This window comes from Lampetra planeri, chromosome 12 (genome assembly GCF_965212315.1).
Source record: "Lampetra planeri chromosome 12, kcLamPlan1.2.h2, whole genome shotgun sequence".
NCBI lineage: Eukaryota > Metazoa > Chordata > Hyperoartia > Petromyzontiformes > Petromyzontidae > Lampetra > Lampetra planeri.
Window position 1 is genome coordinate 10,082,982 of NC_136118.1, and position 60,723 is coordinate 10,143,704.

At 43.6% G+C, this 60,723-nt stretch overlaps 6 protein-coding genes across 9 annotated transcripts; 4 read left to right on the top strand and 2 right to left on the bottom strand.

Annotated features, from left to right (window-relative positions):
- The first annotated feature begins 4,682 nt into the window (after positions 1-4,682).
- On the top strand, positions 4,683-7,224 carry LOC144721656 (progranulin-like). Its single transcript, XM_078599472.1, has 4 exons — positions 4,683-4,987; positions 5,317-5,457; positions 6,042-6,147; positions 6,895-7,224. The coding sequence occupies exons 1-4, from the start codon at positions 4,841-4,843 to the stop codon at positions 6,909-6,911; spliced, it is 411 nt and encodes a 136-aa protein (XP_078455598.1). The 5' UTR covers positions 4,683-4,840; the 3' UTR covers positions 6,912-7,224.
- Positions 7,225-10,490: 3,266 nt separating this feature from the next.
- On the top strand, positions 10,491-14,784 carry LOC144721664 (progranulin-like). The gene is made up of 5 exons (XM_078599483.1): positions 10,491-10,819; positions 11,176-11,316; positions 12,129-12,234; positions 12,910-13,187; positions 13,913-14,784. Exons 1-5 carry the CDS (start codon positions 10,673-10,675, stop codon positions 14,024-14,026), a joined length of 786 nt encoding a protein of 261 aa, XP_078455609.1. The 5' UTR covers positions 10,491-10,672; the 3' UTR covers positions 14,027-14,784.
- Positions 14,785-17,052: 2,268 nt separating this feature from the next.
- LOC144721661 (progranulin-like) lies at positions 17,053-24,246 on the bottom strand. Its single transcript, XM_078599479.1, has 9 exons — positions 24,052-24,246; positions 23,423-23,530; positions 22,807-22,912; positions 22,331-22,599; positions 21,495-21,600; positions 20,573-20,841; positions 19,737-19,842; positions 18,816-19,084; positions 17,053-18,471 (listed from the first exon to the last, which is right to left on the bottom strand). The coding sequence occupies exons 1-9, from the start codon at positions 24,196-24,198 to the stop codon at positions 18,358-18,360; spliced, it is 1,494 nt and encodes a 497-aa protein (XP_078455605.1). The 5' UTR covers positions 24,199-24,246; the 3' UTR covers positions 17,053-18,357.
- A 1,780-nt stretch (positions 24,247-26,026) lies between these two features.
- ZNF511 (zinc finger protein 511) lies at positions 26,027-35,329 on the bottom strand. 3 transcript variants are annotated; one of them, XM_078599481.1, is made up of 7 exons: positions 35,237-35,329; positions 33,697-33,903; positions 32,964-33,037; positions 32,368-32,569; positions 31,646-31,773; positions 31,078-31,233; positions 26,027-28,978 (listed from the first exon to the last, which is right to left on the bottom strand). In XM_078599481.1, exons 2-7 carry the CDS (start codon positions 33,853-33,855, stop codon positions 28,909-28,911), a joined length of 789 nt encoding a protein of 262 aa, XP_078455607.1. In that variant the 5' UTR covers positions 33,856-33,903; positions 35,237-35,329; the 3' UTR covers positions 26,027-28,908. The 3 variants fall into 3 exon arrangements, with proteins under 3 accessions (XP_078455607.1, XP_078455606.1, XP_078455608.1); XM_078599480.1 differs by having other exon boundaries at positions 35,165-35,298; XM_078599482.1 differs by having other exon boundaries at positions 35,089-35,291.
- A 466-nt stretch (positions 35,330-35,795) lies between these two features.
- LOC144721660 (gamma-tubulin complex component 2-like) lies at positions 35,796-46,440 on the top strand. The gene is made up of 18 exons (XM_078599478.1): positions 35,796-35,952; positions 37,627-37,805; positions 37,896-38,024; positions 38,137-38,319; positions 38,815-38,974; positions 39,814-40,024; positions 40,213-40,412; positions 40,533-40,722; positions 41,310-41,455; positions 41,840-42,020; positions 42,388-42,568; positions 43,113-43,285; positions 43,859-43,987; positions 44,127-44,247; positions 44,421-44,564; positions 44,899-45,027; positions 45,336-45,499; positions 45,888-46,440. The coding sequence occupies exons 2-18, from the start codon at positions 37,656-37,658 to the stop codon at positions 45,988-45,990; spliced, it is 2,694 nt and encodes an 897-aa protein (XP_078455604.1). The 5' UTR covers positions 35,796-35,952; positions 37,627-37,655; the 3' UTR covers positions 45,991-46,440.
- LOC144721657 (uncharacterized) lies at positions 37,600-58,064 on the top strand. Of its 2 annotated transcripts, XM_078599473.1 has the most exons (8): positions 48,267-48,833; positions 49,921-50,160; positions 52,011-53,188; positions 53,586-53,632; positions 53,764-53,837; positions 54,154-54,236; positions 54,572-54,733; positions 56,281-58,064. In XM_078599473.1, the coding sequence occupies exons 1-8, from the start codon at positions 48,829-48,831 to the stop codon at positions 57,531-57,533; spliced, it is 3,042 nt and encodes a 1,013-aa protein (XP_078455599.1). In that variant the 5' UTR covers positions 48,267-48,828; the 3' UTR covers positions 57,534-58,064. The 2 variants fall into 2 exon arrangements, with proteins under 2 accessions (XP_078455600.1, XP_078455599.1); XM_078599474.1 differs by lacking the exons at positions 48,267-48,833; positions 49,921-50,160 and adding an exon at positions 37,600-37,612 and having other exon boundaries at positions 50,926-53,188.
- The last annotated feature ends 2,659 nt before the right edge of the window (positions 58,065-60,723 follow it).

Here is a 60,723-nt window from a genome sequence, read left to right on the forward strand (position 1 = left end):
CGCCGTCACCCCTAAATATATACCAGTAGAGGATATGATTTCTCAGATTGATGTAGCCCTCAGAGGCATAGGACACATCCATGCGGATGTAGCAAGAGCTGAAATAGCTACTATTCTTAAGAATGCTAAGAAACCCACTAGTAACATCAGCAAAAACGAACGCTCTGAACTCGCAGACTTAAAAAAGAGAGATGATATAGTCATCCTCTCGGCAGACAAGGGCAATGCCACGGTCATCATGGATAAAGATTCATACAACAACAAAATCCTGGACCTTCTTAATGATGGGAGTTACTCCAAAATTAAAAACGATCCCACTAAAAGCCTAACGACAAAAACCAACAGTATCATCACGAGTTCGACTTCCCTAATCAAACCAAGCAAACGTCCCTATCTAAAACCATCGGCGGCAAGACCTCCCAGACTCTATGGTCTTCCCAAAATCCATAAAGAAGGCACCCCGCTACGACCCATTGTGTCGACGATAAACTCTCCTACGTACAAACTAGCCCGTTTTCTATCAGATACTCTGCTCCCCTTCACAGGCAAGACCTCTTCGGCAGTACTCAACTCAACCCAATTAGTCTCTATGGTTAAGGACATGGTACTATCTCCTGATGACATCCTCGTCAGCGTTGATGTAGTATCTTTGTTTACCAAAGTCCCAGTACCGGACACCCTAACAATAATTGAGGACTTAGTCCAACATGGATTGAATTCTGATGTACCTGCGCTGGTTAGGCATTGCCTCACCAACACCTATTTTACCTGGAATGGCACCTTCTACAAACAGAATGAGGGTACCCCTATGGGCTCCCCCTTGTCACCGGTTATAGCCAACATGTTCATGGAAAAGTTTGAATCAGACGCCATCCAGGCATCCACCCTGCGTCCTTCCCTGTGGAAGAGGTATGTGGATGACACTTTCGTCCTCTGGCCACATGGCCTCTCAGCATTGAACCACTTCTTGGACCACATCAATTCTAGACACCCATCCATCAGATTCACCATGGAAGTGGAGAAAGACGGTAAACTACCATTCTTGGATATTCTGTTTAAGAGGAGGCCTGACGGATCCTTGGGACATTCTGTCTACAGGAAAGCCACCCACACAGATTCCTACTTGAAACCGGATTCCCACCACCACCCATCTCAAATGAATTCTCTCATTAAAACGCTATACCTCAGAGCCCATGGCATTTCTGACCAACACCACCTGACCGGTGAATTAAGACATGTACATCGGGCCCTCAGGATGAACGGATACTCTGACCGCACTATCCGCCAAGCTGTTTTTCCCACCACACAGAAACAGCCACATGAAACTCCGACCAAAACTATCACGTTACCATACATAGCAGGCGTGACCAAAAAGATCTCCAAAATTCTAAAGAAACATAAGATCCAAGTCCGATTCAGTACGGTGCATAAAATCCGTGATCTGATTCCATCTGTGAAGGATGTCGTTCCTGACTTACAGTATCCTGGAGTCTACAAATTGAGTTGCATTTGTGGTGATTGCTACATTGGAGAAACGAAACGTCATGTTTCTGATCGTGTCCGCGAGCACAAGTCAGATCTGAAACACGGCAGAACTGATTCTTCGGCCGTTGCCGATCATTGCTACAACTCGGTGGGCTCTCATGAAATTGTCTTTTCCGAGACCAAGGTTCTCTGCAAACCTCCTGGCTACCATCAAAGGTTTGTACACGAAGCCATACAAATATACAAACACAGACATAATTTCAACCGTGATGATGGGTACAAACTTAGTAATCATTGGAAAGATGTTATCAACCACGCAAAAAAGACTTAATTACACATTTTTGGACCATCTTATCTGACAGGCACTATTTTACTTTACTTTACCGAGTGTTAACATCCCCAGTGTTTAACAGTACTCTCTTCATTGTTCAGCCAGCACTGGTATAAACATGGACATTTTCGTTCTTTTTTATCATGTGTATCAACAGGTGCTTGTACACACACATGTCCACGTACACTTGCACCCCACACTCTCTTTTGGCCTCCCCTCCCCCTCTCTGTCCAATGCGTTGGCGTGTGCAGCAGTAGTTGCTTGCGCACAACCACGTCCACGCCGCCGACTCTCGTGTACCACGTCGTGCATTCTTTTGGCCCCGCCTTCCCTCCCCTTCCTGATGCGTTCTACGTGGCACGTCGTGCCGTCTTTGAGCCCTGCCCCCCTCCCTCCCGATACGTTCCATTCATTGGCTACCACATTCTGATGAGCTCCCCCCCCCCCTCTCCTCCCCCCTCAACTTGCTTTTAAGGGATTACATCTTGAATCATTGCCTCACTTGATGCAGCAAATCTGGCTGTGACGGTCCCACCTGATGACGGAGACTTGTGTTGCCTCCGAAACGTCGTGATTTTTATTTTATTTTACTTTCATTAATTTTAATGTTTTACCTACGTGACTTTACCGAAAAAACCTAAGAATATAGTGTCCGAAGTATTATAAGCGTATTACTTAGTGGGGATAGAAGGAAATAGAATTGGCCTCAAGGTGTAGTTCTGTGGTGTATTTCATAGGTTGTTCCATAACATGGGGTGATGCTGCATTGCTGTGAGAGCTCTAAATGGAAAGTCATCCATCTCATGACCTGATATCAGTAGCACAACTACATTTATTTCTGGAAATATATTTGGCAATGACGAACAAGAACGAAGGGTACACGATCAGCCTGAACAGGGATCACGTTTTTAAATGTGGAGTAGTTTTTGATAATGTTTTTTTTACACTATGGGGACCTCATTTGCCAGTAAAAATATGATAATTGGTTCTTTACCCTTCTATCTGGCAACAAAACTGACACCTTTGACTCCTTGTAAAAAGGTGTCAGTTTTGTTGCCAGATAGAAGGGTAAAGAACCAATTATAATGTTTTTTTTGTCTGTTAAAAGCTCTTTACAGCTGCATCAATAACGTGGTCATCCTGTGACTTATTATGCACGTACACAACCACAGTTTAAGTAATTTTGCAACATTGTATGCAAGTGTGGCAGAATAATGCCTTGTTCGTAATCCAACTGCAAACAATTAAAATAAACAAATGTAACAACGCTGAAGACAAACCGACATTGCTTAACGTATATAACGAAACACACATTCGTAAAAACGTTACAATGTGTGCTTATGCAGCACTGCCAACACTCATGGTCACAAATAATATATTGAGGAGCTTCTCTCTTGAATACAATGGTGCTGCCATGGTATAAAGTTAGCACACCGGACTTGCTATCCAGGTTGCTGGGTCAATTCGGACTCCTGGAGCAAGAAAATGTTTTTCTTTAACGAGAACTACCTGTACTCTTTGGTTCTTTCGGTAAAGTCACGTAGGTATAAAATAAAATAATTATTTCATTAGTGATTGAATTTATTTTCTACCTACGTGACTTTACCGAAAGAACCAAAGAGTATGGATCCCTGCAGTCACGAAAACTTCAAATCTAGAGAGCACATTCCTGCGGAGGGAGCTGGTAGGAACGTTGGGTTGCTCAGTGAATGGCCAGGGTCAACGGCGGCGTGGTGTATTCCGCAAATATGCCCGACTGTGAGGGCGGGCACAAGCCGGCGTGAGTAGGTTAAACATTGAGTTTTATAAGGGCATCATGGGGTGACCAGCCCCTCCCCACCCAGCCCACCCCTCCCACCCCCCACCCAGCCCCACCCTCCCCACCCAGCCCCTCCCTACCCTCCCCACCCAGCCCCTCCCCACCCTCCCCTCTCCACCCAGCCCCACCCCTCCCATTTTTGCATGCACGACGGACGGACGGACACAATAATCCCCTGTGGGCTGGTGTAACTAGAAGGTTCCTACCAGTATAACTACTGTACATGTGCGCTGGTGAGTAAGGCTGGTAATTAAACACAAACCAGTTTTCAATGTGTAGAAACACACAACAGAAAGTTGCGGTATAGGAAAATAATTGGACCACCGCATATAAACATACCGTCCTAGGTTTTAATAGAGGTTAGTCATTTTTTTAAATTTTAATTGCTTTCAACATTTTTCACTGCGATGATGTTCTGCTTTAAAAATGGCGTAAGGACACCTTGTGGGTTGCGGTGGCTGATGCTTGAGCTTCCTCATATAATATCGCTGTTCCGCCGTCTTCATAATTACCCAACATATTGCTGCCTTGCACAAGCCACGGTTGTTTAATGACTTGCAATAAACTGCAATCAGTCTGCAGAATTATAAATGTATGTAATTTTACGATGGTTGCCATAATATGGTTAAACGATGATATTTCGTTTGATAAACTAATATAATTATATTGTCCATTTTGAAAAAACATTGAAAGGCCATAAAGAAGGCTGTCTCTGGTGTAGGCCAATCAGTTTCAAAGACAATGTATATTATTAGAGCATGTTTGTTTGCCTTTTTTGCCACAAACATGTGTGGTTAATGCAGACTTGATTCCTTGCAATAGGAATCTATTTGGTGGTCGAACATCATAACAACTGTTTTATTTTTATTTAAAGCTGTCGTGACTGCAGGGATTCATATTTTTGGTTCTTTCGGTAAAGTCACGTAGAAGGTAAACAAAATAATAAAAATATCAAACAATAATATTATCACGTGTCGACTGCAACACAAGCAATCATCATCAGGTGTTAAAGGGCCATGTCATCCCAAAGTCAAAAGTGCCTCCCTGAAGATAAAAAACCCCAATCCTTTTCAGGATGTACACACTATGTGGTGCTCATCATCGATAAGCTGGTGGCTCATGCCAACGTGCGCTTTATAAGGGCAGCAGCCTGTGGGTGCATCATCGCTGTGTTCTCTCTTGGGCTCAGCAAGGAGGCGATCGCGATGGCTCTTCCACGTCCGCTGATGTTCGTGCTGGTGGCGGCCGGGCTCTGTGCCCTCGTGTCTGCCGACCGTTGCCCCGATGGTCAATTCTGTGCATCGCGTTGCTGCTGGAGAATTTCCCGATACACTTGCTGCTGGGCAGGAGAGGCAAGTTAATTTTTAAATTGTAACAATACAACTACTGTGTGCTCAAGTCAACGTATTTCCTTAATTCAGCGTCGGTGGTTTGTTTGAGCTCATTTACAAACGGGATCCTAACTGCAGCAATGAGTATGCAATGTCGCAATTTGCAGAATGAAGAAAAAGGACAAAAATAACGGCGACGATTGAGCATTACGATACACTTACATTGGGATTTGTTTCACGAATATAGCTGCACGACGTTATCCGTGGTACTGAAGTTGCATGTTACGAGCAAATGCACAAATACATCATCCGCCTGTGTTTTCTGCGTGTGATTTCTGTCGGCTGAGCAGGGTGAAGGCCAGAGGGAGACACAGGGGGTATTGGCCACAGTTCCAGCTCAGGCCATCTCTGTCGTAGCCTTCAAAGTCAGCTCCTGCGTAGGTTCCATCTGTTCGGTCAACGGAGAATCTCGCTGCTGCCCCTTGTCTGAGGTGCGTTTCCCAGCTTGGGACGGAGCTGTGAGCCCTCCGGCCAGCCACTGGTCTCAACAATTGTGTGTGGAGGTTACGGACTGTGAATGGACGCAACAAAATGTTGTATTTTACAGCATGCTCAGTTGAGAATATTTATCGTGTTCTCATACCAGAAGCTGAAATTAAATACTTGAAATCACAAAGTACAATGTACGATTTTTTTTTGTTTAATAGGCAACAATTTTTAATTCAGTACTGTTTATGCATGTTCGTCGTGTGGCTTGTCCACATTTTTCTGGATTAATGACCTTTGTCGAGGCGTTGCCAGTTTGTCAGTGCTATTAATAATCTCGACGGGGTAATTTACATTTAATTTTCAAATTTCGAAAATTAAAACCATGATGCCGGCACAACAATGACATCACGGGATATTAACGTCCACTGCGAAGCGGACGGCGTGTACTTTGATGGTCAATAGGGCAGCCGTGGGATTCGAACCTTGCACCTCAGAATCGAGCGCAAACACACAACTGCGAGATCATGTAAGCGCGTCCACTGCTACCACTTAGGCCATGTGTCGAGGTGCTGTGGTGTTTGCTCAGGGCTCGTGCTGCGGTGACGGCCTGTCGTGCTGTGGAAAAGGATCCACGTGCACCACCTTCCAGGGGCTCAACCTCTGCCTGCCCAATGCAAAATTCCAGCACCCTGGTAATTGCATCAGAACTGTTTCACATCCCGTATCACTCTCTCACTCTACACTCACCATTTATGTCAGTGAAATTATATATATATATTTTTTATATATATATACAGTAATGTGTTGTTGTAAACATATCAATTAATCCTTTGGCATGTATTGCTCTTACATTGATCCTAAATCCTAATCAGTATAAATACATAATTGCCGAATAGATGCGTTCATTCACACCCGCTGCACACCATTGGATTACCTAACCATACTGTCATATAACTTTGATTGAGACACACTCAATCAATTGTAGTACAGTACAAAATCATTTTTATTATACCAACGTACTCCACCAAAGTTGAAAACAAGGTTAAAATGGCACGATAAGGAATGCTATTCATGCCGAGTGCAGAATGTCGAGTAATGTGTAAGCGCACCTCTCTGTGCATGACGATAGTGCAGTGAACTCTCCGCACTACAATCCCTGAAACAATGTATTTGATCTCCTAGCCATGCACATCAAAGGCAAATAGTGATTGAACCGAGCCCTGGTGGACTCAGCCTAAAATAGATGACCCACTGAATCGCGTGAACATCAGCGCTGGGTGGATCAAGGAATCTGCTGGGCACTGTGCTAGACAAACCACTCCCTTGCGTGCATCGATAGGTACGAAGGGCATCCCCCACGTGAGTTAAATGCGATTAACGATATTTGTCGTTGAACGCGTGTTCGCTATAACGAGACCTACTATCCTGTTTGCTTGCAGGCGATATGCTGCTCTGACGGGATCAACTGCTGTCCTGCTGGGCACTTCTGCATTGGATCTGTGCGCTTGGTCCACCCTGGCACTGCCCACTGTGGAGGGTGTCTGAGATGTGTGCCCAGTGGGCATTACAGTGCTCAGCGCACGAAGCACTGTGCATTGCACCCTTCGACTGCTCTTTGCGTGCTTTGTTATTTTCAGCAATTCACATTAAAAAAAAACACGAAAAACACCTTGCTCTTTGCAAAGACTAAATGGGATAATTTTGAGGCAATTAACTAATGTACTTTTGTTTACCAAAAATAAAGATTGTACCAACAAACGCTCAATAAATGTGGTGTCTGAGTCATTCTGGTGAGAGGCCACAGGGTGAAACAAAGGGGTTGGGGGTTGATGGGCTATGGAAACGGAAGAAATAAACAGAAGATAACTGCCACGGGTGTAAGAGGTCAAAAACAATGCAACGTATTGGAACCTACTGAATGTAGCTATGCGTGAATATTATTCCACAACATGGGGCTATAAATGATGTGCTTCCATTGGTAGAGATTCAAGGGGCAACTGTTGGAAAGGTGCCCCAGATTTAATCCAAACCTATGTCCCCCCGCACAGAAAAGTGTCCTCCCCCATAACGTCTATGCGTACCCAAATTCCTCTATACAGTACTTGCTCAATTCAATAAAGAGTGCTGTTTGTCACTGGCCACTTTTTGTTTTGAGTCTAAATGGGGTTTGGCCAGGAGACATCATGGGCGTCTAATTCCCCCCCCCCCCCCGCGGGGCATCCGGCACAAGCTTATTATATTGTCATCGCACCCATCTCATACTCTGCCAAGAACATCCCCTTCCATCAACCTGGAGAAGACAGTATATAAATGACCATATAATCATGCAAACCAACAATTAATTAATTGTCTTGTTTGGGCATGCAAAGAGACCTGATGATGTCAGGATTCTGTTTTGTCTGGGGCAGGAGTGTAAATCACCGACATCAATGCCCATCACCTACTTGGACAAAGATCCTCCATAAACACGAATACCGTGATATAATGGAGCACATATTTACATTGGTGGAGCCATTTGTATTTTGAATGTCTCAATGGCGATGCGTTGTGTTTAAAATAAAATTGATGTAATACAATGTCCAATTATGTCAGAATCATATCGTATTTCCTTTGCTTCATTAAGCAATTTAAATGCTGCCGAGCTCTGTTGCAGACCCACGTAAACATTTGTGGAAATATTTATTGCGGTCTTTCAAAGCCTACCGTGCGGCATCTATGTTTGAGACAGGGAAAATGTTGTTCTGCACGAATAATCGCACAAGGAAGAGACGCATGGCGATTGCCTCTTCACTGAGCCCAGGAGAGGGCGTGGGCCACCTGGACACACAGATTCCCTCCTGAGAAAGCCCACACAGCACGAGCCGGCAGTTTAGCCACACCCTTAATCAAATAATACATCCATCATTAGGTTAAGCAAAATAATAATAATTATATTTTGGGATGGCTGTATAAGCAAAATTGCACGCAGAAAGTTAAAGTGCATAAACGTATGCGTTAGTCTATATTGGTGATTGCACGACCCAATTTTTGTCAGGCTGGTTACGTATTTGATAAATTCTACAAATGTAGACAAGTGTGGACTGTCTGTGAAGTGGTATTTGCAGGTGTGTTTGTGTATGAGCGTCTTACGTAGCTCGCGGGGAGCGGTGGTGCAGCGGTTAGCGCTACGCCGCGCTATGAACCCGGTGACCCAAGTACGATTCCCGCTCACGGCCAACACCGGTGACGATTATCTGAACCGGTTCTGGACCTCCCCCAGGTCGACTCAGCCTCAAACGAGTACCTGGTGTGGTGGATAAACATCGCCACTGGGGAGACAAAGGCGGCCGGGCGTGGTGCTGGCCACACACCCCCTCGTGTGCCGTGTCGGCCTTCATAGGTGCTCGCTAACAACACTTGCACCAAACAGTCTGTTAAGGCTACACGGGGAGAGTGGTGCAGCAATGAGTAGCAATGGGTAGCAATAGCACAATTCTATGATCTCAGCTAACCGAATTCGATTCCCAGCACCAGCTAACGTCATGGCCGAGTGACGGTGGGGAGATATATGCACCCAGCACAGTGCAATAACAACGGACTGTACCTGTAGGTTATTGTTATTTAAAATGTTGAACATGACCTCAATTCGATTCAATCCCATTATAGTATTCAATTACTCTACCGTCCTTAAATTATCTGCCCAAGTGCAGGTGCGTCCATCGCTCCCATGCAATCCGACTCCCCCCTTTCTGCCTTCAATCGCCACACTGTGTGCTGGGATTCTTGAGGTTTAAATAGGGGAGGGTAGTTCAGGTGGTTTTTCACCTTGCATTCAATAAGTTTTCTTTTGGTGACACGTTCATAATCTCTCCCGTACTACTGTGCTACCATTGGCAGTGGACAAGATGCATAAGTCAAGGAAACCCACCGCAATGAGCATGAATGCTCCGTAGTGGTTGCCCTGTCGAGCATGCATTTACAGAAACTGGATAGTGTTGTTACTCATTGGTGGTTCCAGTTTGTGGAGGCCGTAGTCGGCCGTGGATTCTTGAGTGTTGCGCTGGTGATTGAATTGAATACTATAATTGTAATGCGATGGCGTTGACTTCATCGGCACATTCCCCCCACCAAGAGAACTGGTCTGGCGGAAAGAGATCATTGTTAGACATTATCACGCGTTCGTTGTCTTCGCATTGCCAGTTTAGGTCACCTGCACGTGTTGATACCTCAAAACTTAAGACACAAGCCACCGCTGCTGTTACTTTAATTTGAAAAAAACTGAAGCAGACCTCGCCCGTAAAAAAGATTATCCAGATGTCCAGTGAGGCTTTCCTCGATAAATAAGGGACGTTTATAACAAAAATAAAGTAACATTTGCCAGATATGCTACAATTTAACATCTATTAATTGAAATGTATATTATATTTGAAACAACAGCCAAAATATTGAAATAATTTTCATAAACAAATGGTACACGGACATCCTACACAGGGATCAGATTTTATATTTTTACGTTAGTTTTTCTTGTAATATTTTTTAAATGTTAGGAGTATTTACAGCTCCATCAATGACATGGCCAACCTTTGGTTTATTACATTATGCCCATACCTAACCATAGCTTAAATAATTCTGCCACCGTTGATGCAAAAATAAAAAAATTAGAACTATGTGGTTGTGTAGCTGATAATGACCAATATCGGTAGTTCGAAACAAAACAGCTTTAAAAGCGTTGAAATACAAACTATAAAGTTGCTAAATAGTAAAATTAGTTAGACCATCAAGTATAAAGTGTATTTTATATAGATGCTTGTAGCCGTTTTAAGGGTTAATTTGCTTTCAAATATTGTCATTAAAGGCAGTTTTGGTGCCCTCGTCTCAAAATGTCGTGACTCCATCTTGTGAGTTGCAGTACTTGTCTGCTTCCTCAATTAAAATCACTGTTCCGCAATTATTATCATAATTACACAACATAGTGTTGCCTTCTGAAGGAAGCTGTGGTTAGATGAACAATTTCCATAAAAAAACAAGTGGCTGCAGCATGATAAATATTTAATGTGACTCAAAAAGCAACTTTTATTGTACAATTCGTTAAACAAACAGCATTTGAGGATGTTCACATGACCTGGTGAAGGTCGCCGATAAGCTGGTGGCTCATGCCAGCGTGCCCTTTATAAGGACCCAGCCTGTCGGTGGATCAGCGCTGTGTTCTCACTTGGGCTCAGCGAGAAGGCGATCGCTATGGCTCTTCCACGTCCGCTGATGTTCGTGCTGGTGGCAGCCGGGCTCTGTGCCCTCGTGTCTGCCGACCGTTGCCCCGATGGTCGATTCTGCGTATCGCGTTGCTGCTGGAAATTTCCCCGATACACTTGCTGCTGGGCAGAAGAGGCAAGCTGGTTTAAAAAGAGGTCACAATATAGTGCGCTACAATTTTTTTTATAGAATGCACTAATTTGTTATCGTTAATGCTGTAATTCAATGCATGTCTTTCATTTATACTATTTAATCGGTTTGTTTTAGTTCATTGGCTCCTTTGCGAGAGAGACATGACAGGACATAAATTTTGTAAATATATATAAAATGAACACTTGCCACCAATGCTTATTATTATTAACTGTTACATTGGAAAGTTTGTACGCTTATATTGCTGAAAGATGTGATCTGTAGTAGTTCCCTGTTCGTAGCGAATTAATAAATGTATCATCTGCCTGGCTTGCTGCGTGCGGTTTCCGTCGGCTGAGCAGGGTGAAAGCCAGGGCGAGACACAGGGAGAATTGGCCACAGTTCCAGCTCAGGCCATCTCTGCCACAGTCTCCACGGTCAGCTCCTGCGCAGGCTCCGTCTGCTCGGCCAACGGAGAATCTCGCTGCTGCCCCTTGTCTGAGGTGCGTTGCCCAGCTTGGGAGGGAGCTGCGAGCCCTCCCGCCAGCCACAGGTCTGAACAATTGTGTCTGGAGGTCAACGGGTCGTTAATGAACGCAGCGAAATGTATTTTACAGCATGCTAGTTGAGAATCTTCTTGTGTTTTTTCACCAGCAGCTGCAATGCAATAAAAAGTGAAATATATTTATCAGTGGTAAACCAAATTAAACTTATCAGAGGGATAAAGTTTGTTCTAACCTACCAAAAATACTAACTCAGAAATAACATTTCCTAACCTATTGAATGTATCTAAATTGAAACATACGTCGATAACTACGAATGATCTATTTACAATATAAAATTCATGAACAATCTAAAAAATTCCCGGTTATATAGAATGGGTATCCAAAAGTTTTGGATTGTAAAAACAACTACTCTTAAACACGGTTCTCTTCATTCATGTTCGTTACGTGATATGTCCGCACCGTTCATATAAATCAACTTTTACGACGCCTTATCGGCTGTTAGTGTCTTTTTTATCATTCTATTTATTTACCCAGGAAAACCTCACTGGGTCTCGTAGATCAATGTCATGAAGGACCTGCCAGGATTTTGCACAGTAGCGGGTGATGATTATTGCGGGTAACGTTTCAAATTTGGATCACGTGAACGACATCACAGGATCTTTAAGGTTCACTGTTAAAGCAGAGGGCACATTTTTTAAAAATTTCAATACACCTGGCAGTATTAATGAGGGCGGCCGCTTGCATTTGAACCATGAACATCTGCAACAAGCAGCGTCTTTGTGTTGAGATGTGCTGTGATGTTTGCTCAGGGCTCGTGTTGTGGTGACGGCCTATCGTGCTGTGGAAAAGGATCCACCTGCACCACCTTCCGAGGACTCAACCTTTGCCTCCCCGATGCGGAATTTCAGGACCCTGGTAATTTGCTAATGAACTTAGCCTGCACTGCATACCTATTCCTGCACACATATCCAGCACATTGTTTCACATCCCTATAACTCGTTAATTTGTTTACGCTCGTTATTGCTGTTAAATATTTATGGAACTTCTGATAAACTTTTTTGATAATATTTCGTGTATACCGTAAAGTACTGGTAGGAATATATTAATGTATTGAAATGGGAGACTGGTGGCGCAGTGGTCGTCGCAATGTGTCCATGAATCCTGGAACCTGAGTTTGATTCTCAGCCAAGGCTAACACCGGTGAAAAATTGCGATCTGAACTGGTCCTGGCAAATCCACCCTTTACGAATCCGCACTTAGTAGTGCGGTGAAGTGTGGTAAAGCAACCCCCGTGATTGAAACGGTGGCGGGTGATCGATCATCATTCACCAATTTGTTTCACCATCATTCACCAGTTGTTTCTTGCTGTAGTTGTCCCACCTGATGACGGTTGCTTCTGTTGCGATCGAAACGTCGTGATTTGTTTTATTTTATTTCTACGTGACCTTACCGAAAGAACCAAAGAGTATGAATCGACAAAGGTCTGAAAGGGAAATTATGACAGTCCAGTAAATAATGCATTCACCACCACCAACCACCACCACCACCAGATACAACATTCACATTTCTGCTGGTCCCCCCCCCCCCAAGTGGCCACCTTCCTGAGCCGTGAGCAGCAGCAGCAGCAGGGCGGCTGCGTGGACAACAGCGGCTGCCCCGCGGGGAGCGAGTGTCACGTGTCGAGCGGTGACCACAGGGGGCAGTGCGTGAGTTCAGCCGCGCTCATCCCCTGGGTGGAGAAGGAGGCTGCGCTTTCGGGCGCTGTGGGAGCTCACGTGGTGTACTGCGGGAGCGGGCAGTACTGCAGAGACGGCCAGACCTGCTGTCGCCTCGCCACTGGCAGCTGGGGCTGCTGCAACATCCCTCACGTGAGAGCCTCTCACAGCAGCAGCAGCAGCTTCGGCCAGCGCTCGGTCCACAGACCCATTTCCACAGATTTGAAGATGAATGTTAAAGTGGCACCAAGGTCGGAATGGTCGTACCCACGCACATTTAACGTTGGGGGTAGAGGGGAGTAGAATGCAAATGTAAACGCGCAAATCCCTGTGCATTGTGATGGTGCAGTTCACAACCTCGGCAATGCAATCCCAGGAACCTGGGTTTGACTCCTAGCATGGGCAGAGTTTGCGGGATGGGGGTCACGGGGGGAAACGCCCCCCCCCCCTCCCCAAATTGGACACATTTATGATTTTTTTCAATAGTTTACAATTGAGATAATACATAAATGAATTACTTATATGCACTCGCGATTCCTAATGTGGGGGACTAAGCAGACCCCTGACCCCCCCCCCACACCAAATATACAAGTGAAACTCCGCCTATGATTTCCGAGCCACGCAACATCGCTGTCAATGTGTGGCTAAACCTTGACCTGTGCTGCCAGCGAGACGAGTTCAAACTATCCTAAAATAGATGAATCGCGTGAACATCAGCGCTGGGTGGATCAAGGCATCTGCTGGGCATTGTGCTAGACATCACCACTCGCCCATGCACGAAGGGCATTCCCCCACGTGAGCTGAATGCGATTCAAGGGATATTCGTCGTTGAACCGCGTGTTCGCTATAACGAGCCTTGCTATGCTGTGTGCCTGCAGGCGATATGCTGCTCTGACGGGATTCACTGCTGTCCCACTGGGCACTTCTGTCTCACGGCGTCGGGTTTGTGCGCTCGGTCAACGCTGGCGCTGCCCGCTGTGGAGGGTGTCTGAGACGCGTGCCCCAGTGGACCTTTGAGTGCTCGGTGCACGAAGCAAAGACACGCCGTGCATTGCACCCTTCGATATGCTTGACTTAGATGTTAGGCCTTCGGTATGCTTTTGAACTTGCTTCTTTATTGCAGCGATTCGCTATTTGAACACCTTAAAATATATTTGTTTGCTATCAGCACGATGGAATGAGACAAATAAACCATTCGGATATTTCTCAGAGCAGTAACAACAGTAACAACCCTTAAGTGTTTGAGAATTGCTCACGAAAGCAGACATCACAACGCTACCTCTGAGATATCTTAATGTGACATCTGGTCCACACATCATGGGGCGGCACAATATTCTTACATATTAACGGCACATTATTGAAATTAGGGGTATTGCATTAGCGTTTTGTATTATTTAGTCATTAAATTATAATGCCTGAAAGTGTCATTAGAAACAAGTGTCTCTACAATTTCACCCACGAAGTATAATCATGATACACTGACCAGCGCTAATTATTCAAGCTGCTGAAGCTAGCACGGTGTTTGAAATATCGGTTCCTTGATATGTGAACCTGTAAATGCACCCGTAATAAGCTTTAAATAACAGGCTGATGCCAACATCCACTGAATTTATACTGTTCTTCAAAAGGGACAGTGTTGTAATCGATGCCATTCTCTACACTGACTGTACACCTGCACTTTAATGGACATTGTCATTTCTTTGTGCTATTGTAAACAAAATGGCTGAAATAAACCTAGATTTGAAGCTTTCGTGACCGCAATGATTCATATTCTTACCGAAAAAACCTAAGAATATGCAATAAACCTGTTACCATTATGGCATTGTAGTCTGTTAAAACTGTTTTTATACACTGACCCATACTGACTTGGTTGGTGAAATACTGTATGGTGTAAACAACCCCAATGATTGAAGTATGGGGAGGCCTTCATCCAGCAGTAGATTGATAAAGGGCATTAAATTAAATCATGAGTGCATACATGTAAAAGAAAACTGGCCTTTTTATTTGTCCACAGGGTAAGGTCTTTATTTCACGGCAGACCGCGACGTGATATTCATTGCATCCATTCGTGTGCAATTTGTAAGGCCGCGGTGACACATTTCATTTAAAGGTTATAATCCCTTGTTCATCATGACGTCCTTATTACTTCTACAGCTCAATAGCGCTACGGATATCGCGTGACGTGAGGGTTCTGCCTTTGTAGTGAGGGTTCTAAGTAGACGCTGAGAAGGAGGGAGGAGGCGCCTCGCCCCCCCCTATGTGGAGTGACATCACCCGCTCGTGATTATTAATGAGGGGGGGGGGGGTCCATGTGGAGGACGTAACCTGTTCATGATTATTGAGGGAGGCTGGTCGACGTGGAGTGACGTCACGCGCGGGACACACAGACATTTTTGGCTCATAGTAGTAAATCTGTATTTACAGAGCGTGTTTTTGATCTGCCAGCCATCGGGGATATGGCAAGGGGATGGTGTTGCTTTCTCTGTCCACATCTATTAGCACGGACGGCTAAATAAGTTGCGAAAGAAGTTAAATATACAACAAAAGATGTAACTTAAGCTCAGCTATGATTATATCCTGAAAATCAGATGTAAGAACCAAGGACACAGGTATATATTCCGATTTAAAACGGTGAAGCATACCGTGCTCTTGAAAAATATAACGGCGGGCTTAGCCATTGTGAGAGATGACAGCAGACAGAATGGATCACATGAAATAAAGCACAGACAACACGGATAGAAAATACAAGGGCAGAGACCAACCAAAAAGATATGGAGACGAAACACTTTAAAGAGGACAGACAAACGTACGAAAAGTAACAACAACAAACAATTTAATTTGACCTTAATTTTCCTATTTGAAAGAGCTAAAGGAACCACGGGGATGTAGAGGATAGGAAGTATATGTATCACGTGACACTGAGGTGCTGGGGGTATCTTTAATTAAATTCTGCCACACTAGATGTGTCCTGCCCCACCGTTGATAAGACTCTCAGCAGCAGAACACACTGATGTAGTGAAACTAATGCCAGCTGTATGTATGCATGTTGGATTTCTTTCGTACCGTACGTAGGCAACTGTAATAATCGGAGGTGGGAACAGTCCTTGATTAGTTGGAGCCATGATAATTGGTTTTTTACCCTTCTATCTGGCAACAAAAACTGACACCTTTTTACAAGGAGTCATGTTTGCATAGACCGCAATACCCGCCGTCATAATACAAACAAAAGACATAACTCTGATAATGTGCACTGTCCTTGAAGTTGATTGGTCCACACCCGAGACAGCTTTCCTTAGAGCCTAGTCTCACATGGGTTGGACCAGATGACGCCAAAAGGCGCACAACTCAAAGACAATGCACCATCAGAGTATGAGAGCTCGGGGCAAGCATCTACACTATGGGAACCTCATTTGCCAGTAAAAATATGATAATTGGTTTTTTACCCTTCTATCTGGCAACAAAAACTGACACCTTTTTACAAGGAGTCATGTTTGCATAGACCACAATACCTGCAGTCATAATACAAACAAAAGACATAACTCTGATAATGTATGCATTGATAATTGGTTTTTTACCCTTCTATCTGGCAACAAAACTGAAACCAATTATCATATTTTTACTGGCAAATGAGGTTCCCATAGTGTAGTTGGAGCCATTTTAGCAGATCTCAGGTGGATTTGGTAAGTTTGCTCTAAATCCACGATGTAAATTGTATTATTTTTTCTATCTACGTGGCTTTACCGATAGACCCAAAGAATATAAATTGTATTTATGCCAATGTTTCTTGAAAGAGATCCACGAGATATCCACGTATAGTGTTGCGATTCGCAGCAAATATGTTAGTTACATAGTGCTCATGAATATACCACATCCTGTATACGTATCTTGATTTAATGAAAGGATGATTCCTTAGTCCTTACGTTTTTATTATAATCGTTCACCTTTGAAAAAGCAACATGATAATACTCTCATATTAAGATTGTTTCGCAAAACATATAAAAGTACCAGAGGACAAAGAAAGTTTTGAATGCAATTTTATTGAAGCAACAATTTATAAATCTGTTGAGAAGCACAGCTGTCTATCGTGACATTCACTGTTTGCAAAGAAATTTGACTCAAAATCAACTTAATTAAATCATGAATATCGCAAGCAAAATAATCACACGAACACAATTATATGCTGATTCGTCTTTCAAATAGAGATCACGTAAAAAGCTGCACCCATCTGTTAGAAGGTGGCATAAGCTAGTATTATGCGCTTGTATGACTGTGTTTGCATTGCTGTGAATGTCATGGGATGAGAGGATTGTGAGGTGTTTGGGGTTTATGTTGCTCTGCATTCACGAGATTACAATGTATCAGAAAATCTAATGGTAGAGAACAGCAAATTAGAAATTTGACAATGCTCTTCTGAAAACTGAAGATGTTCAGTGAGATGTTACTTAAAACGAGGTGCTCAACAATGAACTGAACGGCATGCAGAGGGTGCTCAACTATACTTGAAGCCTGTGAACATCTTTGATGCCATTTATGTGTTTATTAAAAAAGAACAGCACAGCGTTTCAAAGATCACTGTGCAGCTTTGCCTTGTTGCAGCATGGCAAAGATTATTGCGCGGCGATACAGCCCCAGCAGTAGCGCGTTCGCTACGAGTTGCAGAGGTTTGCAATTTGAATCTGGCAAACGAGGCTTGTTAATACTGCGCGTGTATTAACCATGAATACATTCCATCTGCTTCGTGGGGGGTGTTAAAGATCCTCTGACGTCAATGGAAATGAATAGGCCATTTTTTTTTATTTATGGTCAATATTTCCCATTTTCGCAAGTTTACCAGCATATTATGTACTCAATTATGTACTTCATTGGGGCAATCATTTCCACCTACAAGCAGACTTGGATTATTTGGCTGCAATAAATTTCCACGTGTTAAGCCTCTTGGTTGAGCTATCATTTATTTATTTTTTGTGATTTTCTAAGCTTTCCTATACTTTGCATTGTTTGTTTTTGTATTGCTTTTTGTTGTAACTTTCTGACCCGCTCCGACTGGACATCTGTGATAAAGAGCTTCATAACTCACCGTATTTCTCAAAAATGAATAAAGATTCTTATTCTGACTAATACCCACTCCTAGACCGGTGCCACAAAGGGACCGCTGCCACTGGTGATACCCTTTTATCGTTTGAAATCAGATGTGAAATTAGGTGGTTTGAGTTGCTGAGGCATTTAAGGTGCAATATGAATGCAAGATAAGTATTTGCTATACTTAATATGTAGAATGCATGTTATGTGCTTTGTGCAGTAGGTGGCATGTGCCATGCATCCTTCATATAACCTGCAGACCAGACAAAGCCTCGCTGGACCTGCCGCACAGACGATATGGCATGAGGCACAGGGTCGTCGAAGGACAGCAGTGAATCCCATCAGAGCAGCACGTTGCCTGTCAGGGCACACAGAATTACTCGTCATCCTGCCACCACGTGCACACATAAACACACCACCTCACCGCGAGGAATTTCTGTTTGTGAACATCTTCAAAGGATGGTATGGCACAAGGCTGAATAATCTCCAGCCACTAATGATGTGGATCATCATTCACGCGGGTATCGACCAGTGACGTGTTACAATGATTTGTTCGTAAATGACAGAGAAAATGTTGAGAGTGATAAAGTTGTCTGGAGGAGGGTGTAAGCTTCCAACCATAATGCTATTCATCAACTAAAAATGCAAGCTGAGTGTAGTTGTGTTGAAGTGCTGGGACACGGTTGGGTGGTGGTTACTTACCCTCAACCCGTTGCAGCAGCCCCACCCCCCACATCGGTGCTGACAGCAGGTCTGCCATCTCCTGCAGTATTGGCCTCTTCCACAGTGCACGACGTTGTCTCCAACAGGGCCTGAGAGCGCCGCCTCCTTCTTCAACCAGGGGATGAGCGCGGCTGAGCTTACGCACTGCCCCTTGAGGTCGCCATTCGCGCCCTGACACTCGCTCCCGTCAGGGCATTCGCTGTTGTCCGCGCAGCCGTCCTGCTGCTCACGGCTCAGGTAGTCGAGCACTGGTAAAAAGGACAATTTTGAAAAAGGTCAAGGTGAAAAAAAGATCACAAAGTTCATGTCAGACTGTAACATTCTGATTCCGGTGGTTCTGTTCTTTCACGTAAGATTATAGTTTGTAAAACAACTACTCTACTTTCATAAATATTCACAAACATGTTAGAGTATCTTACTTTAACATAATAAGTGAATTCCAAAAAATGAAGTTCTGAGCTGCCAGTACTGTGATCCTGGATTCATTTTCAGACAGCCTGTGAATAAACTTCCTTATCAGGCTGAGTTCAGCGTCTCAGGCTGGTAACCAATGACTGCACAAGACAAGCATCACATTAAATCAAGTATCTCCACTTAATTTAGATACATTCTAGCTCGTTGAATAAAAGAAATAGGGTTGTCTGTCATGAGACAAACACGACTATCATATGGGAGAGCATGTGAGAAAGTGCTGCTCCCTCTACTTTGCAGACCACGTGACTTGAAGCGATCTCAAGTAGTTCTGTGATATCCACTTCAGTGGGCCATGATCTACCTTGTACGTTTGAACTGCTCTGTGAAATATCTGAATGGATTCTTCACGACATGATACCTACCGCACAATCGGGATAAAATCGTGGAAATAAGACCAAATAAAGTTTGGAAAGATGGAAAGCCTACCTGCCACATCAGACAAGGCCTCGCTGGACCTGCTGCACAGACGATATGGACTGAGGCACTGGGTCGTCGAACGACAGCAGTGAATCCCATCAGAGCAGCACGTTGCCTGTCAGGGCACACAGAATTACTCGTCATCCTGCCACCACGTGCACACATAAACACACCACCTCACAGCGAGGAATTTCTGTTTGCGAACATCTTCAAAGGATGGTATGGCAGAAGGTAGGGTGGTGTGGGAGATTGAGCAGCATGACACCTTACTGCATGTCTCAAACATAATCATGTTCACATACTCTAACAGGTGTTAATTTTACGATATAATTGTCCATACACCACAGTTACCCTACAAAGATCAATGGTGTAGTTTTCCCAAGACAGTCTTTCATAAGAGTTAGCTTGCATCTATTAACGCTGGCAAAGCAAAGAGGCGGTTTGCGTGACCAGTGCCATGTTAGGCTGCCTTTATCTCCACAGTGCTGTTTACACACACACACATTTTCTCTGCAAAGATCAATAGCGGAGTTCATTATATCATGCTAGAAGCACGTAGAAATAGTATCAGTGCAATTGTATTGTACTTTCAAACCCAGATGAGAAAAATTAAATGTGCTGAATAATCTCCAGCCACTAATGATGTGGATCACCATTCACGCGGGTATCGACCAGTGAAGTGTTACAATTATTTGTTCGTAAATGACAGAGAAAATGTTGAGAGTGATAAAGTTGTCTGGAGGAGGGTGTAAGCTTCCAACCATAATGCTATTCGTCAACTAAAAATGCAAGCTGAGTGTAGTTGTGTTGAAGTGCTGGGACACGGTTGGGTGGTGGTTACTTACCCTCAACCCGTTGCAGCAGCCCCACCTCCCACTTCGGTGCTGACAGCAGGTCTGCCATCTCCTGCAGTATTGGCCTCTTCCACAGTGCACGACGTTGTCTCCAACAGGGCCTGAGAGCGCCACCTCCTTCTTCAACCAGGGGATGAGCGCGGCTGAGCTCACGCACTGCCCCTTGAGGTCGCCATTCGCGCCCTGACACTCGCTCCCGTCAGGGCATTCGCTGTTGTCCGCGCAGCCGTCCTGCTGCTCACGGCTCAGGTAGTCGAGCACTGGGAAAAAGGACAATTTTGAAAAAAGGTCAAGGTGAAAAAAAGATCACAAAGTTCACGTCAAACTGTTACATTCTGATTCCGGTGGTTCTGTTCTTTCACGTAAGATTATAGTTTGTAAAACAATTACTCTACTTTCACAAATATTCACAAACATGTTAGAGTATCTTACTTTAACATAATAAGTGAATTAAAAAAAATGGAGTTCTGAGCTGCCAGTACTTTGATCCTGGATTCATTTCCAGACAGCCTGTGAATAAACTTCCTTATCAGGCTGAGTTCAGCGTCTCGGGCTGGTAACCAATGACTGCACAAGACAAGCATCACATTAAATCAAGTATCTCCACTTAATTTAGATACATTCTAGCTCGTTGAATAAAAGAAATAGGGTTGTCTGTCATGAGACAAACACGACTATCATATGGGAGAGCATGTGAGAAAGTGCTGCTCCCTCTACTTTGCAGACCACGTGACTTGAAGCGATCTCAAGTAGTTCTGTGATATCCACTTCAGTGGGCCATGATCTACCTTGTACGTTTGAACTGCTCTGTGAAATATCTGAATGGATTCTTCACGACATGATGCCTACCGCACAATCGGGATAAAATCGTGGAAATAAGACCAAATAAAGTTTGGAAAGATGGAAAGCCTACCTGCCACATCAGACAAGGCCTCGCTGGACCTGCTGCACAGACGATATGGACTGAGGCACTGGGTCGTCGAACGACAGCAGTGAATCCCATCAGAGCAGCACGTTGCCTGTCAGGGCACACAGAATTACTCGTCATCCTGCCACCACGTGCACACATAAACACACCACCTCACAGCGAGGAATTTCTGTTTGCGAACATCTTCAAAGGATGGTATGGCAGAAGGTAGGGTGGTGTGGGAGATTGAGCAGCATGATACCTTACTGCATGTCTCAAACATAATCATGTTCACATACTCTAACAGGTGTTAATTTTACGATATAATTGTCCATACACCACAGTTACCCTACAAAGATCAATGGTGTAGTTTTCCCAAGACAGTCTTTCATAAGAGTTAGCTTGCATCTATTAACGCTGGCAAAGCAAAGAGGCGGTTTGCGTGACCAGTGCCATGTTAGGCTGCCTTTATCTCCACAGTGCTGTTTACACACACACACATTTTCTCTGCAAAGATCAATAGCGGAGTTCATTATATCATGCTAGAAGCACGTAGAAATAGTATCAGTGCAATTGTATTGTACTTTCAAACCCAGATGAGAAAAATTAAATGTGCTGAATAATCTCCAGCCACTAATGATGTGGATCATCATTCACGCGGGTATCGACCAGTGACGTGTTACAATTATTTGTTCGTAAATGACAGAGAAAATGTTGAGAGTGATAAAGTTGTCTGGAGGAGGGTGTAAGCTTCCAACCATAATGCTATTCATCAACTAAAAATGCAAGCTGAGTGTAGTTGTGTTGAAGTGCTGGGACACGGTTGGGTGGTGGTTACTTACCCTCAACCCGTTGCAGCAGCCCCACCCCCCACATCGGTGCTGACAGCAGGTCTGCCATCTCCTGCAGTATTGGCCTCTTCCACAGTGCACGACGTTGTCTCCAACAGGGCCTGAGAGCGCCGCCTCCTTCTTCAACCAGGGGATGAGCGCGGCTGAGCTTACGCACTGCCCCTTGAGGTCGCCATTCGCGCCCTGACACTCGCTCCCGTCAGGGCATTCGCTGTTGTCCGCGCAGCCGTCCTGCTGCTCACGGCTCAGGTAGTCGAGCACTGGGGAGTTAAAAACAAAAATAATCATGAAACTCATTATTAGAATTGCATTTGTTTGGGTCTGTGAGTTTGGACGGACCCTGCTCAAATGAGGACGATTTCAAATATCACAAAACTGTCAACGCGGCCACTAAAAACGCACACGAATTGAAATCACTAACATTGTGAGAATTGGTGTGACAAAAGTGAATACATTTAACCTCTCACCTGGGTCCTTAAAGATGTCTTTGGGGAGGCAAAGGTTGACTCCTTCGAAGTTGTTGCAGGTGAATCCTTCGCCACAGCACGATTGTCCGTCGCTGCAGCATGAGCCCTGGGCACGCCACATCACAGCACCGTGTCAACATTCGCAAGAATACATCAACACCCTTAATTATACACCATTATGGTTTACACAAACCCAATTTTCTACTTCAACATTTAAATAATTTAATATTTCCTCTAACCTAAATTATTTTGCTATTCATTTTAATCTCCGTGCTTTACATCATTTAGGATAATTTTTGCGAATACAATGAACTGTATTTTGAACATGAGGTCGTGAACGTCAATTTACAACATGACTTTCCATCATTGGAAACTGCTATTAAATATGCAATTCCCATGAATGCAGTTTGTAAAAATACGACAATGTACATTGCAAAAGAAATACAATGGAATTTCCATCGTGTCTTCGGGGTTATATGCGTGTGGAACTTCTTGAGCACCGTACGTAGCCAACTGTGCCAATCAGAGGTGCAGGGGGAAGGACATTGGTGTCCATGTATTGCTAAGCTTGGCGAGTGGAAGGGCTTGTAGGTTCTCTCCCAGCTGTTCCTCTCACCTTGGAGAAGGAAGATCCTCCATCGGATGAGCAGTCAAAACCCGAGCAGCTGGCTTGTGCTGGCATCACTGACACCACTCTCGTACGCAGACCCCCACCATTCTCAGCCTGCGGCCACACACACGAAATCACATCGGTTATTATGCATTCATCTTCAATGCAGAGCCAAAATAATTAGGAATCATTGAGAGCAATTATTCATGTTATACAATCGCACATTGGAATGCGTGTGATTCGATGTTGTAGTCACAAAGTGAAAAAGATTAGAGAACTGATCTACAATGTCTATGCTCTGTGAAAAAACTAGAGCTGATACTGTTCAACATCAACAATTGCAGCTCCTAATGGAACCCAACTTCCTCCTCAAAAACCAGGATACCGTTTCTCGAAATAAAGCATTATTTTTGCGACAACATTTGCATTTGTATTCATTCACACTAGGTGTGAGAGATTTTTTTTAAACAATAATGATCTTTTGAAAGAGATTTGGACTAACTACAATGTGATTTAAAAGGTTAAACAGCATGTGAAATTATTGAGTACAAAACACTTTCTGCATACCGGTGACATTTTGATAAAAATCAAGTAATGTGCAAAAAAAACGAATGTTCAAATCAAGCTTGTCTTGCCTTTTCTTTCATATAGCAGTAGTACATTGAGCCTTTCCTGCAGCAAACGCCTCTGCGGCAGGGACAATATTGATCGGCGGACACGAGCGCACACAGCCCGGTCACCACCAGCAGCGTCCACAGCAGCAGCGCATGAGAACGAGACATGATGATGTCTGCACTCAAACCTCAGGTGAGAACCCAGAGCAGTTCTACCCAGGGGCTGTCTTTTTTTTATAAAGCACAAATGGCATGAGCCAACATCTAATCAGTGGTCTGCATCAGACAATTTGGACATCGCAAAGATTTCGTTTTCTTAGCTTTCATAACAAGTAGTTGTTTCCTTACTGGAAACAATTGTGTAAAAACAACGTTTGAGTGCCATTGTGCGACAATCAAAAGCTGTTGCAATAAGGGATGATTTTATTTCGGTTTATCTAAAAAAAACATTTGATCATAATCCACCTCTTACTACAATGTACAACTCTACTTATATATTGTTAGCCATAGCCGCTGTACTATTTTAGAACATTGTATATACAGTAGAACCTTGGAGATCGAACGCACCAGAACTCGAACAAATCGTTGTTCGAACGATATATCCGAACATTTTTTGCCCCGGAAACCGAACGAAATTCGGAGGTCGAACGGCCAATCGCGACTTGAAAGAACCTGTACGGCTGAGACGCCTATGGCCAGCGTGCATGACGCTTGCCCATACAAAGGTTTTACCGTATGATGACCTCTTTAGATACGTTTTTAGTCAGAAAGAGCTCAAGTGACTCACAGTTAGTGGCAGAAAAGAGGCACAAAAGAGAAAGAACCCCAGAAGGGCAGTTACCTGACGTTATTATGGAAGAGGACTCCCCTTCCAAACAATAACACCACCACCTCCACCTCCTCACCACCTTCCACTCAAGCCATCAACTCTCCTTACTACAGGTAATGTGAAGTTCAATGTTCATTTATTACATTTATTCCATATATTTATTCCGTTATTCCATTTATTTATTGTGTTTCTTGTTTTTTGTATGATTTTATGCATGTAATTACTGTAAACTTCGTGTAAAAATGCTTTATGATGAGAGATTTGTTGTGTCTGGAACCAATTAATGTAATTTACATGAATTATTATGGTGAAAATTAATTCGGTGTTCGAACAAATCGGTGTTCGAATGGCCTTCTGGAACAAATTAAGTTCGATCTCCGGGGTACCACTGTAATTGTTTAAATGTGCCTATGTCCAAATCATCTGCAATGCAATATCATTCGATCTCAGAAGCTAAGCAGGTTGAATCGGGATAGTACTTGGATCGGTGCACAGAAAATCCTTATAGGGTGTTGGGCTATGTTATGGGTAGCAAAGGCCAGTGCAGCCACATTGTTTTACTACATTTAAATTCTCCTACTTTTATTTTCCCTGTATTCACCAACCCTCACTGAACATGAAGGTGAAATAATAGTCATGGCCTGCATGGTGTGTGAGAGGGGGTTCCCATCGAGCAGTGATTTCACAAAAGGACTGTACGTGTACATTGTTTAAATAAAATTGTCAGATTACGACCAAAGCAGCTTCCTGAAAATAAATCCCTAAATACATATTAAAAGGAGACCATTATGGGGATTTTATTCCAAACTAGGAATGACAACCTTGACCTTTTTGTACACATGAATCTGCTATGAATTTGTTTTATTTGGATACAATTCAAATCATTATTCAGGTGAGTTGGTGTACATTTAAATAATACAAGTAAAATCTCTTTCCGATATTGCACGGCTAGTTGGGTTGCCACAATATGGCGATATGATAAATGGTACGATACAAATTCTTCGACAAACGTACTTTTTAAAGGTTGTTTTTGCTCATTTTATACTTCATTATATATTATATATTTAATTTTTTGACCAAATATGCAAAAGGAATAACTGAGGGTGTAAACATTATCCAGCTATTTGTTAAATACTTTCCAGATTAAATGATGACAAGGCAATGATAATCGTTTGCATAGGTCATACACTTATTTATTAATGGTCTGACAGGATGTGTTATAAGTCTTACAGATTGTAAAGTTGCAGTGATTAGAAGGTTTATGGCAGGCTGATATTTAGTGAACTGGAGTTAAGGAACTCTTAAGTAATCTTGACATGCACAAGTATAGCAAAGCACCAAAAAATACTGTAAAAGTGTGAAATACAATTACAAAGTTCATAAAACAAGTTTTTTGGGGTTAGATCGCGTCAATATAAATGTGTCGTTAAACCCGCCACCACCCGACACAGCCAATTAGTAAGGTTTGTCACGTAAACAGAACATGTCGGTGTGTTGGGGAGCAAATCCACCAACATTTACAATCCGAGTATGACGTTTCGCTAGTAACTACAACCGGCATCATTATAAAATTATAAGAAACGAACACCGCGATAATCGTAATTTCGTGAACATTGATTAAAATTGATTTGTTGACTGGTGAAAGTTAACATCGTATCATATCGTGAAAGACTATTATGCTGCAACCTTATAGTTTGCTAAGTTCATTTAAGGCCATGACACCAACCATGTACTTGGATGCACCATTGCTTTAAAAGCATTCTTGTAATCACATTTATGCCCCATTCTGTAAGAAATACATATTTTCAGTGATTTTATAATGTATTAGAGCGGGACATGTTCATGCATTTAAACATTTGAAAGAGACTATTTTAAAATACAAAAACCCGTAGTTATATTATATATGCAGCACAGTTGCAGAATGTTACTGCAAATCTTTAGCAAACCACAAGTTGAGAAATGTAGCCACATCTTGTGAAGTAAAAGTTATGGAGAAACAAACTTTCACACATCCTATTTTTTTCTTCCGTGATGGTAACATGGTTGAGATGTTGGTCAAACATTTTTAGTCTTAATAAAATATTTTTTTAACGTAAAAGTTACGTTTGTATAAATGTAAAAATCTTTAAATATATGTAATACATCCTGCGGATGATTGTGTAGGAAAAATGTAATGAGTTAAATGCATTTTTAAATTCGAATATATCATAGAATATAACGTTTTTACATTTTTTACAATGACACTAACTTATCTGAAATAACTATCCTTAGTGTACTATTACGTGTCGACCCGTCCTGTCATCAAACCATTCCGTTATTATAACAAACCAGTGTTATAATAATGGTGTATATTTTGTAATTGGCTAATTCTAATTTCCTAACAAGTATGCACATGTTGACCTTCCCTTTTCTCCCCCCAAAAGATAAGTTTTACACATGTTCTAGGTCCTGTTGCATTCCATGTGGAAATGCAGCTGACAAGCACACTTCCCCGACGCTTGCTAACATGATAAGTCAAAATGAGGAACACGCGGCCAATGCATTAAAAAAAACTGTTTAACATTATGGAGCAGATCGCATTTTTTTTATTTTAGGTGGCTTTTAAAGATAAAAAAAAAAATGATATTTGATTACATCAAGAGATGTTAGTGGCTAAGACAATGATGCTCTTAAGTTTAATGCCATGTTCATCAACATCAGAATGATAAAAAAAAAATGGCATCTGCAGTATTGTGTGCAATACAATACAATACAATTTGTAGAAATCTAAATAAATTACTTGAAAAATAAATGGTGGGTAATTAAAAAGTTGAAGCCAACACAAGCATTGAAATGTTGTCAGGGTGTAAAATGTTACATTTTGCAGGCATGTCAAATATATTGCTTATGAATGGCTGCAATAGTTCCAAAGCTACTGTTCAAAAAATAAATGTGCATTGACCGATTCCACACCACTTGCAATGTCTTCATAAAATTCACAACTGTTTGAACACTCCAGATTACAAAAATATATGCTCAAGATATTTATGAACGTGCAGCCCTGCAATTTCTTCCTTACACTGCTGGTGGAAAGGCCAAGAGCTCTACAGAACCCACTTAGAGTGAATGTTAGCCTACTCTCCCAGCATGCACTGGATGCTGCCATGGTGTTATTGGCTAGTACACTGGACTTGCAACCCAGAGGTGGCCGGTTTCATCTCCAGGCACGGCAGTTGAAACAATGAGCAAGTTTATAAAATCCCTCGGTCCTCCTATCAGTATATATGGGTACACCACAGTGAGTCGATTGTAAGGTTGTGTGTGGTGTACAGTGGGTACTCCGACCTCCCGGTTTCAACCTTCCACGCCGCGAAGGGTCGACCATCAACCGAATCAGGAGCGGGCAGGGCCAATGCAGCCACCCGATGCACAAAGGGCGCATTAAAGATTCGGCAGCCTGCGAGTGTGGCCACTAATCCCAAACCATCGACCAAATCGTAAATACTCAGCCACTGCTGCTGTCTCTACTCCTTTAAAGGAGGAATGGACAAGATCCACTCTGCTTCTGAACAGCTGAGTGGGTAACATCTCAAATTACATCTGTAATTAATCCATACGAAAGAAGAAGACTCTGACCTTCAAAACATGTCCAATGTGGAAGACTTCAAAATACTATCTGGAGGAGGCTCCTCAGAGGCCCTTTCGCCAGCAGTGGCATAAGCAAGTGATTTCAGGACTGCATCTTTTGACCACCTCCTTCAGTCTTAATCCATGATAATAGTCAGGTCATAAAATAGCATCACTGCTTCCATTTCTTATTCTTTGCTTGTTTACTAATGACAACTGATTAATGGTGATTTCATTTCAACATAGACATTAAAGACTATATGATCAACTTAAAGCTGAGCCAATCATTCAATGCAGGCCTTTATTAATAACACAAATGTTGTCAAACTGCAAGTATGAGAACATGATTAACATCGATTCCTTAAAATCACTGGAAATACACGGACACAGAATATAAACAAGGCGTTTTGTTGGAGAAAACTGCCAAGGCATAAGGGCAGCAGTCATCTCTTTTTCTTTCCTCTCTGGAAGGTTCTTGCTGAGCCATGTCCAAAACAGATAGTTTTAGGTACTCTGCCAAATGACAAAAAATATTAAGTCACAAAAAAATATCCTCTAGAAATATACAAAGCCTTTAAGAATCGTCATCACCATCAGCCATGATACATCCACAGCAGGATGATGAAATCGCCAAGCTATCGCCATATCGCATGGTCTCGTGATGTAAAAAAATTAACCCGTAAAAACAAAGTTTTTCACTATAAATCCTTTATATGCGTGGCGGCTAGAGTCCTCTCGTCCTCTGGCTTGAGATGGCTGCCACCTATGGGTCAGATGATTGCCTGCCACCATTAAGCAATTGGTAATTAAATATATTCTTAGGTTTTTTCGGTAAAGTCACGTAGGTAAAACATAAAAATTAATGAAAATAAAATAAAAATCACGACGTTTCGGAGGCAACACAAGTCTCCGTCATCAGGTGGGACCGTCACAGCCAGATTAGCTGCATCAAGTGAGGCAATGATTCAAGATGTAATCCCTTATAAGCAAGTTGAAGGGGGGAGGAGAGTGGGGGGGAGCTCATCAGAATGTGGTAGCCAATGAATGGAACGTATCGGGAGGGAGGGGGGGAGGGAGGGGGGGCGGGAGGGGGAGGGCCAAAAAAATGGGCGACGGCTTGGACGCGGTTGCTGCACACGCCAACACAATGGACAGAGAGGGGGAGGGGAGGTCTGATACACATGATAGAACAAAGGGACGAAAATGCCCATGTTTATATCAATGCTGGCTGAACAATGAAGAGACTACTGTTAAAAATAACTGGGGATGTTAACACTCGGTAAAGTAAAGTAAAATAGTGCCTGTCAGATAAGATGGTCCAAAAAAGTGTAATTAAGTATTTTTTGCGTGTAATTATTGGAAAGATGTTATCAACCACGCAAAAAAGACTTAATTACACTTTTTTGGACCATCTTATCTGACAGGCACTATTTTACTTTACTTTACCGAGTGTTAACATCCCCAGTTATTTTTAACAGTACTCTCTTCATTGTTCAGCCAGCATTGGTATAAACATGGGCATTTTCGTCCCTTTGTTCTATCATGTGTATCAGACCTCCCCTCCCCCTCTCTGTCCATTGTGTTGGCGTGTGCAGCAACCGCGTCCAAGCCGTCGCCCATTTTTTTGGCCCTCCCCCTCCCACCCCCCTCCCTCCCGATACGTTCCATTCATTGGCTACCACATCCTGATGAGCTCCCCCCCACTCTCCTCCCCCCTTCAACTTGCTTATAAGGGATTACATCTTGAATCATTGCCTCACTTGATGCAGCTAATCTGGCTGTGACGGTCCCACCTGATGACGGAGACTTGTGTTGCCTCCGAAACGTCGTGATTTTTGTTTTATTTTATTTTCATTAATTTTGATGTTTTACCTACGTGACTTTACCGAAAAAAACCTAAGAATATGATTCCTTGCAGTCACGAAAGCTTCAAATCTAGAATTAATTAAATATAATTTATTTTTTCCTAAAAAGTGTAAAATTTTGGAAAAAAGTTTTCACGAAAATAAATTGTCACGCACAACGAGTCTGTGTGCAAAATGCCAGCTCGATTGGATCACGGGAAGTGGGTTAAAAAACGACCGAAAGATTTGCACGGTCGTAAGCGCGCAAGCAAGCAAGCAAGTGAACTTAATATAAAGGATTTAAAAAACGAATCTATCACCTACAAACGAGGCGATTGAATCCCCACCTCCACGGTGCATATCATATTGAGCAGCCTCTCGATCACTGCCTATAAACCTTCCCAGCAACGTCTCCTGCAAAAGCCAATTTGATTTTCTGAAAAGTTAATATGGTGTCTAACTTGCATGTACTCTCATCCGTGTTGCTATTTCTGCCCCTTGGTTTAATTCTAACCATGCACCTCTCAGTTTATTTGTGCACTTTACATTTTTTCTTTGTCAAAATAATTTTTCTAATCCATGTCATAGTAACATCGATATCATTCATAATTTCTTCAGGCACATTGGTATGTTGATTTCCATTAACTTCAGTTTTTGAAAAGCATTTCAATATGCTCACATCCACCTTTCAGATGAGATATATTACTATCATATTGGACAGAAATAGTTGACCGATGGATGTAGCAACCTTCCAGCGTGAGTAGTCACCTGTTGTGTCGGGTGGCGGGGCTGGGGGTTAAGACCTCACTATCACCGCCGGAACATACATCCATGGCCTCAACTGGAATCTCGTCCATTCCTTCACAGCCACTTGGAACCCCTGATACCTGTTTGCTTGGCTGCATTTGCTTAGTTGTTTTAGAGCTGTAAAAGTAACATAAAAAGCATGGCAAGTATTATAACTGTAAACGTGATAATCATATTGCCACCATGTCAACGGACAGTTTAATTAAAAATCATTAATCGTATAGAGTATATCCACAAGCATAGCAAACACAATGTGTATTAACTGTATCTTCAAAAGTTAAACTGAGTTATCTACAACAGAATAAGCCCATTGTTTTTTGGGCTTTCTGCATGGGTTTTTTCCCATTCAGTACTCACATGTCATGTACTTATAAAACCAAAGTTATTAAATTGTCACTTAGAGTTGTATTCAACCAATATATATTTAATTCGCGAGTTCTGATTATAATACTGTTATTATGCAGTTTATATCCCAGAAATTGACCAGAGCATAGTTGTCGAACAAGGTGTTCCGGGAATGATAGCGTACGGCTTGGGGCCTTTGGCAGGTTGGTCAAAGCGAAAGTCGGAGGGGTAGCTGTGAATCTTGATGAGGTGCTGCTTCCTGTGCTTGGCCGTCGCAAATTTTTCTCCACAGCTCTCCACCAGGCATCGGTACTGTGGCATTCCAACACGTAAGTAAACATAAGCACTTTGTTGTAATCTCTTCCATATTAATGGTTTCTATCCTTTGTAAAAGATGCATCCATGAAATGTCTTGCTCATGTCACTGGTGGCCGAAGGGCTTCAACTAGATAGAGCTCTAGAGGGTATTCTGCTTACTCTTCCATGCTGGCCAGACATCTCTGAAGAGGTGGGAGTAACCATACTTTACCCCACAACATGTGACCTGCCTACCAATTGTGGTTTACCCATTTATACTGCTGGGTGGACAGAGGTGGGGGTATTTAATAAAGTTGTCCATTTTTTCAACTGCCATGTCAGGAGATCGAACCAGCAACCCCTGGATTGCAAATCCAGTGCGCTAACAATTACTCCAGTGCAGCATTCCCATTATGTCAGGACTGCACATAATTATTGCATAACCCCAAGTTGGCCATTTCCAACAGGGCTTGTCATACCATTCCTTGCTATGGAAAGCCAAATTTGTTAAGCTTCATTCAAATGTATAACGCTGTCCTGCATGGATACACAGGTGCAACGCATAGAGCTCATGGAGCAGGAAGTAAAAAAAACTAAACTTCGGTTTACCATGTTCTGCCGTTGAGCCATGACACCAAAGAGGACGTTATGCCACTCTGAGATGTGCACCTCCAGCAGATGGCCACAGGGGAACGAGCGGTGGCACGTCATACACACGTGTCTGTGTGCTGCGTTGTAGTGGTGGTCGTAGCTTGCCAGTGTGTCAAACACCTGCCCACAGGCTGCTATGTGGCATCCAAAAGCTTCCACCCTGCCACACCACCATCAGAGGCGCAACAGCTCAGTCGAAATGATACAGAGTGTATTATACTCAGAGTCCGATTATTCGTACACACAATTTACTCTTAATTCACCGGCTGTATGCATAGCAGTCGGATGTTAATTTGTTACTCATGGCATTATATTGGAATTCAGACAGGTTAAACGCATTTATTACTGTATTGGCATTTAGTGTAAGTATATTTTCACATTGTCCAAAAATAATTTAATCTAAAGTTATGCCAGCATTTTTCTGTAGACGAGGAATCAATATATTACACATAATTTGTGAACATTTGCAAATGTAAAAGTGGAAATCCACCAAATATCTGCTTGCAATAATGTGTTTCAAACAACGTAGGTCATATGTATCCTTCAGTACATACTTGGTCGTTTCAATGTCCTCTTCATAGCTGCTTAGAGCATCTCGTATGTACATGTGGCGATAAACATCCCCATCCTGAAAATGGTTAGTGGATATTAAAAAATAAATCGTGGAGTTCGTTTATTTAATACAGTACAAAGAAACAAAAACACGCAAACAACACTTTCAATACAATAATCACTTCATTATGTACAGGTGTATACCATATACAAAATGTGCAATGTTTTATTGTCAGCATACCCAAATCATTGGGCTTGGCAATCAGCTATTGTTCTACGAAAAGTAAAAAGTTCAATAATTCAGGAATGAAAAGAGAAACGTAAATAACTTTTACCCATATATACTTTGTGTTATCATGATAGGGTTCTTTGACTGGTGGCCCGCAGGCCAGATGTGACTCATGAAGGATGTTGGGGTGGTCAGCTGAGCTATGGCCCATTGAGAAATATGGATTGCCACGACATAAAGATTTAATAATAAACATGAAGAGATGTAGAAAATAGATAAAGATTATGCAGATTAAAACAATAAAACAAGCGAGACGATGAGACAAGAGGTACAGATTAGCGGTCACATTTATAACCGTTAAACCACGTGACATGTGGCCCACCAGTACATGCCAATTTTATTGTGATCCACCAGAAATAACAATTTAAGAACCCTATCATGTCCACTGCTGTTAATTTCTGTAGGTGGAAGAGCAGTTTCTCCTGACTACCGTGAATAGTACATACTTCAAAAAACGGGTTGTCTTTTCCAAAACGAATCTGTTGTGGCTGGAAGATGAAGGAAGCATCTGGGTCGCTGGCTGAGATCACCGGGAATGCCTCGATGTCCCGCTCTTTGGCTGACGAGGAGGTGAGGACATTCGCCAGGTCCAGTGGCCACTCCATCTCCTTGGCCACCCACAATGATCAACTGTGCACCATCGTCTCCTTGCACTGCACAGGCAAGAAGCTCATTTCAAGATCGTCAACAATGACCTGGCCCAGCAGCAGTGCGTTCACCGCTTGCTGCAGAGATTCGTGGTTTGAGGCCAGTGGCCGCCCTGGTTATTGCTGCAGATATATAAGCTACAGTCGACGTGAAAGAATCCCCAGACGTCATTCCAAACGAGGCCATTTGTGCTGGTATCAGTCCAAATTCGAGAGAAATTACCCACAAAATATTCAATTGGGATTAACAGTATTTTTAAAAATATATTTGATTACCCCCTATTGGCAGACTAATGCCCGTTTTCTTGGTTCTTTCGGTAAAGTCACGTAGAAGGGAAATAATAAAACATCATAAAATACAATTCTCACGACGTTTCGGCCACAACGCAAGCAGCCGTCCTCAGGTGAAGAACAGGGCTGTCGGAAGGACAGCATCACCTGAGGACGGCTGCTTGCGTTGTGGCCGAAACATCGTGAGAATTGTATTTTATTATGTTTATTTGTTATTATTTCCCTTCTACGTGACTTTACCGAAAGAACCAAGAAGATGAATCCCTGCAGTCACGAAAGCTTTAAATCGAAATTTAATGCCCGTTTGCAGGCTAGGTACTTGTCACCTTGTGTCCACAGGGACAGATGCCACTAGGGGTGCTATTTCAAAAGTTTCACCACCTGAATGTGAAATTGTAGTTGTTGCTCTGCTTCTACATCAGCAGCCATACGAAAGAAAGAAATCGATTATCGTGTGTAAAGCAGTCACGATGCGATGTGTGTCTACAGCGACTACACTGAAACTGGAGTGCATCTCGGCCCTAAGTGTCTTCAGCGTGGGGCAGCAACAGCACTGACTGAGCCAGTGGTCGCAATTCCACATTAGCATGGCAGGGGAGCAGTTTATCCACGAGAGCGGTCACCGTTGACTTTCCCATAACATGGCACCGGGTTCATCCATCTGGACACCCAACCTTGATTTGTTCGCGGCCTTACGCGTTGAGTGAATTGAGTGGCTGCGACGACAACACCATACCTGTCCACCCCTCATCAGTGCCTACCTTGTTCCAGACTAATTCAGACCTTATTGGCCACCCGTGCCCCTTCTAAATCTCAACGTTCATCCTGCAAAGTCTCATCACAAGGGAGCAACACAAATAATGTGTTGCCCGTATTGAAACAGCTGTACGCCGTACGGACCTGAAAACTCAATTCCTCCTGTTATAAAAATACGGGGTAAACCGTATTGGTTGACAGGTATACAACACGTAATTACCGTTTAACAACAACCACAACAACAGCGGCGATATTGTGACTCCATAAGGAGAGTGACGGAGCGATAACGAACGTCAAAGACAGCGCGAAGTGGCCGATCCGCAACGATGAGTGTCTCCACTCAGCTGATTGCCCCCGGGGAAAACAACGGTTTCAGATAAAATAGTACCGGATCGCCTAAAAATAAAAACCGGGTCAAAAGATAAATCTTCAATAAAGCCAACACAATTGATGTCCACATGTATCATTATTTTAGTTGCGTTATAAGCATACGCAAAAAAACACGCACAAATCGTGTTGCGAATGCAATTTCTACAACAATCGTACCCGGAACGTTTTATCCTCATTCCATTGTTTCCTTTCCAGACCGCCGCGTAAAGACAAAGATCCCCCGTGTAGCCTGCAACAGACTGTAGGGGCAAGTGCCGCTAGCGAGTAGCAGCAGCAGCACTGTGGGTGGCCACCACGACCACCACTCCCACCACTCCCGGCCGTCATTGTCTCCCCCAGTGGCGATTTTTACACACCGAATACTCATCATTTGAGGCCGAGTAGACCTAGGGGAGGGGGGGGGCCCAGGACAAGTTCAAACAATCGTCACGCGCCTCGCGATTCGTCGACGCGCGGCACGTGACACGAAAGCTGCGCGCCCATTGGCTGCCTGCCTGGCTGGCGGTGGCCGCGGGCAACTTCGGGTCCTCCTGTCGCCTCGCTGAAGCAGCGGCCACGATCTTCAACATCGCGACGATTGTTTTAGTTTATTTTTGCTGCGTTGCCGCCACAGGACGCGTACGTTGCCGAGCGTCGCGTTTCGTTCGCTTCGTTGTTGCCACGGTGGGGAAAGAGGCGATGGCCGCCGCCGCCGCCGCTGCTGTTACGGTTGTTGTTGCAAGGCTTGTTGGGGATTGATGGGAGACCGGGCCTCAAAGTCCACTAAGGAATCGTGGCATTGATAATTGGTTTTTTTACCCTTCTATTTGGCAAAAAAACTGACACCTTGTTTTAGGAGGAGTCATGTTTGCATAGACCACAATACCTGCGGTCATAAGGCAAACAAAAAACATAACTCTGATAATGTATGTGCACTGTCCTTGAAGTTGATTGGTCCAAACCCGAGACAGCTTTCCTTAGAGCCTAGTCTCGCATGGTGTTGGACCAGATGACGCCAAAAGGCGCATAAAAAAGGTGTCAGTTTTGTTGTCAGAAGGATAAAAAAGCAATTATATTTTTTACTGGCAAATGAGGTTCCAATGGTGTAATCGTGGCATTGTTCTCATTGAGCGCTTGTTCATCTGTGTAGTTTGGTCGACCTTTTAGTTTAGGTGACCCCTCACTCACTCACCACCCAACACTCCAGCCCCAAAGTGGAAGCTTCTCCTGGTGCGGCGGCACAAAGAGAACGCAGCAACCGGCCTGCAAGTGGGGACTGTATTTAGTTTACGATTCGATAATTTTATCATTAAAATTTTTATAATGTGGAGCATTTGCCGGCACCCATGGTCAACTCTTTAGATGAACGTCTTTCAGGTCCACTGAGGAGACGGTGCGATGTTATGGTTACTATTAACCAGGGCGGCCAGGGGGGTTCGAACTGCAAACCTCGAGCGAGCAGAAAACGCGGTATCGCTCGGATATGTCATCGGCCGTGATTAATAACACCATTAGCAAGTTTGTATAGTTTATATAGGTCTACTGTACTGTATAATGATCTGTAATCAAGACGTCTTATAAGGAAAGATTGTAATAAGATTGTCGGTTATGTGGTGCTGTCGTGTAGGATTATGGTTGATATATCACCATCTGTTCGGTATACGTTTAAACGAAACGCATTCTGGTTTATCACCTTATTGGCCTTCCATACTTTAGCCATTGACCGTCAGTGCAATTATGTATGTTGTATAACACTTCTGAGCCTTGTAGTGGAGCTTTCCAGGTGTTAAATTACATTGTGTAGAGAGAAGTCTCCGACCAATAACATCAGGTAGCGCAGCAGTATGTATTTTTAATTCGTGTCTTTGTTGATGAGCCTCAGAAAGGCGAAATTAATTTAGAAATGTGTATTTATTAGAATGCTGCGATTTAACATTAGTCTTGAAGGTCAATCGACTGAAATAGGTTTAATTTTCACAATGGGATGTGGAATGGAAGGTCATTCATGCTGTTTATTTTATTACAGGTTTACAGGATATAACTCGTTTAATCTAGACCGTTATGTCTTCATTAAATGCTTATGTAATAAAGATCTCACCATATTCATTGAGATAAAATTTCCCTAATATAACAGATCTAAGAAATGAATGGATGTGATGGGCAGAAAATTGCTTAGAATTGGTAGGTATTGCCTGACTAACAGAGATATTTGTGTGTAGTGCTTGCTGGCCATTATATGAAAAATAAATCCTCAATTTTGAAACCCTGTTTGCAAAAAACTGGCACCTTTCACTTACAGGTAATTTTCTTCAGGTGGATATTGACAGTGGACTGCTGTCAAGATGAGCGAGTTTCGCATCCACCACGATGTAAATGAGCTGCTGAGCCTCCTGCGTGTGCGTGGAGGGGATGGCGCTGAGGTCTACATCGACCTACTGCTCAAGAACCGCACGCCCTACGTCACTACTTCTGTGTCCACGCACAACGCCAAGGTGCTGCATCTGCTCGTGCATCTGCTTTTGAGATGTATCTTCATTGCAGTACGTGAATATGCGTTAATTACATTTTCATGAATTTCACAGGTTAAAATAGCAGAATTCACGTCTACCCCTCAAGAATTTCTAAAGAGGTACGAGGAGCTGAAATCACGCAATGTCAGACATCTGGACCCGTTGGTGTATCTGCTGTCAAAGCTCACTGAAGACAAAGAGGTTAGATGCATGCCAATTATCCAGGAGATTAGCAATTATAAGATCAAGCGTGACGTACATTTACCAATAGGGACAGACCTTATTTTTACAATAACCCAATTCTCCTACACAGACGCTGCAGTATCTGCAGCAGAACCAAGCTGAAAAGGCAGCTGCGGAGGCAGCTTCCAACGTGACGACCACCACCACCGTGACACTGCCAACGACCACCAGCAAGATGTCCTTGCAAGAGCTGGAGGAGCTGCGCAAACAGCTGGGCAGCATCGCGTCCAGTAGCAGCTCACAGCAGCTGGTGGTGTGTTTGCTTGGCATAAGCTCAGGAATATACCTGTGCTGCTTTTATCAGAAAAACACGAGTATATATTTTCACCATGAAGGATGCGTTTAAATGGCCACACTGCTTGCAGGTTGAGAATTAAAATTAAAAACAAACTGAGTATTGAAAATAACCCTTTTCCTATCTGGCTAGTATTTGACATTTGTTTTATTATTGTACTGTAAAATAACCAGTCAAGAATTTGCATGTTAAAATACAACTACACATTTCCCATCTGTTCTTTGGTTCTTTCGGTTAAGTCACGTCTAAAAATTAAATAATAAATTAATTTATTATTTTATTTTTTGACGTGACTTAACCGAAAGAACCAAAGAATAATTCCTGCAGTCACGAAAGCTCCAAAATTAAGATTTCCCATCTGTTTGCCTGTCCTTCAATTCCCAGGGGTATGCAATAGTGGCAAAACTATCATTTTTTTATTTTAATCACAGCTGTATTGTGTGCATTGAGAAGTCCTTAGAGACGGTGCGAAAGTTGCTGAGAGAGAAGCACAACAAACGCAACCCCGGCCAGCCGATCCCTCAATTCCCTTCGTGGGTATATGACCGGCCTGCCCTCACAGAGGACTTCATGCCTGGCCCTGGTGCCCCGCCTGATCCCGCTGTACCTGTTGGTAAGTAGACCTTAGCCAGGCTTGGCTGGGCATTTCTACCTTGATTCTAGGCTGTAACTGTCAGCTGTAATATTAATTGATTGTAGAAAAACAGAAACTGTTGTGTACATGTATAAGCCATATGAAAACATTGCAATTACATGTGTAGTGACATAGCACTGACTGTTGGACAGCAGCAGCAACTGCATTTGGGCAATTAGCGCACATGCCGCTGATCATATACGCGGGTGTGCCGGCAGGGCGGAGGAACTGGGGTAAGGGTCATGATAGACCTCGTGTGGAAGCCCCTGGAACCCTCTAGAGGGTTCGAGAAGGGAAGTGTGGCTAGGGCGGAGCCAAGCCGCACCGAGGGGAATATAAGCAGCAGAGAGCGAGAGCTCTTGGCTGCCGGTTCTGGGATTGAACTCGTCTCGTTGGCGCTGTCATCGTTGCCGCCTTCGTCGCTACCGCCTTCGGCCAGGCATTGCACGGCTGGACAGTAGTTAGCAGTCTCGGTCAACACCGTCGGTGCAACGCGGGCAGGGTTATGTCTAGGCTGGGTCGTGCGGCAGCGTGGTTGCGTGAGAGAGGGAGAGGGGGCACGAGTGGTGGCGTGAGCTTGGCAGCAACAATAAAAGGGCAGAGTGATGCCTCCTGCGACCACCTCGTCTGTGGATGACTGTGTGCGACGCACGCCACCCGCACGTACAGACGACAGCACACATGATAATAATACTTGGTGGATAATGACTACAATTTACAGAAATTGAATTTGGTACATTGCAATGTCCATAGCTCATTTTCAAAATTTCTGTTTTGAATAAACATCACTTCCTTTTTGTATATTCTCTGCATTACAGGAACGCTGCCCCTTTCCATCCAAGAGCAGGTGATAGTAGAGGACCTGCTGTGGCTGCTGATCGGCATAGATGGCAAGTACGTGACGTCGCGGCCGCTGGCTGACCGCTTGACAACACGCACTTTCTCCATCGACCCAAGCCTGGATGTGTCTGTGCGTGAGCTGCTCAACCGAATTCTGCCCATGGCCGCTGACTACTCCGCCATCATGCGGTGAGTTTGCGGTGTTCATGCAGATGTAGCAAAAGAGACGTCTTGTACTTGCAGATGATGGCCTGAGAAGCTGTTTACCGAGTTGTGTTTACCGAAATCTAATATCTAAGCTCATAGCTTCGATTTAATGTTGATTTTTGCAAAGTGATTATATTAGACTAAGCAAATGGTGCACTTCTGCCCCACAGGTTCATTGAGGAGAAGGAGTCTTTTGAGTATGGGCAGGTAAACCATGCGCTGTGCGCTGCCATGCGTGTACTGCTCAAGGAGTACCTCATCCTCGTTACGCAGCTCGAGCATCTGCACAGACAGGGCGTCTTGTCGCTGCAAAAGCTGTGGTTCTACATCCAACCCACCATGAGGACCATGGAGATTCTCGCCTCCATAGGTGCATTGCTCCTGAGAAATCGACTCATCTTTCACATTTGTTACTCAAAGTCCAAGACGATGGAAATGCAGGTGTGGAGGGAAACTTTTAACACCCACTGTGTTGTATTTATACACGCAGCACTGGCTGTGGACAAGGGCGAGTGCATGGGCGGTGCAACTGTGAGCCTGCTGCATGAACGCACTTGCAACTACACCGGCGATGCACAGGCACAGGAGCTGGGTCTCTACCTCACCAAGGCTGCCAGTGTGCCTTATTTTGAGATCTTGGAGAAGTGGATATATCAAGGAGTCATTCAGGACCCTTACAGGTACGGCAGGCCACCATACACAGCAAATCCATTTAACACTCATCAACATTAGAAACATGGGATCCAATTTACATATTTTAGAACCGAAATGTATCCATAATAAGGGATAATATTGGTCGCGAAAGCCTATGTGATAAACATAAATTTGGTCTGGCTTTGGTCCAGCATCAGGTATGAGAATCTATCTCAGGCCTCAAGAGGTGATCATGATCATTCTGATTAATGCCACCATAAATGGCTATCACTTCCTCTAGTTGTTCCAAAGTCGTAATCTGGCCTTCAAGGTTTGTATATAATATCCCACAATCTGACCCTGGGTCTTCTCCCTGGTCATTGATGTCTAAGTTGCACTCTAAAGCCTACTTTGGTAACCTCTACTCCATTCTGCGCATGTGCCCCACCTATCGGATCACTCTCTTCCTGGTTATATTTAAAACTCTCTCCTACCACACAATTACTAAAGGGTTAACACATTCCATATTGCAATGAAAATAACTCCCATCTGATTCAGTTGTTTCGATGTGTACGAGTATTCTTCTGGACCAATGTTTGGTTGAATGTATCTGTGTGTGTGTGTCGCTGCGCAGTGAATTCATGGTAGAGGAGCACGAGTTGCAAAAGGAGCGAATCCAGGAGGACTACAATGACAAGTACTGGGACCAGCGCTATACAGTGGTGCAGCATCGTATACCTGCCTTCCTGCAGAAGCTCACTGACAAGATCCTCAGCACAGGTCAAAGCCGATGTAGTATCACAAATACTTTTTTAAGCAAATGCAACATATGCACCAATATATTCAGCCCACCAGATAACATTGTGGTGAAATGCAGCTACTTTAATATTTGACAATTGTGTGGTCCCAATCACAGATAAGCACCTATTGAACATAGGTCATTGTACAACTCTTCCTTCCTAAAATGTACCTGTGAAGATTTGTTACATGTCTCAGATATAAAGTTCAAATAAAATCCATATTTGACAGGTTTAATATTTTAACGTATGATTTATGCGTGGCATTTATTCACCCAGTGGAATGGTCACAATTTACATAAACCGTTCAATGTTCTATTTTTGTTTAAGAGTGTGCTGATTAACGTGCATTTGCTGGCACCTGCAGGCAAGTACCTGAATGTGGTACGGGAGTGTGACCGGGAGGTGACTTGCCCAGATGCCCATGAGATGGTTTACAGTTTGAAGGAGCGAGCCAATGCGGAGCACGTTGAGAAGGCCTACAGCTATGCCAGTAAGGTGCTGCTTGACTTTCTGATGGAAGAGAAGGAGCTGCTTACACGGCTCAGGTACAGTAGTCGTAACACATACCCTATCGGTCAAGAGATGCGTCATCAAGACAAAAGCATTGCTTTTTATTTCAAAATTAACTTAAATGAAACACGATACTGATTTTGCTTAACTTGTTTTGTCACGAGTGCCTCAACGATGAGTGTATTTTTTGTGGGATTGTGATATTGCAACTTTTTTTTTAAAGTATGAAGGTTTTTTGTTTGAAGCCACTATACTGTATTTTATGTATTTTTAAACAAACCTGATGTGACATCATTTGTCAAGCAATAACTCATGGAAGTAACCAGTTGGAATTCACATGTTTTTGCACATTGTTTGCTTTGTTGTCAAGCTTCAACAACCTTTGTGTATGTGAATGCACAGGTGGATAAAGCAATACTTCCTCCTGGCCCAGGGCGATTTCTTTGTGCACTTGATGGAGCTGACAGAAGAGGAACTGAAGCGACCCGTAGATGACATCATTCCCACGCGGCTGGAGGCACTGTTGGAGCTAGCGCTGCGCATGAGCACAGCCAACACGGACCCCTATAAAGATGACCTTAAGGCATGGCTGCTGGCTGTACACTTCATTGCAACGTCAATATATAATGAGACCAGTTCTCATTTTCCTGGTTTATAGCAGAGAATACCACAAGCGTTGTAGAATATGGCTTATACTGTATTGCTGTTGACTGTTTACAAAAACATTTTCCCCTACATAAAAATGTAATAAAAATCTTAGTTTGTTGCCATTATGCCATGAGACAAAGTTTAAATTTTGAACTTTCGTAAAACTTCGCAAAACTCTTTCGGAGATCCCACACTAACCTATCCACACTAGGATGTAGCTACATTTTCCCACATGCTTTCCTACGGAGAATTATCTATGGTAATGTGATGTTTTTAATTCTTGACAAAGTTTTTTGTGCATAGTCATTCGTCACTCAGCTGAGTCCGTCAACTCAATACACTTAAGAACTTGGTTTAATAACAGGTAGCTACCCGCATTTGAACCCAAGATCTCAACATCGCCGTCTCACTATGAGCCACCAATCCACCGCCTACGGACAAATAATCATGACCGTTGTCATTGTGCGTTTTTCCTGCAGATCGAGCTGATGCCGCACGACCTCATCACGCAGCTGCTACGTGTGTTAGCTATTGAGACGCAGCAGGAAAAGGCGCTCATCGCTGTCGATCCCACAGAGATCTCACTCAGTGGGCTGGAGGCATTTTCTTTCGACTACACTGTCAAGTGGCCGCTCTCCCTCATCATTAACAGGTGTTGTGTTTTCCTGAAGCTCTGCATACATTTGGATACATTTTCTAAATAACCGAGAATATTCCATGTTTTCAAAAATGTAAGTGTCTCAAAAGTCACGCAGACAGTGAATATGAACATGTACATGTTTTTAAGGCCAACCTCTATTCCTCAGTATTTGCACACTGGATAAGTTATTGTATGCTTTTAAGTAATATGGGCATCTTAACTCAATACGGAAGCTACGTGAAAATGTTTTATTCCACAATCATTATATGCTAATTATTCTTGCATTCATTGATTATGGGAAAACGTGATAGCAATTGTTATCTATTATTCCGTAGGTATTCCTGTCTATGAAACCCTTTTTGCCGGTATCATGAAAAAATAAAAGACTTTACCCTTTTTGGCAAAATTTCTGGAAAGGGTAGAGCCTTGCCAGAAAGGGGGTAAAGCCTTTTATTTTTTAATCATAGTAGGTATTCTTGTTTATCTTTAAGAGCCTTGCCAATTAGTTGTATTTACCTGTTTACATTTAAGAGCCTTGCCAAATTAGTTATGTTTATCTGCTCTGTATAATCATTTTGCCTATAGAAAAGCCTTGACAAGGTATCAGATGCTCTTCCGACACCTTTTCTACTGCAAGCATGTGGAGCGGCAACTGTGCAACGTGTGGATCAGTAGCAAATCGGCCAAGCAGCACTCCCTGAGCTCTGCAAAGTGGTGAGCTGTGCTTGCACTTTCGATGAGGGGGGAACCAGCTGGTTAAGGGCTCGAGAATTAGTTTGCATTTTTGAGCTGCATGTTCAATGCAAAGTCGTTGGGAACAAGTTTAATGGATTGGTTGTTTGTTGGCATACAGGTCTGCACCTGCCTTCACTCTTCGTCAGCGTATGCTCAACTTTGTACAAAATTTCCAGTACTACATGATGTTTGAGGTCTTAGAGCCCAACTGGCACTTAATGGAAACCAAACTGAAATCGGTAAGGCTTGTGAACTTTAATTGCTTTATATGAAACTGTATTATACAATACGTGACATCTTTACCTACTCAAATGTATGCTGTGCTATGGGGAAAGTCTATGTAAAATAAATATAAATATTATTTTAAAACCTATGCTGGCCTTATATCTGACGGTGGATGATCTGCCATCAGGCATCCAACATCGATGACGTTCTGTTCAACCACACAAACTTCCTGGACAACTGCCTCAAGGACTGCATGCTAACAAACCCTGAACTACTCAAGATCCTATCCAAGCTCATGTCAGTTTGTGTCATGTTCACCAACTGCATGCAGGTGTGTGCTGGTGTTCTGAATAAACTTCACCTTTTTAGGAAAACTTGACATGTTGATTAGCAATCTGGTGAGCTGGGGTGTTTTTATACCTGGACATGTTTTGTTATGTTTCTTTCATTTAATTTGTATGAAATAGCTTGCTGGTTATTTTTCATTTCTTGTAGAAATGTGTTGGATGTATTACAGACATTGGAAACATTATGCTGTTCTCTTGATAGAATATGGTATTTAAAGATTCAAGTTTGTGTTGACCCTCGGTTGTACATGGACAATTTACATAAACAATGTCATATGCAGATGCAAGGTCAATGACTCCTATCCCTACTATGTGCAGCGCTTCACGCACAGCATGACGCTGGAAGCAGAGATGGAGCGCATCTCTCTTGAGCATGGTACCATGAAGGGGCCTCCCACACAGAGTGAGCGTGATCAGGAGGCTGAGAAGAAAAGACTCACTTCCAAGGTAGGGTATGCACACGTGCCATTTTTTTAAGTGAGGCAGAGGGCAAAATGGAATACTGATAACATGTCAAAACGTGGCTGATATGATTTTCATAGCATGTTGCTTGATTATGGTGAGATGCTTATACATTTACTTTAAACCGCATTGTCTGGTCAATAACAACACGAGATGTCTAATTTGGCCAGTCCTGTTTGAGGAGTATCGTACCATTTTGTTCCACGAATACATTTTATTTGCTTATTTGTGATGAGTCGCATTATGTATTCTGAATAATGCATTCTTGTGGTATGCTAATGTGTGATGGGCAGTACCTTGCCGAGCATGCAGATGCCATGCAGAAAAGTGAGGGCTTTGAGGCAGCCATTGCCAAGTTCGATTCAAACTTCTCATCACACCTGCTTGACCTGCTCGATAAGATTAGCGTGCACAGCACCAACGACTGTGAACACAGCATGATCAACATCATATACAGGTACCTATTTTGGAATTTGTAAAATAATACTGTGGATTATTTTTTTTGTCCTGGACATACTGCCTACAGGTAAATGACAATGTATAAAAAAATAAGTGGGCAGCCTGTTGAGATTCAGCGATAATAAATTACTTTTATAAGATGTATTCACCCCAAAGTCATTTCATGAATTCGCATTACAAAATAAAACAACAATTGTGTTTTAGCAATAACATAAATAATAAAATGTTTTGTCAATTAAATGAAAAAGTGGGTTCGCGAGAAAAATGTTTCAGTTACAAAATTGATGAAAACAATACACTGCAAGGTGGTACAGATGAGCCATGTATGAAATTTATGTGACAGAAGTGATCAACGAAAGGTTTTGCATGTGTGTGGCGTCTGCCAGGTTGGACTTCAATGGGTTTTACGCAGAACGACTGGCGCGCCTGTCGATGGGCCGTAACCAAACGGAACGTGGTGCTACCCAAGCTCTTCAGACTGTGGGATAAATGATCGTGCATCGGTTAATATATCCGAAATATAGTATTTTTTAAATTGTAAAAAAATGTGTTCATATCTTTTCCTGTAACATTAAACTTGCTGATTCTGGATGTGTTGTTTAAAAGCACTATAGTTGCCTTCTAACACGATTGAACATTAAAAACAATCACGTTAAACTTGTTTTTACTTATTAACATGAATGATAAAGAAATGTATAATTATTTACAACTATGTTTAACGGTCACTTATAAAGAAACTGAACTTTTTCCATTTACTGCAATTAAGAAAAATGGGTATATTTTTCCTGTTGAGTCATCTCCATGCACTGAGACATGTGTATAGGTGTATTATATATTTAATGGGACCATTCAACATTTCCTTGCAAAAAAGTTGGTCTCGATATCACTCTGCATTACATTTTGCATTACATTTCAAAAATAAAAGTTCTGATTAATGTACTTGCCTTCATTTGCATTTCATTTGACATATATAATGACCGGTAAATGTTTGCAATGTCATTTAATACATGGATACATTAGTTTCTATGCATGCACATTGTGATTGCAGAATGTGTTTATTGATGTAGCTTGTGTTCTCCTGGAAACTACTTATGGCAATGCACTTTTAATGTTCATCCATGTAATATATACATTGTTTATATGCAGTTGTGCTAAATTGATTCCTACTCTGTATTTAAATTTGTGATGTGTGCGATTACATTTTCAATGAATTGTGTTCCTACATACCCAAACCCTTTATGGTACTTGTGTTATTTTTCTGTTCACACACTGCATATGGTACAGTACTAAATTACAAGTTGTTAGTGTTTTGGTGGGTAGGAAGAATACAATGTCCAGAACAAAGCTATACCTGAGAAGCTACGCACATTGAATCAAAATTCACCATGCTTGAGCAAGTATAGACTGGCCATCATATTCCATGAAGTTAGAACTATTCCTGATATGTCCTGTCAAGTCGCACTGTCCCCCACCTTCCTGAAACTTTTCTTAAGACTGTGAGGCTTTTCTGTGTAACAACTTTATAAACCTCTGCACACTTAGTACATGGACCAGAACAGACATTTTGTGGAATATTTATAATTTTACTGCTTTTCAGCCCTTTGACAATCCACGGTTGGAAGAAATGCTCCCCATGCTGTCTCAGGCAGTGGTGTGTCATACCTGTCAATCCATACGGTTGACTCCATATTCTGGTACAGGGAAATTTAGTTTTTAGGTCCATACGGCGTACAGCCATTTCAATACGGGCACATTTTTTTGTCCATTTGTGTTTCTCCCTTGTGATGGGACTTTGAAGGATCGTTGAGATTTATAAGGGCACAGGGTGACCAATAAGTTCTGAAATTGGTCTGTAATAAGGTAGGGCACTGATAGGGGGTTGACGGGTATGGTGTTTGCGGGTCAGGGCAAGTTTGTAAAGGCGAATGAGGCTAGGACAGGTTAAGATATCGCCACTGGTAGCTATGGCTTGAGGTCAAACTCACGTTCCGTGCTTCATAGCGGAGTGCCATAACCAGTGTCACTGCTCCACCATCACTGAATTGTTTGCAAAATTAAGTAACCACGTAGAAACTGGTATCGCTGAAGGTTTTCCACCTCAGGTACTGCTGCTAAGTGAAATATATTTTCTGGCCTGCTTCAAGCCGAAGTGGATGTCTCGCTTCCATGACTCAATATTTATATCTCTCTACGAGCCATCAACCCTGCCTCTTGATCACCCGCTTAACGGTCAGGATCACTTATACCAGGTTAATTGGCATTTCATTATAAATGAAGATCCTTAAAATGGAAAAAACTGATTTGTGGTTTCAAGAGGCCCAGCTCCAGCTAACATTCGTGGCAAGTGACAGATGTACACTGCAAGGTGGAAGCTGAAGATACATTCCATGTAATTTGTTCAAGAAAGCCAGGCTTTGCTGCTGAGACATTGCCGCAGCCGGTGTAGAGTTTGCTTGTATTAAACCAATACTGCTGAAATGCACTCCCAGAAGGTTTTGTGGCTGACGGGATGTGTTAAAAAGCAACATTGTCCGCTTATATTGTCAATTGTCCTTAACTTTCTCCGGCCTCTGGCGCTGTCAAGAAGGGACCATTTCATAAAACGTCGCCCATCATATACGTGTCGTGTCAAAGCCACACACAGTCATTGACGAATGTGTCCCGAGTTTTAGCAATTGATGGCCTTTTTTTGTACGGATTGACTTGGCGACAGCGCCCCCTTGTGACGTCTGGGTGCGGACGAAGGAACGAATGAATGACCGGGGGCGTCTGTGGGCCAACAAGCTCTTCCGAGTCAGGGTTTATTGCGGCTCATAAGTCGCGGTGACCTCGGGGGAAGTTTACTGCCACTCGCGTCCACAACGGAAAACGTCGCAGGCGACACCACCAGGACGACCAGTTCTTAGCAGCAGCAGCACAACACAAATCAGCCACAGAAACACAAGCACGAACATCAGCAGCTGCATCATCATCGTCCTGATAACTCTGAGCTGACCAGCAGTAGCGGCATAACCAGCAACAATAACCATCAGCAGTTGTAGCCGCAGCAACATCAGCATCATCATCATATCCTTCAGCTCAACACAAACGGCATCAACAGCAGCAGGAGCAATCGTGCCATTCACTTGAACCGGAAAACCAAGGCAAAAGCCATCATCAGCACCAACAGCAGCAACATCATCACAACCAAGACCAGCACCAGCAGCATCATCATCATCACCAGGAGCATCATCATCACAACCAGGAGCAGCAGCAGCTAGCAGCGGGGTCATATCCCTGACTTGACCATCACGACAGAAGGCGCCCTGGCTCCGGTTCCAAGTCGCCATGAGGTATCGAGCAGCATCAGTAGCAGCAGCATCAGCAGCAGCATCAGCATCAGCAGCAGCATCAGCATCATCATCATCAGCATCATCAGCGGCATCAGCAGCAGCAGCAGCATCAACAGCAGCATCATCAGCACCATCATCAGCAACAGCATCATCAGCAGCAGCAGCATCATCATCAGCATCAGTAGCAGCAGCATCAGTAGCATCAGCAGCATCAGTAGCATCAGCAGTAGCAGTAGCATCAGCAGCAGCAGTAGCATCAGCAGCAGCAGTAGCATCAGCAGCAGCATGAGTGTCCATGTGCATGGGGGACGGGTGGGGTGATGGTAAGAGGACGGGTAATGCTGCTCGCGTTCTCTGTGCCGGAATGTCTGCTGCTGCTGCCTCCCTCCCTGTTGATTCGTGTCCTGCGGGTTGCGCTGAGCCCGTTTGGCGTTGTCACTTGCACGACCCAAGGACTTTGTGCTGAGTCGGCGGTGCTCACCCCCCTCTCCCCTCCGTGACTTCACGCTGAGAGGGGTCCCGCCATGGTAACGTCCAAAGCTAACGAGCGCCACCCAGAGGCTTCCCATGGTGGGTGGGGTGGGGTGGCTGCTTTTGAAACAGGGGTCCCAACCTAAATTTGCGTGAATAACAAAACCTTCAATGTATTCCCTCTGGTAAATGTAAACAAAATACCATGGGGGGGAGAGGGGTAGAAATGTGACAATTGCTCCTTCACACCTCCCCCCACCTCTCCACCATAGCTCCTGGACACTGATGCCAACCCACAATTAAAGACGCCGCATGTCGATTAACGAAAGTGTCTTCTGCCCTAGATGTGAAGCTTTCGTGACTGCAAGGATTCATATTCTTAGGTTTTTTCGGTAAAGTCACGTAGGAAAAAACAAATAAATAATAAAATATATAATAAATACTGCTTTATTTTTCTTATCTATTTTATGATTTTTTTTTTATTTTTACCTTTGTTTTTATATAAATACAAACTTTCACTTCATTATTTATTTATACCTACGTGACTTTACCGAAAAAAACCTAAGATTATGCCTTCTGCCCTCTCCGCTCTGACCCCGCTGACCCCGCGTCCCAGGCGCCCGTCTCGCCGCTGGGACGAGGCCGCGTCGGGCACCGGCTCAGCTCCTCCCGCCGCACGCCACGTGGGTGCCTCGGCATCACGGCCCCCTGCATGGGAGCAGCACGGCTCCTTCCTGCTGCAGCAGCTGCACGACCAACGCATCCAGGGCCTGCTGTGCGACTGCACGCTCATGGTCAGGGGAGTCTGCTTCAAGGCGCACAAGAACGTCCTCGCCGCCTTCAGCGGCCACTTCAGGTTTGGTGGACGTTCGTTGGGGTTTGTCAACAAGTGGCTGGATGGCTCGGTGCGGTGGGAGGGGGGGTCTGACACTATCTCAGAACAATGATGGGGTCTTGTACCGGTGGTATTGTGTAATTGGCATGGGTCCTTTCGTCTTCTGAGTCAATTGACACTTTTGGCCCACTGGGGCATGATATCTCCTTGCTGCGGTCTCTCTGCGTCGTCTCTCTTGTCTGTCGCTGCGTATTTCCACCGAGATGTCTTCCGTCTGGCCCAGCGTTTTGATGTTTCGCATTCATTTAGATTGTGGTCTCCCTTTTCTCGAACGTCATCTCGTGAAATGTGGCCCCCAGTCCAATCTCCACTCACTTGGCAGCCCGCCTCTTTGGCCCCTCTGGCCAGTGGGCCCGCGGTGCGGTTGCATCGCTTGCACACTCAGTAGCTACACCACTGGCTGGCATTGCTGTGATCCTGGGCTCAAATGTACATTTATATGTAGAGTAAAACCTTGGATTGCGAGCATAATTTGTTCCGGAAACGTGCTTGTAATCCAAAGCACTCGTATATCAAAGCGAATTTCCCCATAAGAAATAATGGAAACTCAGATGATTCGTTCCACAACCCAAAAATATTAATCTAAAAATGATTAATACAAAATACATTTTTATATTTTTATTATTTAAATTTAATATAAAGTAATCAAATTTATTAATTACATTTCATCGTGGCTGGTGTGAGGGAGACGAGAGAGAGGAGAGGAGGAGGGGGCCATTGTTGCAGTACAGTTACTAAAGAACAGTCACTACACTTGGACACAAAATTAAAAAAATGCTTTACGCACACACACGTGGTCACAACACTATACTGTAGTAAACAGTATACGCTCGCACGGATGTTGACTATACGAGTGAGGCACGCCGACTGAGACCGAGCATGGGAGACGATTACCCACAATCCCGCAGCAAGAGAGAAGAACCATCGGCTCAGTTGTGATCACGTGACGCTCGGCAGACAAAGCGTATACGTACTACTCGTATTGCAAGACCTCGCTCGTTTATGAAGTTAAAATTTATCAAAAATTTGCTCGTCTTGCAAAACACTCGCAGACCAAGTTACTCGCAATCCAAGGTTTTACTGTATGTTGAACTTCTTTCGCACCATACGTAGCCACCCGTGCTCATCAGAGGTGCAGGGGATGGAACAACAAAATCCAGATTTCAGCCACCCGTGATTGAATTGGGTTCTCAAGTGCAGCGAGAACTGCCTTGATCACCAATTAGACTGCAGAAACCATCATTGCATTGGGTTTGTCGCTTTATTTGGCATGTTCTACCGTCATTTCGTTTGCCATGATGCACGCTCGATATTTCATGTCAATTAATGTGAGCCTCGTGTTGTTAAAGAGGCCTACTGAATAGACTTCCGAAGTACAGTAGTTCTGTGATATCATCTTCTGGAGATGTTCACCGACACAACGTAATACACTGCTTGATGCCGGTGTTCCAAGTGAATAATCCTCATCACACGACATGGTAGCAATATGACTCTCGAAATAAAACTGAGAGAAAAAATAAATACTGTTTAGCTGAGTTTATCAGAGTTTAATATAAATCAAAGTTCACAAATCAATGCAGCTGTGCTTGTAACGCATTTCATACCACCTTGTGCATCCACTTGTCATAATGTGATTCCAGTATTTTTACAATGGATGCATCTAAATGTATTGGATTTTCTATTACAATTACTCTCAAAGCATCATGTTATGCCTTTGGCTGGAAACAGTGCTTCCCCATTGCTCGGTTGAGTAGGCAGTCGGTTTCACCTTGTCATGAACACTTTGTTTCCCCTTTTAATTTGGTGACCAGGAAGCTGTTTCAGAACTCCAGCAGCCAACGGAGAGACGTGTTCCACATACAGATAGACAGCGTTGGTGGTATTGGCCAAATCCTTGACTTCATGTACACTTCACACCTGGAGCTATCGCAGGAGAATGCTCACACCATGCTGGAGCTGGCCACAAACCTGCAGGTGCAGAACATTGTCAATGTATGTTCCAGCTTTCTGGAGTCTCAGAAAAACACAGCGAAGCAGAGCAGTGGCACTTTACATACCTCCGAATCACAGTCAGATGATTCTATTACTGAAAAAAGTCACCTTGAAAAGCAGACTGCATCTGGCCACAGCCATGTTTTTTCGAAGAATAAAAAGGCCCAGAAGTTCCCCTTGCTAGCTCGCTGTGCAGGAAATGATGAGCAGGAATCTGTGCAACCTAACGTGAGCGAGGCGACATTGGTTCAGAGGAACGGTGGCGGGTGTTCCGGAGCGGTTTTGTCAGATGGAGGAGCAGCATTGAGCTCGAAACAACAGGGGCGTCAGCGAAGAGTTGTTCATCCAAAAAAGCGTGAGCTGCTCGAAGCTAGAGAAGCTTCTGACTCTCCACCAGCACAACCACCATCACCACCACCAAAGACTGTGCCCACTCATACGCTTAGGAAGATCAAGGAGATGACAACGAAAAGTAATGGGACAGAGGTCAATGGAGGAAGGCACAACTGTTTGCAGGAGGACAAGTCAAATGATGTAGAGGCGGCACCACCAAGTGAGCAAAGCAAATTGAAGAGAATGAGGCCTCCGAAGAAGACATCATTGAGAGATGCAAATGGAACATCAGCATCGCATGAACAAAATCTCCGGTCAGATTCTGCACAGAATATCGAGAAGTCTTCAGCTGAGAATATAATTGATCTTCCTTCGGCAGCAGCGACACACAAGACAAATGTGCCACGCTCTCAGTCTGCTTTAGAGAAGGCAGATAATTATGATAAACAGACTGTTCTCACCTCAGTTGTATCTGTAGTTCCAAGTGTCCAAAAATCGCACGACGTGGCTTCAGAGAAAGCCCCAGTAGAACAGCAAGAACTGTCGCTCGTTGGCAAACCCTCCTTGGAGCCGCACGCCACAGGGAGGCAGTATTTCTGCGAGGACTGCGGAAAAGCGTTTCCTCACCCCAGCAATCTGGAGACTCACAAGCGCTCTCACACAGGTGGAATAAATATAGTTGCTTATCACTAACTTTTGTTATTTCTTAACGATACCAACGTGTGCCGTTGTGCAGAGATAACAGATAGGGTACATGAGTAGAGGTTAATTAAAATAATAATGTAAAAACTAAAATTCTGGAATTGATTATCTGAAACTTGGCAAAATAGAAATGATCAGGTTAAGACAATTTTGTCGTGACGTTTTGATTATTGTTGTAACGTTATGACTTGCCCTTACTTGACATCTGTGAAAAAGAGCTTGATAGCTCATCGGATTCCCCCAGTATAATACATATTCTGATTCTGATAAAAATTAAAATTTGTATGCAGATAAAAAAATTACATACAGATAATTAAGTTCAAACTACTCACGTGTGCTCATTGTAACTTGTTTTACAGGCGAGAAGCCATACGTTTGCCGACACTGTGGCAGAAAGTTCTCACAGGTGGGGTAAGATGAGACGAAACGACACGTAAGAAATGTACCCACATTTGTTGTATGGCTTTTATCGTTTGCTCAGCGGGCGCTCGCTCACTTTGTTGTCTTATTGCCGGCCCGCTTGTGAGCGTTTTGCAGGGTGGGAATCTGAAGTTACATGTGCGGCGTCACACCGGCGAGAAGCCCTTCATGTGCGATGTCTGTGGCAAGAGGTGCGTGACTCGGCACTGCTCACGACTTAACTTAAAACAAATATTTAATAGGGCTCCGTTATTTTCTATAATGAAGGAAGCATTGACTTTTCCAAAAATACATTTAATCGCTCAAAATGAAAGAAAAAAAAGATCCCATGAAAACCAATTAATTTAAAAAGCTGTTGTTTGATAAAGGGGGCACTTGCATTTATTGTTGAGAAGGTTACTTTTCGTTTAACATCTAATGCAAGAAAAGTGTGTAATTAATAGCAACTGGTGGTGGTGTTTCTTGCTGGGGCTGCGTGTGGTGAACGAGCTTGGTCTTTTGCTACAGATTTCATGCATCCAGTGAGGCTCAACGACACAGCGTCACTCACACGCAAGAGAAGCCCCATGTCTGTGACATCTGTGGAAAAGGTATGATTGTAGGCCTATAGTATGCTGCTTATTTATTTTCCCTTATGCTTGGGATTTCTTGTGCATACGTGATTTCTTTGTTTGCTGTGTTTACAATTCCATACTTTGCCGATTGTTCTTGGACGCTTTCAATATCACTACTACTTGGCAGAGTTTGGTTTCATAATGTAGTTGTTGGGGAGTATGATAGACAAGTATGTATATAGGCACCAGACGGCTGGAGTGATTGGTAAAATAAAAAAGTGTTTTTGTGAACGTTGCCTTTACTCGCTAAATTGAAAATTTACGTATAAAACTGATCAAAAATGTGACCCTTCACAACGATTTGCTGGCAGGCTTCAGCATCTTCAACAACCTGAAGGAGCACAGGCAGGTGCACGCCAGCGACCGCCCCTTCCGATGTGACTTGTGCGGAATGTGCTTCCGAGTGCCACGCTGCCTGACCCGGCACCGGGCGCGCCACGCCGGGCAGAAGCCTCACAGCTGCGAGGTTTGCGGTGGGTTTTGCGCAACCCGTTCATTTACGTGGAGCGGCGGCTTTGAGTGCCCAGCGGCCAGACCTTCCCTCTTTCATCCATTCACTGGGAGTCCTCCACGTCAAACTAAACTAAACTAAACGTTTTTTTTATTTTGCCAGGTAAGCCCCGCTAAGCTATGTAGCTCTCTTTCAGACGTGACCTGGCCACAAATGACAGCTCAACAAAGTGGTTTATCGCGTGGACATTTATAGCAGACAAATATTCTAAATGCATATTTCTAAATGCGGAGGGAAAAACTTGAGTGTCCGGAGAAAAATACACGTGACCACAGGGATAACATAAAAACTCCAAATATACAGGAGTCAGGGTTGAGAGCGAACCCACAACCTCCTGTATACCAAGCGAGGTATTTAACATCTCACCACAGTCGCCTTTTGATAAGGAGCAAAGTGAAGTATGGATACATTGAAACTTGTGTCCCTCAGCGCACACTCAATTCCTTCTTGGAATATACTTTAATGGGTGTATATTAAGCTGCAAAATTTAATAAAATTGTGATCTATGTTCAGCATTCAATAATGTTGGCTCAAATATAATAATTCTATCAAAATTGCATTCAGACTTAAGCTATGCTGTGCAACCCTACAAAATCCTGTCTATTGCAGGGCCCTCTTCTCATTAAAGTGACATGGTAGGAAAAGTACACGAACTTCATTACTGCAGTTCATCCCTACGTCAAAATGACATCTCTATTTAATTGGAGCTTATATATAAGCCTTATGTAATCATGAAAGCCTTTTAATCCTCCTGACATTCACGTTATAAACCTACACTTATATATATTTGAGCATAAGTGTATAGCATGTAATTGGTAATGGCATCATAGAGTATACTATATATATACAATGACAAAGATCCCCCGTATAGCCTTCATGGTCTGTTGGGGCAAGTGCTTATCATAGAGCACCTATGAAGGCCAACGTGGGACACAAGGGGGTGGGTGGCCACAACACCCGGCCGCCTCCCTTGCGCCACTGCTGATGTTTACACACTGCACCTGGTACAAATTTAATGCTGAGTCGACCTAGGGGATGCACAGGACAGGTTAAGATATTTGTCACTGATAATGACCTCACGCGGGAATCGAACTCTGTTTGCTGGTTTCATAACGCAGTGTGCTAACCACTGCACCACCACTCCCCATGTTCATATAATACCCTCAATGATGGACGTTCTTGTTTTATTTCCACCTTCCACTTCGGGTGCGGAGGGGCACATCTTACAACCATTGAGCGTGATTTAATCCGACAGAAACCTATACAATTCTCTGACGTGAACGTTTGTGGTATGTAATGACTAAACCCAACAATTGTCTCTGCTCAACCAAGCAAACGTTCATCTTGGCACACTTCTCTACATTGCGTCCCGCATCACGTTATCGTGGTCAACTTAGTGGGCAGGCCTGGCTTGGCCATTGCAGTTACACAATAGAAAATGTCCCAGCGGAGTTTAAATGATCACAGGTCGCTGCAATTTAAAGTTGACCCCGTCGCCTGTGTCTCCAGACAAGAGCTTTTCGGGTGTCGGCGACCTCAAGCGGCACATGCGGATACACACGGGCGAGCGGCCGTACGCGTGCGACGTGTGCAGCAAGCGCTTCACACGCTCCGCCATCCTGCGCCGGCACCGTGCGATTCACGAGCGCGACCCGGACGCTGACAGCGCCGCCCCGTGCCCCCCCGTCGCCGAGTCACGTGACCCTGGGGTGTCGTTCGCCGAGCTCTTTAAGCGCCCGGTGCTGGCAGGGGCATCTACAGGGCCGAGCACAGAAGCCCCACAACGGGACCCAGGAGAGCAGCAGAGCTTTCCTAGGACCGACTTCATGCTGGCGACCTCGTCCTTGTCCGACAAGCTGGCAGCAGAGACCCTGGACGTCATACCCACTCGCACGGTTGAGCACTTCGGTCAGCAGCACAGTCGCGTGGCGGCATTGACAGATTACGCGACGCACCAGGCACAGCGTGAGCACCACGTGAAGCCAGTGGAAACGACCTACGTGCATTCGATGCAAGGCGATCAGCAGCAACAGCTGCAGCTGCCTGCTCCGTCATCCAGTGGCTGCCCCGATCCACTCGTTCTGCAAGTTGAGGTGTCTACTCCTGCCAGGCCCCTCGCTGATATGCATGCGCAGCCTTCTAGTGGTCTGCACTCTCAGATTTCCATGCAATTACAGGCCTGCCCCAGGATGCCCACGAGCACGCTGCACCATCGCCAATCGGCCGTGGGTTTAACGAGCTCAAGCCCCCAAGTGGCCACCCCCTTGACTGCGATACATCAGCAGTTTTCCACAAATCCCTCTGGTGGTGCCACCCGCTCCGGTTCCAATGGAATGCCTGCCCAGATTCAACATGGTCATATGATGCCGGTCGCGATCCAGTCGACGGTCACTGAAGCACAGAGTCAGCCGAGCCATCTGACTTCAGCCGTGGGCCCCACCATGATACAAGACAGCCTGCTTCTCATGTCTCGTAGCTCGCAGGAGCACTCTGGGACCATGCCGCATGACGGCAGAGGGATTGCTCCACACTTGCATTCAAACCCCCGGGAGGTGATGCGGGGTGGTGTGCAGGATGAGGACGGTGCGAGCGAAGGTCAGCAGCTGCACACGGAAGTTGGGCGGAGTTTGGAACTCATCAGCAGCCTGGCTTTACTGGAACCAGGATACCGTGGCCATGAGCTTTATCCAGCACCTGCGACTGGGCAGCCACTCTGGGGGCATAGTTCCAAACAGCCCCATGAAAGGGGCAGCACTCATTGAGGAGTTGTATTTAAAAAAAAAAGTATCTTACAATGCGCAATGAATAGTTTACTTATTTTCCTATATTATTGTAATGTATATTTTTCTTCCTTGAAGGAATGGTGCTTAATTGAGAACGCTGTTCATCGATAGAAAACAAATGGAAGTGGCGATGGTGAATCATATTTGGACCTGTTTGTCACAGGCGTTCAGATGGATATACTTTATTCACTCCAAAAAAGGCATTTCTGTATTTTAGCAGATTTTTAAGTGTTCCCAGGGGTTGGATTTTCAATAACTTTTTTGGAAATGCCACTGAATATCATAATACAATATAAGAAGTTTGTGAGACTTGTATATCGTTGGGTTTTTAAAGATAGCAGTGACTTAAAATATTCCATCGCTGGCTGATCATCTGATGCCACCGAGACTAAGATTAAAGAGCCATTTGGAAGAGGGTTTTACGCATATTATTTTGTCACTGTACTTTCACATTTTGCAATGTTTCCCTTAACACAGCTTAAAAGTGCAAAATAAATATTACGTAATAAATATGTTCATGTCTGGGTGGCTCAGAGGTCGAGTGCTGAACTAACGCTGCTGAGATCCTGGCTTAGAATCTGGGCAGTCACCTGCGATTAAACTGCTTCTCAAGTGCAGTGTGCTGATGGTCTCAGCTCAGTAACAAATGACTGCACAATAAACCATCATGTCCAACGTAAGACTTGGTGATTACATATGATTTTTTAATAGGCATTGGTAGCACCCAAAGCCATAGATATTGGTTATTACCTCCAGATGCCACCAAACATCTGTACAAAGAATTTGATTTCCTGAAAGGCTCATCCCGAGGCCACCACCATCTCCACCTACACTTACTAAAGAGGGGCTTTTGACACCTTCACTTTATCTATAAAGTCAGATTACAGGGACAATAATCCAGTCTTTCAGCTTGTGTAACTCCTAGTGCTGTGTTAGCAGTTGCACTGAGTATATGGTCAACTCGGCTTTTGGAGACCACTCCCACCATAACTATCTTACCATATCCAATAATGCCCTATCACATAGCCTTATCCTCCACGGGAATGTGCAGCGAAAACCTAGCCCAACAACACAAATACAAAAATGAACATTTCTCTACAGCCTCGCAGCACCTTCATACATTACTATTACATATCCTCTGCCAAAGCCAGACTAAAGGTGGAGGGAATGGTGCATGTACTGCACCACGGCACAGAACACTGCCCTCTCAATGCTGCTTCAGCAGACAAGAATATTGAGACTATGGTACAAATCAAAGGTGTGTGGCACAGATTGCAACTCGTCGACAGAGGTCCTCAAAGAGGGACGTAAACACAGGCCCTGGAAGCCACAGCTCATGGAGTACACTACAACCCATTGAGGCAGACAACTCGTAATAAAATACAGGCCATTCACCATGTAGTCATACGGGCTTCTGAGCCCTCTTTTTTCCTCTGCAATTCGGAGCCGAACAAAACATGCAACTGAACTCAATGCAGAAACCATTTTAGCGGCCTGGCAGGATCCAAACAATGCCAACGCCTCTGCCTGTCTGACTTGAAAGGCAGGGGACAAAACGAGGGTAGGTGAACCCGGTTGTTCGCTGTCAATCCCTGAGGCCACTTTGGACAAAAAACCTCAGAGAAATCGTCAATGTGATCTTATCGCAGGCTAACACCAGGTAAGGTAGGAAGCTCAATCAAATTTAGAATTGTATCAACTCTTCCGGCCAACTTAACGGCCACGAGAAACAAAAAAAACCGGACAAACTCATTCTCTCAATCTCCTGGCGGTGAACCAAAGTGTTGATGCCTGGTGTGAAAGCCTTCCCCCAAGACAGGAGGTTGTTTCACTTGGGAAAACAAAGGGGGGGGGGGGGGGGGCTCCAACCTTCAGAGTTTAAAGGTCAGAAAACCAGGAGCCAATTGTGGGCAAACAGGAACAATGAAATTCGATCCCTTATGACTTTAGGCAGAACTCTTCTGACCTTAACCAGGAGTTGGCTACGTCTGGTGCGAAATAAGTTGTACATACATGTCAGAGCTTATGGGAAAGTGTGCTTCCTACTGTGTATAGGATAAAGACGCCACGTGAAAATGTTTTCAGAATCCACACAAATCTCTTCAATGGGCTGTTCTCTGCCACTGATCTGTGAGATTTCCAAATGGTATTCGAGGTCTCATGATATGATATAATAGCACAATTGGAGTAAGTTAGGAAAAAAAATTAACCCGTAAAAGCAAAGTTTTTCACTATAAATCCTTTATATGCGTGGCGGCTAGAGTCCTCTCGTCCTCTGGCTTGAGATGGCTGCCACCTATGGGTAAGATGATTGTCTGGCAGCATTAAGCAATTGGTAATTAAATATTTTTAAAAAATTCCCTAAACAGTGAAATTTTGGAAAAAATTTTCACGAAAATTAATTGTCACGCACAACGAGTCTGTGTGCAAAATGTCAGCTCGATTGGATCACGGGAAGTGGGTTAAAAAAACAACCGAAAGATTTGCACGGTCGTAAGCAAGCAAGCAAGCACGCAAGCACGCAAGCAAGCAAGCAAGCGAACTTAATATAAAGGATTTAAAAACACGCCATTCAGCCTGGGTGAAATTTAATGAGCCGATTCATATAGAATTTTCTTTACAAATACTAGTTGTCAAAAAAGAGACTTGTCCGAACTTTATAATTCCATAACTGATGTATTATTCTGAGTTGTTTGGTTTATTTGATTGGGGATTTCTGCATTGTTTTGTATTGTCCCAAATATGTTGTTTTAAAAAGCAGTAAAATACATTCTATGCAGTATTCTGTTGAGAATATTCTCAAACTTATGTTACGGTACATTCATCATTGCAACACAGGTGAGAATGTTAGGGCATAACGCACACAAGCACTGCAGCTTGCAGTGCTTCACTGAATGTGACATTTACAACATGTAAACCTCATGTAAATTGTCCCTCTTTTGTAATTGGGATTTCAGAATCAGAATATTTATTTGTACTGGAGGAATCCGATGGGCTATAAAGCTCCTTTTCACAGATGTCCAATAGGGGCGAGAAAGAATGTTAGAACAACAAACAATACAATAGCATGATAGTCGTTCAAAGTACAAGAAAGGTCGACAAATCACCCAAACACATGAAACTCAACCATTCCCATCCTACCAGGCAAAATCCGCTGAGGTATTTATTA

Excerpts from the sequence above, each read along its gene's own strand:
- LOC144721661 (XM_078599479.1), bottom strand. The coding sequence starts at position 24,198 with ATGTCTCGTTCTCATGCGCTGCTGCTGTGGACGCTGCTGGTGGTGACC. Across the intron at positions 23,531-24,051 it reads ACTGCTATATGAAAGAAAAG|GCTGAGAATGGTGGGGGTCT; the intron begins GCAAGACAAGCT and ends GTGTGGCCGCAG. Across the intron at positions 18,472-18,815 it reads GCTGCTGCAACGGGTTGAGG|GCAACGTGCTGCTCTGATGG; the intron begins GTAAGTAACCAC and ends GTGCCCTGACAG.
- ZNF511 (XM_078599481.1), bottom strand. The coding sequence starts at position 33,855 with ATGGAGTGGCCACTGGACCTGGCGAATGTCCTCACCTCCTCGTCAGCC. Across the intron at positions 31,774-32,367 it reads TGGCTCAACGGCAGAACATG|TACCGATGCCTGGTGGAGAG; the intron begins GTAAACCGAAGT and ends GGAATGCCACAG. Across the intron at positions 28,979-31,077 it reads CCCGCCACCCGACACAACAG|AGTACCTAAAACTATCTGTT; the intron begins GTGACTACTCAC and ends GTCATTTGGCAG.
- LOC144721657 (XM_078599473.1), top strand. Across the intron at positions 53,633-53,763 it reads GTGGCAGAAAGTTCTCACAG|GGTGGGAATCTGAAGTTACA; the intron begins GTGGGGTAAGAT and ends AGCGTTTTGCAG. Across the intron at positions 53,838-54,153 it reads TGCGATGTCTGTGGCAAGAG|ATTTCATGCATCCAGTGAGG; the intron begins GTGCGTGACTCG and ends CTTTTGCTACAG.
- LOC144721656 (XM_078599472.1), top strand. The coding sequence starts at position 4,841 with ATGGCTCTTCCACGTCCGCTGATGTTCGTGCTGGTGGCGGCCGGGCTC. Across the intron at positions 4,988-5,316 it reads CTTGCTGCTGGGCAGGAGAG|GGTGAAGGCCAGAGGGAGAC; the intron begins GCAAGTTAATTT and ends TCGGCTGAGCAG. Across the intron at positions 5,458-6,041 it reads GCTGCTGCCCCTTGTCTGAG|GGCTCGTGCTGCGGTGACGG; the intron begins GTGCGTTTCCCA and ends GTGTTTGCTCAG.
- LOC144721664 (XM_078599483.1), top strand. The coding sequence starts at position 10,673 with ATGGCTCTTCCACGTCCGCTGATGTTCGTGCTGGTGGCAGCCGGGCTC. Across the intron at positions 11,317-12,128 it reads GCTGCTGCCCCTTGTCTGAG|GGCTCGTGTTGTGGTGACGG; the intron begins GTGCGTTGCCCA and ends ATGTTTGCTCAG. Across the intron at positions 12,235-12,909 it reads TGCGGAATTTCAGGACCCTG|TGGCCACCTTCCTGAGCCGT; the intron begins GTAATTTGCTAA and ends CCCCCCCCCAAG.
- LOC144721660 (XM_078599478.1), top strand. The coding sequence starts at position 37,656 with ATGAGCGAGTTTCGCATCCACCACGATGTAAATGAGCTGCTGAGCCTC. Across the intron at positions 40,025-40,212 it reads GACTACTCCGCCATCATGCG|GTTCATTGAGGAGAAGGAGT; the intron begins GTGAGTTTGCGG and ends TCTGCCCCACAG. Across the intron at positions 41,456-41,839 it reads TGACAAGATCCTCAGCACAG|GCAAGTACCTGAATGTGGTA; the intron begins GTCAAAGCCGAT and ends TGGCACCTGCAG.